Below are 72,089 nucleotides of genomic sequence, written 5' to 3'. Positions count from 1 at the left end.
TTTTCACAGCAAAGGAAACCATCAAGAAAACAAAAAGGGATCCTACTTAATGGGAGAAGATATTTGCAATGATATGTCCGATAAGGGGTTAATATCCCAAATATATAAAAAACTCATTCAACTCAACTCCAAAAAAACAAACAACCCAATTAAAAAATGGGCAGAGGATATGAAGAGACATTTTTCTAAAAAGGACATACAAAGTAGCAAATTCAGTGGGACTTAAATAAAGACATAAGAAGAACAGAAAATGTTACTATATGATGTAAAGCTGCTTTGTTAAAATACAGTTATTTGGTTATGTAATTATAAATAGCAGAAAGTGGAGAAAATTATACCTGTTCTGATAATCCCTGTATGCAATTTATTGTTGTCCTTGATAGCTGCTGGGGTCTACATGAGCAGTGCCCCTCAGCACTGTAACCATCTGATTTGGGATAAGGAGAAAGCCACTTTCAAGGAAATCATTATAAAATGTATTATTGCGTCAATTCTGAGGCCCCAGGAGGCCAAAGAACAATTATGCAAACAGCCAGGTGGTAGAGTTCAACCTGAAAGGAGGTGTTAGAAGGTCACACAATGAAATGTATGATGTGTCTTGGAAAAAGTAGCCCCCGAAAAAAGTGCAGAAAAATTGCAGCTTGCTACAATTTAGTGCACATGACCCCACATTTCTGTTGATGGGTGTGGTTTCTGAGAGCAGCAGTTTCTTCATTTTCTTATCTTGCAATAACCCATATTTGATGACGCAGATTGAGTAACTCATAGCAAAATCAGTCATACTGGAGGAGTGGAACCACAGAATTGATCTTTCTTAAAAAGCAAGGTTAGAAATGCAGTATTTGCTGTGACCCTTAAAATAAAAGAAGAAGAAGAAGAAAGAAAGAAAAGAAGGAAGGAAGAAAGAAACTAAAACAAACTGAAAAGTAAAATCTGTAAGTACGGGGAGAAATCAGAAATACCAAATGATCGGCAAGTGGCACGTGAATGCCTACACTGTCCTGGTGTGCATGATGCTTGAAGGGGAAAGGAAATGCTCAGTTCTGGTATAATAAGCCCAGAAATAATTCACAGATGTCTAGCACGATTAACACTGCTTTAACTTTGCCTTTATATTTCAGGTAAAAGTGATGCATTTTTAGACCCTCAAATGTCCAATATTATACAAATAGACCCCCAATAAGAAAAGCACCATGAATACTGAGCCACTGAGCACTGAACTTAGCCTTATGTTGATGTCAGCTGTTTCAGGGCTGCTTTTATTGGAGATTAACATCAAGGTGAAAAAAGGCCTTCACAGAATGAAACATCCATCTTCATCAAGAGTCACTATGAGCACCAACAGCACAAGCAAGGAAAAGAAAAAAAAAAAGATAAATTTAACTAAAATGTAAACTTTTGTGCCTCAAAAAATACCATTAACAAAATGAAGAGACAACCCAAAGAATGGGGGATATATATATTCAATCACATGTTTGATAAGGAACTTGTATCTGGACTATATAACACAATACAATTTAATATTAAAAAGACAATTCGATTTAAAGGTAGACAAAAGATTTGAGTAGGCATTTCTCCCAATAAGATACACACATAGCAAATACTCACATGAAAAGATGCTCAACATCATTGGGCATTAGACAAATACAAATCACCAAAATCACACTGAGGTATCACTTCACACTCACTAAGACAGTTGTAATAAAAAAGGCAGATTATAAGAAGTGTTACTAGGGGTGTGCAGAAATCGTAACCCTCATATACTGCTGATGGGAATATACAATGGTGGTGTCACCTTGGAACAGTTTAGTAATTTCTTAACTGTTAAACAGAGAGTTTCCACCACATGATCAAGATAAATAAAAACATATGTCCACACAAAAACTTGTACACAAAGGTCCATGGCAGTATTGTTCAAAATACATTAAACATGGAAACATTCTAAATGCCCATCAACTGACGAATGGCTAAACAAAGTGTGGTACAGCCATACAATGGGGCATCATTAAGCAATAAAAAGGAAGACAGTATGACACATACTACAGCATAGGCGAAACTAGAAACCAAATTAAAGAAGCTAGTCACAAGAAAAACCACGTATTACGTAATTCCATTTATATAAAACATCCACAATAAATGAATCCACAAAGACAGAAAGTATATTAGTGGTTGGCTGTGAGGTTGGGTTGGGAGAAATTGGGGAGTGAATTATAACAGGAATAAGGTATTTTGTGAAGGGGAGGTAATGAAAATGTTTTAAAATTGATTGTCATGATGTTTATACAACTCTATGAATATATGAAAAATCTACTGAATGTACCTTCAAAATGGATGAAATGTATAGCATGCGGATTTTATTTCAATAAATGAGTTATAAAAAAAGCCAAAAGAAATAATGGCGTAAGTAGACAGATAGAAATGAGCAGGAGACGAAGAGAGTAAGCCCCTGTTAGAAAGCCCCTTGCTGCAGCTCCTATTTGGGTCAAGACCCCTGAAAGCTGCCCTCACTTAGCCCAGCAGGATTCCAGGCTTACACATAACTCTGAAGGAAGGAAGACATCCTGCTTCTCAGAGTACACATCTTGCTTGTCAGGACCACCAACACCTTACTAGCATAACAGGATTCCAAGTTTACACATACCCTTAAGGGATGTGTTTACACATGCCCCCAAATCAAAGAAATGCATTGTAAAATGCCAGAGAAGGGAGGACTAAGCACCTTAGTGGGAGAAAGAGAAATAAGAGAAGGGAGAGGGGGAGACCTTCTTTTTATCTCTACCCATAGAGATAAAAACCCACACAATGTAAGGAGAGGCTGCTCCCCTCTCTTGGGTCAGCCCGCTCCATGTCTCGGAATGTACTCGCTTTTACTAACAAACTTCTTGCTGTCCTATGCTGCACAAACTCTGTCTCTTGACTGAGTTCTTTCCTTCAAGAAGACGGAGAGCCAAAGTACAGAGTCATTTCTCGCAGCAGAATCACTATAAGCCTGACAACAGGGACTTGGAGGCTCTGTGGAGCCAAGACTCAGAGACCATTCTCACAGACACCCCACGTAGTTGCAGCCGCTGCGTCTGGGCTGGAATCCTGATGAGAACCTGCCCCTTCATTGCACGCAATGCCGTCTGGCACAGAGAGAACGCATTCAAACGATCTTGAAGGACAAGCTAGTGTAATGGGAGCCTGTCTCGACAGGCTGTGGGAGATCAGTCAAGACTGGCTTTTTGGCCAGAATGAAGAGAGAAGTGTGTCATGTTTATCCAATGTTACAGCCCAAATAGAGGCTCGCAGTGTGTCATCAGGTGACAGTTGCCAGATGTGAACACAGGAAAAGGATTTCAGCAAGAAGGAGATGGTGAGGACAAAGAGCCACCCGAGACGGGGGATTTTAACCACAGGAATAATGCATGGCACGCATGTGGCTTAGACTTTGGATTGGGCGAAAACCGCTTAAATAAGATATTGATGGAAGGAGAACTGAGTGTGGGTGGGAACACACAATGTGATATACTGATGTGTTACAGAATTGTACACTTGAAACCTATGTAACTTTACTAACCATGGTCACCCCAATAAACTTTAATAAAAAATTCAAAAAAGGCAAAAGTACATTAAATACAACAATCAAAAAATTCATAGTAATTGCAGAATTCACGTGATAGTTTGTCCGAGACAAAACATTAACAAGATGGGCAGAGAGAGAAAGCAAGGCCCACACCAGTCTGAAATCCAGTGCATCTTACCAGTAGCGCAGAAAGACCCCTGAAACTGGCAGACTATTGTCCCCCTCAGAACGGCAAACCCTCGAGGCAAATCCCAGGAGCCTGACATAGATGCCTGCAGCTGTTGATAAGTGAGGAGAGCAGGCTGGGTTATTAGTCTGGGCCAAGAAACTGCATACATTTTGTTATCAGGCAGAAGCATTTCCATGACCACAGTCAATGAAATCTCCATATTAACTCTGCTTTCAGATGTGTTTCCTCTGTTCGATATTTTTGCAGTAACAAAAAATTCTTTACTGTAGCAAAACAAACAGGCAGTTAGAATGCTAACTATGCTTCTCAAGTGAAAATATTTCATTTACTGAAGGTTTATTACTTTAAATGGGTTTATCCTGCTAGTGTAATAGCAATTTTCACAAGACCTGTAGGAGCTCAAAATGGTTTTGTCTGAGTTTATTGATTAATTCATTTGCTAAAAAAATAAGACTTGTGGCAAAGTGTTTTACTTCTGATACATTTCACAATACGTAAAAAAATTAAATGTCTCTAGGCTTAAAAGTGTATTGATGGATTAAACTATTCTTCGAATAGAATAAACGGAAATACTCCTTCATTAACTATTTTTAAACAATGTACAAGAAGAGCAACAGAAAAGAAACATTAACTAGAATTTTAAATGAATATAAATGTATATTTGCACCTTAGTTTTCTCAAACTTTATGAATATTTGTGAATCAGAACTTGAGAAGTAAAATGTCGGCCTCTTTTTTCCTTTAATGGCAATAAAAACAATTTTCCTTGTGTTAGCTAAATGCCACTTCAGATATAAGGATGCTAAGGAAAAAGAAAGGCAAAGAAGGTAAAATAAATAAATAATTGAAAGCAACCGTGCATACAGCTTTAAAGACACTCGTAGAGAAACTAAGGCACTTTTCTGCATTTTTTTAGATCCTTGTTCCTATTTCCCCTTAACTAGAAGAAACCTGTTACAATGAAATTGAACTTGAATAGAAGCTTTTTCACTTACTATCAACATTCTAACAGCTTACAAATATTTTAAATGTGCAGAAAAGATTCTACATCACAAAAGAAAATTTTCTGATATTTTCTAAACATAATTACACATATTTTAGAGTCTCTAATCAGGTCATTGATGAATAGCTGGGCCATTTCATTTCTACTCACAGACTAAATAAGTAGCATATCCATAAACCTCCAATGAGACTGACTGTCTAATATTTTAATGAAACTACTCAAACTAAGCAACTTCAATAAACAATATTTATTAACAGTGAAAGTGAGGTACTTCAGTATTCTTAAAACAACCTGCCAATTTGCTTAAGTCGGAACTTGTAGTCAATATCTGCAATATAGATTTTAAGAAGGGTTTTTCAGCTTTCATTGTGAATCAACAATTTATCATTATGAATCTCCAATCATTATGAATCTCCATATCAGTATTGTTCCATTCATATACTGGAATGCAAAGGTCAAGAGAAAAATACTGTAAACATTTTTAAATGATTTTCCCTGAAAAGAATGAGTTCTTTATTCAGAAATACAAAACAAACATAAAACATAACACTTTAAATAAAAAGGAAGTAATGGAAAATATAGTCTCCTACTGATGCCACCTGCAAGGTAATCACACTCTGATAACTAAAAATATTCAGTAAATGACTTTACACTAAAAAACATGTGATACAAAAGGGTTGACATAAAGCTCAGGATGGCGATTCAGTTTCCATGGTCCCTGTACTTGGATAGGTCTTTAAAACAAATCTTTGAGTCCTAGTCTTTCTGATGTTTTCATTTCAAAGGTGAGTTTAAGTATGTATCCAGCATGCTAGAGAAAAAATGATAATAAAGCATGCTTGATCATCTATTTCATCCTAGAAACTTTCCTCCAAGGTGACTCCTTTTATTGGGGATATAGTTGCAAAAGATCCCAAATAGTCAAAGCAATCTTGAGAAAAAAATCAACAAGCCCAGGGGTATCACACTCTCTTACTTCAAATTATACTACATAGTGACAATAATCAAGACAGCATGGTATGGGCAGAAAAACAGACACATAGACTAATGGAACAGAATTGAGATTCCAGAAATAAACGCACGTATATATGGGCAGATAACTTTTGAAAAGGAGCCAAATATACAAGGTCAGACAATTAAATTGGCAAACTTTTGCAATGATATTGCTAACCTTTTTCTTCCTTCCTTCCTCCCTCCCTCCCTCCCTCCCTCCCTCCCTCCCTCCCTCCCTCCCTCTCTCTCTCTCTCTCTCTCTCTCTCTCTCTTACCTGAGGGATTATTCATTATGAATTTGTAACAACTGTACAAACAGTTAACCAAGTTTACTATTTGGAAGTGTGTGATAAAGTTAGACAATCTGAACTTTTCATCGACAATTCATGGCTCTTGCATCACGACAATGTACCAGCTCACACGGCACTGTCTGTGAGGGAGTTTTGAGCCAGTAAACAAATAACTGTATTGGAACATCCACCCTATTCACCTGATCTAGCTCCCAATGACTTCTTTCTTTACCAGAAGATGAAGGAAATATTGAAAGAAAGACATTTTGGTGATATTCAGGACATCAAGCATAATACGACGACAGCTCTGATGGTCATTCCAGAAAAAGAGTTCCAAAATTGCTTTGAAGGGTGGACTAGGTGCTGGCATCTGTATATAGCTTCCCAATGGGAGTTCTTAGAAGGTGACCATAGTGATATTCAGCAATGAGGTATGTAGCACTTTTTCTAGGATGAGTTTGTAAACTTAATTGTCAGACCTAGTATACAATGGAAAAAAGAAAGACTTTTCAGTAAAAGGTGCTGGGAAAATTGTAAAGCGATGTGCAACAGAATAAAGCTAGACTGCTATCTGTCACCATGTACCAAAATTATCTATAAATGGATTAAAAACCTAAACATAAAACTTGAAACAATAAACTGCATAGAAGAAAACATAGGTACTGACCTTATAGACCTTGGTCTTAGAGAGGATTTTATGAATTTGACCTCAAAGGCAAGGAAAGTAAAAGCCAAAATAAATGAATAGTACTGTATCAAACTCAAAAGCTTCAGCACAGCTAAAGGAACCATCAACAAAACAAAGAGGCAACCGACCACATGGGAGAAGATATTTGCAAACAACACCTCCGATAAAGGCTAATATGCAAAATATATAAAGAGCTTATACAACTCAATAATAAAAAATACAATTAAAAAATGGGCAGAGGATATGAACAGACATTTCTCCCAAGAAGACATAAAAATCGCCAACAGATATGTGAAAAGATGCACAAATTTAGTAGCTATTAGGAAAATGCAAATCAAAACTACAATGAGATACCACCTCACACCATTAGAATGGCTATTATCAATAAGACAAGTAATAACAAGAGCTGGAGAGATTGTGGAGAAAAAGGAACTGTCATACACTGTTGGTGGGAATGTAAATTGGTACAGCCACTATGGAAAACAGTAGGGAGGTTCCTCAAAAAATTAAGAGTAGAATTAGCACATGACCCAGCAATCCCTCTCCTGGGTATATACCTCCAAAATATGAAAACATCAATCTGTAAAGATATATCTACATCTATGTTCATTGCACCATTATTCACAGTGGTAAAGACATGGAAACAAGCAAAGTGTCCTTCAATAGATGATCAGATAAAGAAAAGTGGTACATATATTCAATGGAATATTACTCAGCCATGAAAGATGAAATATTGCCATTTGCAGTAACATAGATGAATCTTAAGATTATCATGCTAAGCAAAATAGGTCATACAGAAAATGTTGAGAACCGTATGATTTCACTCATATGTGGCATATAAAACTGAAAGCAACAAATAAATAACACAAACAAGCAAAGAAAAACTCACTCAGACAATAGTTTAGTGGTTAGTAGAGAGTAAAAGGGAAATGGTGAGATAGAAGAGGGTAAAGGGGGTCAAAATTATGGTGATTTTGACTTTGGGGGGTGAACACAATGCAATATATGGATTATGTATTACAAAATTGTACACTTTAAACCTGTATAATTTTATTAACCAATGTCACCCAATACATTTAATTTAAAAAGAAAAAATCAAAACAAACAAACGAAAAAGTTCTATGATGACTGTAGGACAAAAACAAATCCTTCTACAGCACAATTTTTAGTGGCAGCATAGAATTCCTTTGTGTGAATGGACAATAAATTATTTAATCCATTATTGCTAAATATTTAAGTTTATTCTAAATATTTGCTTTTATAATAACAGAATAATTAACATCTTTATGCACAAGAAAATAAAATAAAAATTGAATGTGATAACGTCATTGTATTTGCTTACATAGGAGGTTGTCCCATATTTGTGTGTCTTCACTATTCCAATATTGGTGACAATAAATTTACAATAAAATTAGGCTATTACCAACAATCCATGAACCTACATAAAAATAAATTGCAATCAATTTAAGACAAATTTCTCTATCTATAAAAACAATATCTGACTTCTTGAACCCATGGCCCTCATTTCTGATAGCATAATCTATCTACAGCTTATTGTCATAATGGAGGATGGCTTTGCAATGCATGAACTATGCTTCATTACTAGCTGATAAATCACATAAGTGGGAACAAAATGGATCCAGTGGCTTTGGTAAACTGCAGATGGGGCCAGAGTGTAGATTGTCACAACATTTTGTGAGCTGAGTTAATGTCTTAAGGGCAAAGCTTTGCACTTGATTAGACAAACTACTTCCATTTTGCAGTGGAATTTTCTGGGTTGGCCACAACCTGAAAACACTGATTGCACTGCAGGATATAGATGTCATGTCGTACAGGCAAATATATCCTTTATTGAGATTGTCTGCACCAGTGGTCAGTAATGATCTAGAAATAGCTTCTAACTGCATATGTGCAGAAAGTATTTATCCAAAGCCCAGCGACCAGAAATTACCAGCAAAATCTTACTGCCAAAAATTTCACACTTGGTGTTAAGACACCTGTTACTCCACAGCACATAAAGGTGAAAGCATCCCAAGTTGAAGAACTGCTTCTGGTTACTTGAACTGTGTTCAAAACTCCTTACTACAGACAACCTCATTTAATTGTCCAAATGTAATATGGGTGCCTTAATAGAGTTCCCTGCTGTGGAATATGCTTCCTTCAATACCCAAAGAGCCCGATTATCCACGGGGCTTCCTTATCTGTAGTTAGTGGGGATAAAGCCACTTGCTTATCCCTTAGGGCTATTGAATGGCTTTGGGGGCATGCAAACATGTAGTTCGCAAGAATGTCACCAAAGTTAACACAAACCTCAATTTTCTCCTCTTTCAATGTCTTTCAACCTTTGATGAGCTGAGTTTGGACAGGAAAAATACAAACATCATTTTAAATGGAAAATTGCTAAAGGCATCATGAGATATACAATTTAAATATATAGCTGTTCATTCTTATTGTTCACTTCCTATGAAGCTTATTCATTTAGTGGAATATTCCTGGCCTTTATCTCCCCTTTCACATTCTTGCCTCACAAAATTCAGTGACTTATTTGATTGAAAAACTTTAGAAAAGTAAGCTGAATAGTCCTGACTCAACAACTTCAACAAATAAGGAGGCTATTGGGACACTTAAGGCAAGATATAATCCTTGTTATCTCTGTTTGTAATAACCTTAAATTGAATAATAATCATTGTCATCATTCTAATTATTCTCTCTTTTTAATGTAGTTATAATGATGGAAATTAAATAAAAAAGAACATTTTAAAGAAATTAAATAGGCATACTCGGCCAAAAATTCATTCACAATCATGACTACAGTAGGAAAAATACTCCACCATTCCTTCTTTCAATAAATATTTATCACACCACGAAATACACAGCTGATGTCTTATAGAATTAAAGCTTATATAATCTTATTAACCAATGTCATCCCAATAGATTTAATAAAATTAAAAAAAAATTATCAATGGTACGTTTTGTTCACAACACTGGGAAATCAGCTGCACTTCTGTAATGGAGCTTCACTCATAGTAACAGGACAATACATAAAAGGAACCTACACACTACAAAATGTTAGGCAGTGACAAGTACTATTGGTGAGTATAAAATACTAGTGAAGAGGTAAATTACAGGGTTAAGACATTAGAGCGAAGACCAAATATGTAGTGAAGATGGAGCCATATAGTGAGTGTAGGTGTTTGGGGAAGTGGGGGAAATCCAGGGAGGAACATAAGAGAAAAGGTGTCTTCCCTATAAAGCCACAGCACAGTGAGCAGAAGGAAGGTGATGAGAACTAGTATGTATGTCAGTGAGCTGGCTGGGCCAACACTAAAATAGAGTTGTGCAGACCCAAATTACACTTTATTGAACAACTTACATCCTTTCATATTGTGTAATGTGTTGCTGATCATTGATTAAACCAGAAGAATTCATTCTAAGTCAAAGGATTTTCTTTGTTTGTTTCTTCGTTCTTTTTTTTTTTTTTCCCCTTTTTAAAATCGTGTAGTGTAGTTCCTTCTGCAATATTCTTCTGGCTACTTAATTTATTTTAAAGCTCTAGAAGTAATGTGTAGAAATACTGTGTGGAGCACACTTTTTATTAGAATAACCTGTGAAATGGTCATGTTAGCACTAAACAGTGCCCTTTAAAGAGTTTGGTAACACTTTCTTATACTGTCTGTTAACTGAATGAGATTAACTAATGTCTTTTATTCTCTCTTTGAAAAACCCTCGTGTGGGAGTGTAGGTACCTCTTTGAGATTCTGCTGTCCATTGAAGCATTATTCACAATAACCAAGATATTGAAACAACATGAGTGCCAGTCATTGGATGAATGGATAAAAGAAAGGTGGCATATGCATACAATGTGATATTATTTAGCCTTAAAACAAAAGAAACCATCGATATGTGACAACATGGGTAAACCTGAAATACATTATACTACGTGAAGTGATTCAGTAATGGAAGGACAAATATTCATGATTCCATGTATATTAAGTATCTAAAATAGTAAAATTCACAAAACCAGAGAGTAGAATGATGTTTTCCAGGGGCTAGGGAGAGGTGGGGAGTGGTAATTGCTGTTCAATGGTTATGAAGTTTCCATATGCAAGACGGATAATTCTAGAGACTTGCTATACAGCATCATGCCTGTAGTTAGATACTGTGCCCATGTTGTCCACTTAAACGTTTGTTAAAAGGATATATCTCATGTTAGTGTTCTTAGTAAATTAAAAAGTAAAAATTAAAAAAAGACAGAAAAATAATCAACTACTTATGGCACAATGCACACTTGTGTCTGCTAGACCACTTTCTGTGGCAATCTGCATACTTTTGTTTTCACTGGTTCAATACGTGCTTGCCAAGCGTCAGTTGTGTTATTCTCACACTTGTTTATGTCAGTTTTACTTTTTATTGTAATTATAATTGAAAGTTTTACAGTATTATCCAGAGAAAGGGATTTGACTCCATGTCAAATTATTGCTTCAATATGATGGACCTAGAGAACATTAATGCTAAGTGAAATAAGTCAGACAAAGAAAGAAATACCATATGATCTCATTTGTATGTGGAATCTAAAGAACAGAATAAATGAGCAAACTAAACAGAAATGGTCTTACAGATTATACAGAAAAAAGCTGATGGTTGCTAATTGGTAGGGGCGTGGGGATGAGGGAGAAGGTGAGGGGATTAGAAAGCACAAATTTGTAGCCACAATATTGTCACCAGGATATGATAGTTTGGGGAACATAATCCATAATATTGTAAAGATTTGGTGGGTACCCGATGGACACTAATCTTATTAGGGAGTCTACTTCATGGATGGTGTAGATGCCTGACCACTGTGCTGTATACCTGACACTAAAGCTGAATAACATTGAATGTAAACTATAATTTAATATAGATACAGTCACGGGATGTGGAGTACAGCATAGGGAATAGTCAATAGAATTGTAATAACTATATACGATCCCAGAGGTGTAGTAGATTAAGGGAGGGGGGATATCACTTTGTGAGGGGTATAAATGTCATTACATTGCTTTGTACACCTGAAACTAATGAAAAAGTATTTTTTTAATTAAAAATTTAAAAAAATGCATTGGAAAGAAAAAAAATCATTGCTGAATAAATATACATTTATAAGTAAAGCTTAAATAAAATGTTTAAAGCATTTATATATTACTGTAATTTTCTCTTTTATTTAACTTTTTAAATTAAATTGCTGATTACTTGTCCCAAATAAGAGGGTTTCTGCCAGGTAGTGTAACTACTTGTCATTTTCTCTGATTATTTACCATTAGTGTTTCCTTCTTTGGGTCTTTAGAACTCTCTGTATCTCCACTGTCCCTTTCAATCTGTACAATTTTCTGAGAGTATGAAGATGTTAAGTAGTATGATCTAACGTCTTAGGAGTGACAAGCCTCCCAAAGACAGCAGATGGCTAAACCCTGTTAAGATGGACCAGGCTACTGACAAATGGAATGGGAATGGAAAAGGAAAGTATTATAATATCACCATTTTGTATAAGTCCTGATGTAAAGAGCAAAATATTCACATTGAAGAAAAATAAATAAGGCCTCTTATTGGATGTTTCATTTCTGATGTTAGTTAAGTATATGCCAGGCTCAATAGAAAAATGAGGAGGGAAAAAAAAAAAAGCAAGCTAGAGGAGAAGGAAGCATTTGAGCCAAGAAGAGTCAGGTCCAATTAAATTATGCAACTTAACAGCTAAATTTGTGTGTCAGCTCATTGCTTAAGGGGACAAGTTCATGCGGATGCTCCTTCATGCTCAGGCAAAAGGTATTGGCAAAAAGCAATCCCAGTGAAGTTACAGTTTGAAAATACTTGAAGAGCTGAAGATGGTTTGTTGAAAAAAAAAAAAAAAAAAAAAAAAAAAAAATATATATATATATATATATATATATATATATATTCCCTACTGGATTCTTCAAAAAAGGAATTTCTAAATTAAAAAATACGTACCTCAGGCTTATACATTTTAGTCTTTAAAACATTTAAATAAAACTTTCCTGAAGTTTAATAAACATGTATAATTTTGTTATATCTTCTGCCCAAGAAACTAATTGTAGGATCCTCTATGTTTTATCTTATTCAAGTATTATCATTTAGGATATTAATTTTCAAAGTTCTCATTCTTGGTACTAAATCAAGCATATAAAACAAACATGTTTTTCGACATACACCATTTGAAAAAAATTACATCATTTCTAAAAATTAGTCGAACTATGAAAGTAGTGTCATGATATGTTATCAAGAAATTAGAAAAAAGATTCAAATAAATTATAAATGTAATGCATTTATTGTCAAAATTAATCTTAAGGACAATCACTAAAGAGAAAAAGGTTTTCATTTAGAAACATTATATATTTATTATAAATAATTTTCTACTGACTATTGGAGGACACATAATCAGAAAAAGAATACAAGAAAACAAACATATGTTTTAAATATCTGCATGAGGGACCTCCATATTGTTTTCTATAGTGGCTGTACCAATTCGCATTCTCACCAGCAGTATATGAGATTCCTTTTTCTCCATATCTTCTCTAATACAGTACGGAGGTTCCTCAAAAAATTAAGAATACAGCTATCATATGACTCAGCCATCCCTTTTCTGGGTATCTACTTGAAATTTTTTAAAACACTTATTTGTAAAGATATACGTATCCCTATGTTCATTGTAGCATTATTTACAATAGCCAAAGTATGCAAATAACCTGAGTGACCTTTGACTGATGATTGAATAAAGAAGATGTGGTACCTATACATATATAATGGAATACTAGTCAGCCATAAAAATGGATGAAATATAGCCATTTGCAACAACATGGATGGATCTTTAGTCAGACGGAAAAGGACAAGAACCATATGATTTCTCTCATATAAGGTCTGCCAGTTAAGTTTGTGAACTCATCCTAGAAAAAGTGCTACATACATCATCGCTGAATATCACTATGGTCACCTTTGAAGTGCTCCCCTTGGGAAACTATGCACCGATGCCAATGCCTAGTCCATTCTTCAAAGCAATTTTGGAACTCTTTTTCTCAAATGGCCATCAGAGCTGTCGTTGTATTACCCTTGATGTCATGAATGTCATCGAAATATCTTCTTTTCAATATTTTCTTTGTCTTCAGGTAAAGAAAGAAGTCATTGGGGGCCAGATCAGGTGAATAGGAAAGATGTTCCAATATGGTTATTGGTTTACTTGTTAAAAACTCCCTCACAGACAGTGTAATGTGAGCTAGTGCATTGTCTTAATGCAAGAGCCATGAATTGTTGGCAAAAAGGGCACATCTTCTAACTTTTTCATGCAGCCTTTTCAACACTTCTAACTAGTAAACTTGGTTAACTGTTTGCCCAGTTGGTATAAATTTATTATGAATAATCCGTCTGATATCAATAAAGGTTAGCAACATTCTTTTGACCCTTGATTTGGACTGACGGAAAGTTTTTGGTCGTGGAGAATTGGCTGACTTCCATTGTGCACTTCAACACTGTTTCAGGGTCGCATTGGTACATCCACGTTTCATCACCAGTGATAACATGGCCTCAAACGTCATCTTGCCTCTCCAAAAGGTCTTGGCAAACTTCAACTGCCCTGTGCTTTTGTTCATCAGTGAGCTTTTTTGGGACTATTTTTGCACACACCTTTCTCAGGCCAAGATTTTCAGCTAAGATTTTCCTAACTGTTTATCTATCGATGTTTACTTGACCTGCTGTGCTTCTCACACTCAGCTGATGATTTTGACACACAATCCCACAAATTTTTGCCATGTTTTCATCAGTTCTCTTCTTTAATGGCTGCCCTGACCTCTCTCTTCATCAGTGATGTATTCTCTCCCCTCAGAAAAATATTGAATCCAATTCTACACTGCTGTTTTCTTCATGGCATTATCCCCATAAACTTGGGCTAATATGTCCTTGATTTCACTTCCACACTTGCCAAGTTTAACAAGAAATTGAATGTTTGTTTGTTGCTCTAATTTAAGCTCAGATGTCCTCACAACGACACAAAAAAACCACACAACAACAATAATGAATGGCACTCAGCAAGACACTGTCACACGTCGACACGAACACAGCTGTGAGACATTGATATACCAAGGGTATGAAACCTTACCGGTTGTTTGTATAGTGCTGCCAATGTAAACGCATGACAGCAAGTTCACGAACTTAATTGTCAGACTGCATATGTCAGTGTCATGCAGGGGACCCTGCTCGCTGCGCCATGTGTCATGTAGGGTGTCATGTGGGGTCTCTGGTCCCGCTCCCCACATAAGAATGCAGGACATGGTGAGGCCAAAAAGGAACACACACGGAGCCATAGATAGTGGAATCATACTACTATATTCTCACTGGAGGCTGGGCCGGAGACACAAGGAGCGGTATCCACACGACCTGCAACCCCCCCTGCTAACTGCAATCCGCTCTTGCTAGCTCAGCCACCATCTTGCTAGCCCCCATTTTCTGCTAGCGTAGCCACAGCAGTTATATTAGTGGCCAGTGGCTCACTGGTTACAGCTGACTGCCAACTAGCCACAGTGATGGCCATGCAATCACAGTTGATGGTCATTTACTACCTGAGCCAGCACCTTTCTATGTGAGGCCAAGAGCCTGGAAACTGCTCTTTTCTTTTATATCATGCACAGTCAGATATAAAAGAGAAAGCAGTAAATGAACAAAGAAAACAAACAAATTCAGACACAGACAACAGTATGAAGGTTACCAGAGGGAAAGAGGTGTGGGGAGAGGATGAATAGTGTAAAGGGGATCGGAGGTATGGTGATGGAAGGAGACTAGATTTTGGATGGTGAGTACACAATGGAGTATACAGATGATAGATTATAGAATTGTACACCTGAAACTTATGTAGTCTTATTACCCAATGTCACCCCATTAAATTTAATTTTTAAAGTATCTGTCCGAATTTTGATGCCATATTAGGAAAGCAGAAAATGTTTAAATAGAATTCTATGACCCTGGATTTACAAAGGCCAATATTTTGAAACATTCAGGATTCTCATATGATGTATCCTTTATTAAAAATGAAACAATGAAGGAAAAGCAGCAGCAACAACAAATGCTAAAAAAAAAAAAGAAAAAAAAAGAACTTTTGAGCCCACCAAATTTTTTAGAAGGATGGAATATCTGAATTTATGCTTATGTGTGTGACCATTTAATTTTTCAACTTCACTGTGGAGCCAGTAAAAGAGATATTTTTAACAAAGGATATAAACATCCTTAGCAAAATCCTAGAGAAAGAGGAAAATGCGAATAGTATAAAAATAAAGTAAAGAGAAGAGCTCAGTTGAGTCTCACAGAAGCAGTGATAGCCAGAGCTGCAGGCTCTGGAAGGACTAGAAAAGAAAGCTCTGAGTTTTAGAAAGCAGCATTAGCTAAAGATGAAACCATGACTCAGTTCAAATATCTAGATAACACACATTTCCTTTATCTATACTTCTAGGTCCATAAAATAAATAGCACTGGGAGCAATTTACAATTGTAATTGTCCCACCAAAATATTATTATACTGAAAAAAGTTTGCCGAATGTTGACAATCTGGATTTCTTGATATTCTCCTAGAATTATCTGATGAGTAGAGAAGAGTTAGATAATTTTGGAATATGGATGGTTTACTTGAAAATTGCATTCACAGTGAAATAATCTTTGTACAGTATTTAATTCAATAGTAGGTAAATTTAATTCCCCATTTAGAATCAACTTTCACCTAATAAATATAGAGGTGTAAAAAAGGTATACATATACACACATATTTATATATGTGTGTGTGTATATATATACACATATGTATATACATATATTAAAAGAGTGTGGTTTACAAATTTATGGTATCTGTGTTTTTCATGTGTCGATGTGTATGTATTTATTACTTTTTACCCTGATACAAATAGGTCTTTGCATTTGTGGTATGAGTACCTATTAGTAACTGTATATATGAAGGTCTCACGATTAACTTCACTAACTTGTTGCAATAATGTTGCTAACCTTTTTTAATATCAAAAGGATTATTCATTATCAATCTGTACCAAATGGACAAACAGTTAACCAAGTTTACTATTTGAAAGTGCTGAAAAGGCTGCATGAAAAAGTCAGATGAACTGAACTTTTCACCAACAATCCGTGGCTCTTGCATCACCATAATACACCAGCTCACACTGCACTGTCTGCAAGGCAGTTTTTAGCCAGTAAGCAAATAACTGTATTGGAACACCCTCCATATTCACCTGATCTGGCCACCAGATAAGGGAAATACTGAAAGGAAGACATTTTGATGATATTCAGGACATCAAGGGTAATACGATGGCAGCTCTGATGGCCATTTGAGAAATGGAGTATCAAAGCTGTTTTGAAGGATGGACTAGGCGCTGACATCAGTGCATAGCTTCCCAAGGAGAATACTTCCAAGGTGACTATAGTGATATTTAGGTATGTAGCACCTTTTCGAGGATGAGTTCGTGAACATACTTGCCAGACCTCATATAAAGTGCATGTGGGGAACAAATATTATTATATGGAATTTGTATACACACAATCATATATTTAGATAAAATAGTAAGTTATATTTTAGCCATACCCACATTTCTATGTAATACTCTACTTCCTCTTTTTTGACCCAATATACAACTGTCTCATCTCCTCTCTTTAGATTTGTTCTCTAGATCTCCCATTAACTTTATTTAAGAAAGCTATCCTCAAATAATTTTTTCATATTTCACAGTAAATTTAGAAAAAAGATGGAGAAAGAGACTATGTATTGAGTAAGTATCTTCATGCTAGAAATAATTTCTGATTTTCCCTGGATCTCTCACGTTTACATGTCTTCTAAGTAGAGACACTGACTGCCCTTTTCCCTGCACTCTTTTCAAAAATATCTGTAGGGTGAATAACCTTGGTAGGTAAAGACAATATTTCCTTTTAGAGAAAATGTTAAGCAGGCTTACCATCTAGTAAAAGATGTCTTCCTAGAGCAAAAGCAGGCAAGCTTACCATAAAATATAAAACATTTGGCCTCCTAAACTCACCTTTTCTTTCCTATAATTCATTACATGGGGAGGTATCATCTGGGTTTCTCTACATAGTCCAGTGTGAATTCAATCTTAGGAAACCAGCACAGAAGTCATCATAACTCTTAACTACTGCTGTCATAACTCTTAACTATTGCTGTGAATATTAAACAGTCCTTTATACCTGTCTCAGTAATTTTGTGTTTTTTACTAGCATCCATGAAAGCAGAATCCATGAAACTTGATAATTTGTAAGTTGGGTACAATCTTGGACATCTCAGTTCTTGAAAGTCCCCACTGCTTGGAATTCTTTGCCTTAAAAAAGACATAAAGCCTTGCTTGATGTAGTCCCTGCTTGCTATCCAGCCTGATACTTTGTTCTCAGGACTCTCTTCCAAACTGCCTCCCCAATATTATATGCTTATACATCTAATTTCCTGCTAGTCTCACCTACTTTCATTTTGTCTCTTCTGATATACCATTACTTTTTCCTTATATACTCTGCCTTTTATTCCACTTATATATGAATGAGAATTTCATTTGATAGATTGATCTTTTAAGCACCTCTTTTATATTTTTCAGCATATAGACCATTTGGCACTCTCTTTAGGCAATGAGCATTTCTGAATGCCTTTCCCGTATTTTGGAAAATTTTGAGCTATGAGTGCATAATTTGGCAAGAGTGAGAGCTATAATTTATTTTTTCCAGCCTCCTGTATAACTATGCTAATCAACTATACCTAATTCAGAAGTTAGTGAACCTGAAAAATTAGCCCACATGGATATTCCACCCTAATGGAGTAGCAGCAGGGCGTTCAGCTTGCAGATTCAGCAGTGACAGCAATGTCAGTGGCAAGGCCCAGAGTCCAGCACCAGTAATGGAGTTTTAATGTTTATGCTCCCTGACGAGAGGAGTGTGTCCCTAGCAGAACATTCCGTGGTGTGATTTGGGATATGCATTTTTTTTTTAAGGCTCTAGTGCCCAATTTTGATTTTGAAGGCAACCTAGATATTCAATAAATACAAATACTTTAAAGTAAATAATTTCTGTTTAATTTTTACAAAATAATTTTTATTGTTTTCAGTAAGGAATACTGACTGATAAATACATTAGTGCCAAGAATGCTGCCGGTAAAAGACTTTCACAGAAAAAAAGAGAACGGATAACTGGTTATTAGACCTGTTTGGCTGTGAAGACAATAAAAATCATGTTTTAATCACAGAAAAGGACCTTGTAGACCCATTTCATACTGAGTTAAGCAGTTAAATTATCACACATGTCACTTAGAAAGAGGAGCAAAATGAAGTCAAGGCTTTGGAAACTAGATATCAACTGATAAGGAATATTATCAAGGACACAAATAATTCAAAAACTAAAGATTTGGCTGGCTGTTTCCAAATGCATACGGAAGTTAAATAAAGAAAATAGTAAGATCAGTCCTGAATTCCTAGCTTATAACAAAGTCAGAGGCAAAGAGACTATCTTACTCTTGAAAGACTCTTATCTTTTTTAGAAATTATGTTCCTATAGCTAGAATTCACACCAGGGATTTGCTCCTTTGGGTTGCCGTATTAGGTCAGTTTAATTCCCAGCCTCATTGGATTTACTACATGAAAGTTATTTATCAGAAAAGATGAGACTGGAATGTTGTAAAGGGGCCATAGAAAAGATTCATGGGACTCAAACCCAGGAACCCCACTGATCCCATTTTGCCAGCCACAGCAGTCCTGTGTGTTGATCCTTCTAACCAATTGATGCAGCTCTTTGTGCATTGCTTTAGAATGCTGAACTCATCACACCTGAGGCAGCTAACTGAAAAAGAGAATCTAAATGTCTTTGTTTGGCCTCCCCTTAACATCTCATTTTCTCTAGACCTATGATAAGAGTAAGACCAGAACCTACCCTTAAGGACAAATTGCAAAGTCAAATCCAGGAAAAGACATCTTACTCACAAAAAGAAAAATTAGAAGATGTCCACATCTATTTGAGTGTGTGTGTGTGTGTGTGTGAGAGAGAGAGAGAGAGAGAGAGAGAGAGAGAGACAGAGAGAGAGAGAGAGAGACAGAGAGAGAGAGAGAGAGACAGAGAGAGAGACAGAGACAGAGACAGAGAGAGAGAGAGAGAGAGAGAGAGAGAGAGAATGTAAAAAAAAAAAAAAAAACATGGACTGTATGTGCGAAACTTGTGAATTTCCAATAAGACTAATCAGGAAGGAAACATATAATTTTAGGTTCGACTAAATATTGATTTTAGTGCTGCAGCAGGGAGCCTGTGTTGATGGATAAAACCTGCACACTTCTCTGAAGGGTTGCCCTTGGTCAATACAAACCTCATTGTTTCAAGTCTCCTGGGAATTATAATCCTCCACCCCTCAGGTCTTAGCCAATGACATACTGTGAATTGGGTTAAAAAGGTCTGGACTCTTGCCTCAAGTTGGAACAAGATCAAAGACTTGACACACTGGTAAACGTTTTTGCATTCCAATATTCTTAGGCACACTAAGACATCTCCTCCATGATAAAGCACCAATTATTAAACTCCTTACCACAAAATGTAAGCAGAAAGGTATCAGCTTCTGCAGTTTGGGGATAGTATACACTATATTGGAAATACTCTCAGGTCCTTTCATCAAGTAACATGAATGTAGGTTTCAAGTAGGGTCCAAGCCAAGAGCAAACAGAGTGTCACTTTGGCCGTATGATTCATCAGATACCATAGTAATTGAGGCATCCATGGCGGAAAAACTTTCATATAAAGTCCCCAGCAAACCACAGAAGAAGAGCTTTAGTGCAAAGTATAGAATTCTGTTCCCATTTGAAACAGAAAACTACACAACTTTTGAAAGCAGTTCCTGCCGTGTTAATGAGCCCTGGTAGAGGCTAAGTATCTGGCCATGGGTTGCAAATGACCTTGTGACTTGACCTTGCCATAATGAGTTATTTGCTTTCAGACTCACTGCATCGTTGAGCTGTTGAGTGGGCATAGCAGCATCCATCATAAGATGAGTCATAGATTTGGTACAAGGCATATGTAAGCTGTATAAACAGGTACTGCAATAATCATGATATCCATCACTGTAGCCAGAAGTGTGGCCTTATGGGACATGTTTTATTTGAGCTAAGGGTAGAAAAAAATACTAGACTTGGATCATGGGTAAATTAACTGGGTATGTTCGTGTGGACTAAAAATGAACTGCAGCTATACTACGGACACATTGTATGTGGTTTTACGAGGCACTGGGATGTAGATTATTCTCTAGTGGATGGAGCTTTCAACACTGACCCTAGAAACCCTCTTGATGTGAAGAGAGAGTGTTCTGAGTTAAGAATACACATGGAGTCATGTAAATTTACAAATGGCTTGGTTGGTGGGTCAATAGACTGGAGGAAGCAATATATTTTATTAAATTTATTGGGGTGATATTGGTTAGTATAATTATATAGGTTCCTCCAAGCATGTAATTCTGTATACATCATCTACATATACCAACGGTTCTCATTAGCTTTTCAATATTAAAATATTCCACAAGTTAGTGGTTCACCCCCCATTTGTATATTTTTTCCTCTGTTTGGACAAAGTTTAACTTATGAAGTCCCATCCCTCTCAAAAGTAGAAACCAGATTCCTACTTTTCCAATATTAAGCTGTGGCTCAAGCATATAATGTGAAATGCTTTAGTTAGGTACTTCTTCACAGAACTTCTATCCAGAAACGAATGTAATGTAGAAACAAGTATCTCAGTAATTTTACTCTGATGAGCACAGCAGCAGTGGTATCATATTCAGTGCCCACTCTGAATGATGCAAGCTATGGTGTCAGTGATCAGAAGAACCAGTAAAGGGTCATCACTGTAATAGTCCTACAATGCAATTTAGACGACATTCTTGGCTGTTTAACTGCCAAACATCATTCATTTGGACTTCCTTGAAAATTTGCAAGTGACTTAATACCACTCAATAAATCTTTTTCCTAATAAAACTAGCTAGTGTGGGTTTATTTTTAATTCAAAAATCATAATAGCATCACTCTTTATCAAATACAATGCAATACTCCTAAGATCCCCTGACTACATTGTATTGCAGTTGCTATCTTTATCCGTGTCTCCCCTGTTAGAATATACATTTCACAAGGGTAGAGACTAAATCTAAGCTCATTCAAAAAAATAAATAAATAAAATAACAATAATCTTAGCACTTAATACAGAGACTGGTGCCAATTAGACTTTGAAAAATATGTATTAGGTGACTTAGATTAACTATAAAGTTGCAAACTTGAATATAAATAATAAGTGTTCTCATGTTTTGATTTGCATTTGCTCCAACATAATGCCATAATATGTTTTCTTAATTATCCAAAATATAATAGGACATTAAATAGAAACACTGCTGGTAGAATGTGATATAAATGTTTCTGTAAATGTTGCATTCAGCACAATTGCCCTAAAATGAAGAGGGATTGTATTGAAAATTGGGTTAAGGGGAAGACAACTAAGTAACAAATGCAAAGTTGCAACCAGAGCACTAAAGAAAACAAAGCAACCTTAGTAAAATTAATTTAAAAAATTTAAAAACATTAATATTCTAATAAACAAACGCCATAATACATAAAGGACTTTACTTTTAAAGAATAGGTAAAACTACTTGAGATTTTTGTATTATGGGGAACGAAAGCACAAAACTCACAAAGATTGGGTAGATTCACAAACTAAGCACTTCTCAGACAAAGCTCAAGGCCGATGTGGACATGATAGAAGGAAAACAGGTGAATAGATACATAATGACTTTGTTCTGCTGCTTCTTGTTGCCCTTAGTTGTTTAACATACTCTGTATCCACCTGATGTTACTTAATGTTGCAAAACAATGAATTATGAAAAATAACATACAAATCAATGCAAATTTTGCATTATACTGATGTCTTCTTTATATTTACCTTGTCTTAATACAACTTTTAATTGAATGCTGCAAAACATTCAAGTGTCTTAATACAATTTTTAACTACCCCTCGATATTATAATATCATGCATAGATTATGGGACAAATTAAATGAATAACTTGAAATTGTGAACATACCCTATAGTGAATAAAATTGTAAACTATTAAAATGACTGTAACTTATGGAGTACCTACTACGTTCTAGGTATTTTGCTAGACACCTTTTGGATATAATTAATCCCCAAATCAAGCATGTATATTTACTTTTGGCAACAGAAGCTATTTTCAGACTTAAAACTATCTCTCATCACACAAATTACTTAGCATCCTATTTGCACCCATCAGGCACTACCAGGTAGACCATACTGGGAAAGTCACTTCAGAATTTTTTGCAAACCTGGAAATGCCAAGTTACAATGTTCTTAACTCCTGTTTATTCTGAGGTAGCAGTATTAAAGGATCTGATTATTTGGGGCCAATAAGGGGATATACCCAAATCTAAGTATTCATCAGGTAAATTCATGGCAGAACAGAGTACTTATATAGGCAAAATAATTATAAATCCCCTACACTCATTCATTTTGAGATAACCTTTTGTTCAGTTTGCGCAGAATTTGAATTTAATTCTCTAGTAATATTTCCTGGAACCTAAATATCAACCAGTCGATGATTTTATAGTTACTTTTATTTCCTTATTATATGTTCTGAAATATAAAGAGCTACACTTTCTGAAACATAAAATGTAATATTTTCTAAATATATGAAATGCTACATTTTCAGAAAAATAATAAAAGGTAATGTTTTTCTGAAAACATAAAATGTCGTATTTTCTAAAAATATAGAATATGTTATTTTCTGGAATATTAAACATTTATTTCTTCTGCTTTCCTTTCACAGACTCAGCCTTTTAAATCCAAACTCTAAACACATCATTTAATTAATATTATAAAGTGTTCAGAAGCAGAATAAAATTAGTTTATCCCCCATAAAAACGCATGCAGTGATAGAAACAGGGCAGCAAAGTATACACTATAGCTAAGTGTTGCGGAAAACAACAAAACAATTTTCTGTATAACCTAAGGTTAATGAAGTGCTTGTTTGAGCACCATTACCCATAAGCTTTGCAATAGGAAAGACTTCAGTTTGCATACCCCTCTACCCTTTATTATTTATAAAACTGGTATACTGTTTAAACTCTCAAAATTTCATTGCCCTCATCTGTTAAAGCTAGTAATTAATCATTTAATTATTTTGATTTCACCTTATGTTGGCTGTACTCAATATTATAACAAAAACACGTGCACACCCATTTAAATAATTTTCCTCTCTTCTCTCTTATTCATCCTCCTATATCTCTTCCATTGGTTTGTAGACATACCAACACCTTCCTGTAAGTTAAATAATATTCCTTTGATATTTATCCACCAAATATATAATTCATTCTTAAAATATACCAAGCTTTGTGCTAATTTTCTATTAATATGGATAATTTGTCCCAGATAACATCACTTTTAAATTCCAGGTAGGCAGAAAAATCAATGAAAGTAAACCAAAGACTCGTGGGAACATGTAAGTTATAGTAACACATACCTTTACGTGTTTTTTTCTATTGAAGGAAGTAAATTTTGACCCAGGTTGCATATTAGAATCTTCTGATAAATATTAAAAATATCATATCATGGCCACATATCAGAAATTCTAATTTGACTGGAATGAAGCCTAATGATTCCTATATTTTAAAGCTTAATATTTGATTCAGATATGAGGTATGATAAAATACAGTGAATGTTTAAATGAAAAATAATTGTTACAGTAAAATATATATTGCCATTAATCCCCCTCAAAATACTTCCCCTTGCTTTGAACACACTTATCCCATTGTTCTTGCCACTTTCCTAAGCAGTTCTGGAAGTCCTCTTTCATGAGTGTTTTTAGTTGCGCTGTCATAGCTGCCTCTATGTCCTGAATCCATTCAAAACATTTACCTTTCGTGATCATTTTTGACTTTGGGGAAGAGCCAGAAGTCACATGGTGCCAGATCCAGTGAATAAGGTGGATGATGACACACCATAATGTTTTTATTTGACAGAAATCGCCGTACCAGAAGCGATGTGTGACACGGAGCATTGTCATGATGGAAGATGAAGTAAAGACACTCACAAAAGAGGACTTCCCGAACTGCTTCAGAAAGTGGCAAGAATGATAGAATAAATGTGTTTGAAGCGACGGGGGTTATTTTGAGGGGGATTAATGGTAATGTGTCTTTTACTGTAATAATTGTGTGTGTTTTTCAATTTAAACTTTCACTGTATCTTTTGATCACACCATATAGACATCAGGTTTGAGAATTACTAAGACCATTAACAGGATATTAACAGACATTTTAATCACTGAAAGAGTGTTGATTTTTAGGCATGTTTGTTAAATTCTATTAGGCAACTTTCTAAGGTAGTTCTTAAGACTTTTGAGCCCTGGTGTGCCCAACCTGCAGATTCTCCTCTGCTTGAGTGTGGGCAGATTTTGTGACTATTTTGGGATTTTCACTCTCTTGAATAGTTTGCATTATATAAGACTCCAATTTAGAAGACTGGATGGAGAGATTTCAAGGAAATGCGATTCTCCTGCCTTTCTTTCTTAAAAGAAGCTGCCATGTTTTGAGAGGGGCTTGTGACTAGGCCTTGAAGAAAATTCCTAGGAACTGAGCATAAACGCTGGCCAACAGGTCACAAAAACAAACAAATAGACAAACAAACAACAATAAAAACAGGACTTTAGTCTTACAGCTGCAAGAAACTGAATTCAGCCAACAGCTTGAATCAGCCTGCAAGAGGAGCCAGACCTGACCAATGAGACTTCTGCCCAGTGAGACGCTGAGCTGGACCCAATTCATGTCTGCCTGGATCCTGACTCCTGTTAATTCCGAGATAATGAATGTGTGCCGTTTAAGCTGCTGAGTGTGTGGTACTTTGTTATCTGATGCAAGGTACTTTGTTACCTGTGAAGTGAAATGTGAACATATTTTCATTTTATTGTGCATTGTTTTATATTGATATCTCCTTGGTCTTCTGTAGACTGATCAAATAAGATACTAAAGCAGCACAAACAACCACTGTGAAGTAATGCATGCATATAAATGCATATATGCATATATGCAAACATATGGGTATGCATCACTACATATATAAGTGATACAAATAAAAGTTTTAAGAAATAAATTTACAGAAAATCTTAGGTAAATAATGGACAGATATTTAGCGTCTGTGTTAATCAAATAGTCTTAACCACATGGGCAGTCTTTACCTTAACCTATTTGCCTCTTTGTATATTTATGTTTATAATCAATTAATAAACTTCTTAAGAACAAGAATATTTTTTTGTATCACACAGATATACTTGCTTATGAGCATTTATAATTTGGCCTAGAACTATGGAAGTGATTAGAGAAGACATATGCTTTCTAAATAATTCATCTACATTCACTTGAGATATGCCTGCTTACATTCTCTTAAATTATGGGCAGTCCATTCATTATCTATATGTTCTTTAATTTCAGAATAATATCTAGACTTGTTTCCATTTAACAACTATGCAATTGCATGATTTGTGCTATCACTGAAGGACTTTTGATTTCAGGAAATGTGGCTTGAAGACTTAGCACAGTATTTTGAGTGTACTCTGGAGATCATGAAGCCGTGTAAGCATGGATGGGCTTACACGGATGGGCTTCAATATTTTCACACATCCACTGATACCATCTGCAAAATGTTCAGGGATGTGTGTTTTATAAATGCACTAGTGTGTATGAGAGAAAAAAATAGAGGCTCATTAGGTTTCATCCTCTTTTAAGTTATCATGGTAGAGAAATTTTTGGTAACAAATTCTGAGGCAACATAGCTTTACCTAGATTTTAGAATTTAGACTTCAACTACTAACTGTTATGATTCTTTTCATGACATCTAATTTCCAATCTCCTTTTAATTTTAAATGAAATTTACAGCATTTTAAAGCATTCATCGTCATAGAGAATTCTTTTAAAATTTATTATTATAATGATTGTTATTTACATTCAACTCAGTAAAGCATTGGCATTTATAATACTATAATTACTGTTTGTAAGTGTTACAATAATCATTGTACGTATTACTGGCATTCAAAAATGTTTAAAAATTAACTTTAATTAAAAATTATCTTATTATAGGGGCCAGCCTGGTGGCTCAGGCGGTTAGACCTCCATGCTCCTAACTCCGAAGGCTGCCAGTTTGATTCCCACATGGGCCAGTGGGCTCTCAACCTAACTCCAAAGGTTGCCAGTTCAACTCCTCAAGTCCCGCAAGAGATGGTGGGCTCCGCCCCCTGCAACTAAGATTGAACACAGCACCTTGAGCTGAGCTGTCGCTGAGCTCCCAGATGGCTCAGTTGGTTGGAGCGCATCCTCTCAAACACAAGGTTGCCAGTTCGATTCCTCGACTCCCGCAAGGGATGGTGGGCTGTGCCCCCTGCAACTAGAAAATGGCAACTGGACCTGGAGCTGAGCTGCACCCTCCACAACTAAGACTGAAAGGACAACAACTTGACTTGGAAAAAAGGCCTGTTCCCCAATAAAGTCCTGTTCCCCTTCCCCAATAAAATCTTTAAAAAAAAATAACATTATAATAGCTAAATAAAGATGATGATAATAATAATTTGGTTATTATTTACTTATTTCTTAACTCTAAAACATCTTAAAATTGTAGATTTCAATATTACCTACTTGTCTTCCTGGTTAGTTAAAAGGAACTAATATTTATTTTGTGTGACAAGTGTGCCAGGACCTTCTGAGTGATAGCAAATTTAGTTTGGGCTCATTCAAGAAAATCACAAACTTCAATATAATGAGAACATGAGAGTATTTTGGGATAAAATGGAAAGATAAAACGGACATTTTTTGGAATCATCTTACAGAATATTTTAAGTGTCAAGATAAGAAATCTGGGCTTTGTTAGGTCAGTGGTGAGAGACCATCAGGAAAAATTTAGCAGGGCAATAATAGGATTAGAACTGTGTTTTAAAAAGATAAAACTAAGAGCTAGGCAAGGGATGAATGTGGAGCAAGGGAAGATTAGAAGAATTAACCAGACAGGAATTTTTCAGTTGAACAGGGAAGGTTACAATAGTGGCAGAGAAAATGATACTTCGTAATTGCAGTCATAATTTGGTTTCTTTCTCATCGTATCATTTGATTTGTTAAGCAACCTCATTAAGCAAGAAAGGACAGATTCCAAAACAATACATTTTTACTACATGTCCATAGTCTGAGAGAATAAGTGAATCCTTGTGTGTAAAGAATCGATGAATAGAAGTTGTTCTACTGAAATCTGGATACTTATTTTTCCTCAAAATAAATGATGTGAGGGCAAATACTACATAAATGGCAAATTATTGGTCATGAGATAGGCAAGTGTCAGTGTTGATCAAAGGGAAGGGGGAAAAACAAAGTAACCTTCTATGAGCTGGGAAAATGCTTATACTTAAATAGGAAATCCAGCGAAGGGTTTATCTGTCTATGGGGGTTAAAGGAGATGACTTAGTTTTCTTTTCCTTTTCTTTCTTTTTTTTTTTTTTTATCAGATTGAGTAAGAAAGAGATAAATATATTTATTTCACTTAGGTCTCCACCTCAAATATTTTAGTCATTGATTGCTAAATCACATAATTGCAAGACCATGTACAACGGAACCATGTGCAAAATGATCAACTACTCACGGCAAAAGGCAAATGTCACCACCACAGTATAAAAATACTTGTAATATTTCAGTATTTTCATCACCTTACAAGTGCTGCATCTTGATAGATATAGATAGACAGGTAGATAGATAGATAGATAGATAGATAGATAGATAGATAGATAGACTCCCCTGGCAAAAATCAAATGTCATCGTAATAATATAAAACACTTGTAATATGTCAGCATTTTCATACATATATTTCATAATATATATATTCATTATATATATGCATACATAAATACATGTATAGGTATACAAACACCCCATACGTATTTTTCAATAAAATTAAATCAGAGCATTCTAAATTCACTTAAAACGCAAGAGTCCAAAAGAGAATTGAAATGCAAATATAATTTAGAATGCAATACATTCTAAATGAATTACATGAATGAATGAATTCATCCTAAACGAATAAAATGCAAATCCACTTAGAATACAGAAGTCCAAAAGAGAACTGAAATGCAAATATAATTTACGTATTGTTTGATTTCATTTATATAACATATTCAAAGGCAAAACTATAAGAACAGTTATCAGCCTAGTGGTTTTAGGGTAGGTGTGGAAGGAGGAAACTGAACAAAAAGGTACACAAGGAATCTTGCAGTGATGAAAATATTCTTTATCTTCATTGTGGTACCAGTTCCACAGTTTTACACATTTGTCAAATATTACTTTTACTGTGTGTGACTTATACCCTCTGTGAACTTAATTTTGAAGAACATGTAATTTGCTATATACATCTCCCTCTGAGGGAAACCAAATTAAAGTAGGTGCAAACATTTATTTTTAGAAATTCAACCAAAAGTAAGTTACCTGAACATCCAGCTTCTTCTCTTTACAAAAATGTAAGTGGCATCGGTGGCTACCCATCACTTAAAAAGAAAGAAAAATTATAATCACTAAGAGTCAGCCTGACAATTGTCAGAAATCCTCAAAACAAATAAATTCGTGTAAGCAGATTTTCATCTGGCAAGTGTCTCTGTATAAAGGCTGGTAAGTGGAAAGGTTAGTTCATTTATTGATTCATTAATCCGAAAATATTAACATATATGTGTCAGAAAGTATTCTAGATGCTGAGTACACAGACAAAAGCATGTTATAATCCCTGACCTCATGGGGATTACATTCTAGTGGGGGAGACATATGATAAACTAATAAAATAAAAGGTAATTTAAAATCAGCTGGTGAAAAAATTAAATCACAGCATCAACTCAACTACTGCTGATTGACTAGGAACTGGTGTTGTCCCTTCATAAATGTTCAGTATGCCAACAAAAACTTAAGAAGGTTTCAACTTTTACTGGTGATTAATAACCATTACCAGTCCATTACCCCAACGTGCAATCAAAATTTTTCTTTATGATGATGTTAAAGAGACAGTAATAGAAGCCTATATTTTCCTTATTTCTGGATCAGAAGCATTTTGTTTACATATTTGTTTGTCATCTCCACGTACCCAAGAGGTAGGTTCAATAATATTAGGTAGGTTCTCAGTGCTTTCCCATGTATTAGACTGTTTTATTCCTAACAACAAGCTTGGAGGGAGATGGAATTGTCATCATCAGCTGCAGTTGCCAGTGGAGGAACCTGAAGCATAGCTGTGTAAAGTGACTTGCAAAAGGTCTCCTAGCTTGTACGTAGTAGCTGTGTCCACACTTGATCGCAGGTAACCTGTTCCGAGTACATCTGCGCCTTCTCTATGCCTTTTCTCTGTCGTTAGCTGGGAACTCATGTCCCTTTAGAGCACAGCTCCCAGTGAACCAATCTGGGATATGGTTGGAGAGAATAGTTTTAGACATAGTCCTCATTCTTCTACTCACAAGAAAAATCCCATAGAGTAGGTTAGGAATGCCTATTGCATACCACGAAAAGGTAGATTCTTTGTTTCTTTTGATATAAGCAATCATCATTAACAAGTCTATCCAAAACATGAGAACCACTAGAGTTGTGTGTCTGTTTTGTTCTCTACAGTCTCCACACCACCTTAGGACAAGGTCTGAGGCATATCAATTGTTCCATAAATATTTTTAAGTGGGTCTCTGCCTAAGGTTTTACTGCCAGGTATTAGCTTTTCGGATTGTTATTTGTGCATCTCTTCTGTTAAAGTAACCAGATTAGGCCCAAGATGGAGTTGCTCAAGCTAAGCCCTACATCAGAAAACCAAAACATAATCAAGTTTCTATGCTCAACTCTCCCAGAAAAGGAATGACTAGGTTAACCAACCATCATTTGCCTGCCCAGCAGAAGTTAGCTGACCAGGTTGCAAGGCTTTCCTTTGCTCCAGGTAAGGAAAGTAACCCTGCTTTCACCAATCAGCTAATGTCCAATATAACTTCCTTGTTTCTGCTCACTCTGGGCTATAAACATCCCTCTCTTGTGCAGCTCATCAGAGGTCCTTTCTTCTGCTCCATCAGAAGCCACCCAACTCATGAACACTGAGTAAATGCCGACTAGATCAGTACATTATCTGTGAGAGGTTTCATTTTAATACTTATAACCTGGTCCCTGGTCCTCATGTGGGCATACTTATTCCTGGTCAGCTCTCCTCACTGACTAAGACGAAGTTGGGAAAATATCAGTGCTTTCCACAAATTTCATTAGGTTGCTCTTGTTATATTCTAATAAATCACACTGTGTTATTTCCACTTCAACCTTTTCCTATTTTGCAAACATTTAGTATTTGATTAGTGAGAAATCATACTCTAATCACTACTAGGTCCTTTATTGATATGCTTGGAAATAATCATGAGAGGAGGATACAAATACTGTTGTTCACTCCTGGGAACATGATGAGATTGTACTTTCTGAGCCTCTGATGTTAGACATGCCTTTGGTGACTTCCGCAGGCTAATACAGTGATATTGCTAGGAATACGTGCAATTTTAAGGTGGAGATTTTTAAAGCCAGAGAACAAGTCACCATATTCTCATCATTCTGCTTCAAATGTCCTGTGAGTGGTGTTAGGTCTAGACTCCCAACTATCTGGATCTCTGAGGCCCGAGGGTGACTGAGCAGGGGCTATCTGCGACTCCATATTAGGCTTGTAACACAGAGATTACTTTATTTTGCTATATTCTTGAGATTTGGGAGTTGTTCCTGCAGCTGGTCATGACACAATGAAAAATATTCTGTTCCGTATTTAATAAAGTAATAGCTACTATTTTGAAAACATCTCCTTCATCCAATTCCCCACCACCCACCCCTAGATGAAGGTGGGCGAAAGGAACAAACTTCCAGTCATAAGATACATAAGTGCACTGTATAGCCCGGTGATTATAGTTAATACTGCCGTACGATGTATTTGAAAGTCGTCAAGAAAGGAGATCCTAAGAGTTCTCATCACAAGGGGGAAAATATTTTTCCTCATTTTTTAAAAAATCTATATAAGATGATAGAGGTAACTGAACTTATTGTGGTAATCATTTCACAATATATTAAGTCAAGTCATTAGGGTGTACACCTTCAACTTACATCGGGATGTATGTCAATTATATCTCAATTAAACTGGAAAAATAGATAAAACGCCAAAGGTGGGGAGGGGAATCTCAAGCTAGGCCCTGTGCTAGGCTAGTTCTATACTTCAGCTCAGTAATGTTAAATAACCAACGTAACACATGCATGTGGAATGTGAGTACCTTTAGAACAAGCACATGCCTGGATAATCACAGCAATTTTACAGTTGTGGAAACTGAAGGTCCTAGAGTTCTGTCTGTGCCCAAGGGTCCCAGCTAATGGTTGGTTTGACTTCAAAGTCTGTGCTCTCTTACACTGCCACACTGCCCCCTGGCTCACCTCATACTCTTGAGGCATCCTCTGCCCTTTGCCTTCAACTTGTGACAAGTTCTTGCCATCGTTTAGAGCACAGTTTGGAAAGAAAATAAATTGCTTACACTGTGCCTCTGGGATATGACAAAATGTTACATTGAGAAAGGTATCAGATACGGAGAAAATGCAGGCAGTTCATTGAGGCAGTCGCCATACCACGGTAACAAGCAGAGAATTACTGCTGGAGACGACAAAAAGAGAACACTGAATATTTTTAATTTCTAAAAGAGTGTGCAGAGGAAAATGGTTGGATTTGGTTAACACTTAAAAATCAATATTTGTTCCCTAAACTGATAATAAAAACATTAATGTTGACATAACTTCAATTAATCAAAATCCAACAAAAAAGCCTATTTCATGACCTAAGTGTATTTTTTAAATGTAGTTTGCAATAAAATAGTGTAAAATGTATAAAAGGAATATATGTAGGATTATAGATTTGTTGCAAAGAGCAAATTGTATTCCTTAGTTTCCATTTACTATTGTGTAAATATACACATACTGTGGTGTGATGAATCATGGGCCCAAATATATGTTGGCTTATAATCCTCAGACATCATCTGCTACCTCACAGGAATAAATATGATTTTTATGGGGGAAAATGTGACTAAGTTAAGGGTATTCTGAGGCTGGGTCCCAAATGCATACTCTATGATACTAACACTCAGAGGAGAAAGCTATGTAAAGATGGTGGCAGATGGGGGGATGATGTGGCCACAAGCCCCAGGAATGCCAGCAGCCACCAGAACCTGGAAGAAGCAAGGAATGGATTCTCCCTAGAGTCTCCAGAAGAAATCCAGCTTGCAATACCTTGGTTTCGAATCTGGCTTCCAGATGTGTGAGAGAATAAATTTCTGTTGTTTGTAAAAACCCAAGTGTGCGGTAATTTGTGACAGCAGTCATAGGTAAATCACATCGATTGTAGTTCACGCACTCATCCCCACCCAGAGCCTAGGAATAGGCTTTGTTACATGGCAAGGAGGGATTAAGATTGCAGTTAGAATTAATATTGCTAATTATCTGACCTTGAGATGGGGAGATTGCCCTGAATTTTCCTGTGAGTCCAATGTCATTACAGGGGCCTTGCAAGTGAAAGAGGCAGTAGCAGTGTTAGAATGATGAATGCAGTGTGAGAACCACTTTTAAGTGCACAGTTCAGTGGTATTAAGTACACACATTCATACTATTGTGCAACCGTCACCTCCATCCATCTGTAGAATGCTTCATCTTGAAAAACTGAAGCTCTGCTCCCTGTCAGCAGTAACTCCCAATGACTCCTTCCCCCAGCTTCTGGCAACCACCATTCTACTTTATTTTTTAATCTCTTCTTTACATGTATTGCTAGGTCCAAATGGCCAGTTCTTTATTAACCATTTTTGTGTCCATGTTTATCAGAATTATGAATCTGCAGTTATTTCCTTATAACTCTGTTCTTCTGGTATTAGGATAATCCTATCATAAAATGAATAGACAAGTGTTGTCTTACTTTTTATTACCTGGAAGAGATTGTGTAGAAATGGTGTTATTTTTCTTAAAATGTTTGTTAGACTTGACCAGTGAAAACCCTGTGCCTAGATTTTTTTATTTTTAAGCTTTTAACTACAATTACTTTTTCTTTAATGTAATTATGGATATTTAGATCATCTATCTACTTTTTAGTGAGTTTTAGTAGTTTGATTAATTTATTCAAAATTATGGAATTTATAGGCACAGAGTTATTAATAGTCTTCTCCTGTTACACTTTTAATGTTTGAGGAATAAGTAGGGAGGTCCTTCTAGCATTTTTGATACTGTTATTTTGTGTTTTGTTTCTTTTTGTTCTTGGTTAGCTTAGATAGAGGTTTATCTGTTTTATTTATCTTTCAAAGAAATCGTTTTTGTTTTGTTGTCTCCACTTTCCTCTTGTTTTTAACTTCATTGATAGCTGCTATTATCTCATTCTATCCATCTGACTTAGGTTTAATTTGCTCTAATCCCGAAGTAGAAACTAGGTTATTAGTTTGAGATCTTTCCTATTTTCTAATGTACATCTTCAGTGCTATAATGTCTCTCTAAGCATTGCTTTAGATGCATCTTATTATATATATATATATATATATATATATATATATATATACACACACACACATAATATATATATTAATATATATAATATATAATATATATTATAGATATAGATATACATGCATATTATATATACATATATAATATACATATTATATATACATATATATGTATATGTATATATATGTGTGTGTGTGTGTGTAGTTGGAACAAAAGTAATTGGGATTTAAAAGCTTAAAAATAAATGCAAAAATAGCAATTACTCTTGCATCAACCTAATGGTATGTTCATATTTTTGTTAAATTTCATTTATTTCCCTTAGACTTCCTCTTGATATGTGAATAATTTAGGAATGTATGATTTAGTTTTCTTTGTAACTGATTTCTAGTATAATTCTGTTTATGTCTGAGAATGCATACATTTTGATTTCTGTTAATTAAATTTGTTATGGTTTGTTTATTGCCTAGAATATATTATGATCTACTTTCATTGACAGTCATGGCAGAATTCTTTGTAAGAGCAAACAATTAAATGCAGTCTAAATGTAGAATAATGGAAAAATAGTTAAATATCTGTCAGAGTATACACCTTTCTTGAAAGTTCACTTTGTGTTAATATGAATGAACTTTAACTTTTAAGACACTTCTTTTCCAAGAAAGAAAAAGGAACAATATGTGTACAGTGTGTTTTTTATGGGTAAATGAGTGGTGTGTGTGTATTCATTACACAGGCATAAAATACTTCTTAAAAAAATACAATAAACTGATCACTGTTCTTATCTGGAGATGAAAACAGTGATTGGGAAGACAGAGACAGGAAAGTGATTAGAGCAGTGGTTGGGGTTTTCTTGCAAATGTACTTTCATCTCTGTTTAATATGTACCACATTCCATATTCTAACATAATAAATAAAATGTGTTTTCACAATATAAGAATGTTTTATTAAATCATTTATCTAACATCTAACATATAATAAGATTTCTAGCTTGGTTCTATGCATGCATGTTGACTCATTCAGTCAGTTATTTTGTTTTATTTTTTTAGATGATGTAGGTACATTATCTTCAGTTTACAAACAAGGAACTTGAAAGAAGTAAGGATCACAACCAAGTCAGTCTGGCTTCCCAGTCTATGTTCTTAGCCATTGTACTTTGCCTTAATGCTCAACAAATTCGTATTTATGTGTCACATCATCAAAAACAATTACTGAGAGTGTCTATTTGCTCTTGACAACATGATTGTAAAAGTCTTAGAATATTTTGTTGAAAAAACATTTCCCCCATTCCACTATATATAAGTGTGTTTGGAAGTGGTGATCTTACAAGAAGCTACCCTTCTTGGCCCTATTCAAATGCAGATGAAGCTTAGGAGGCTTCCTTGCCAATGGAATGTGGATAAAAATGGTTTTCACTTCAAGGCTGAGTTGGTTAAAAACATGTATGCCTTTTCCATTTTGTCTTGTCCTTCTGGAAGCTGAATGTTGATGCCAAGTTGACTTTGAAAGTCATGTACATAGACAGCCCAGCATCCCTCAGATGGGTCCCCACATGAATTTTTAAAGCAGAAATTATTCACCTTCAAAATGGCCCACAATTTCTATTTTGAACTTTCAGAGCATTAGAGATAAACCTCTACATGTTAATCCACTGAAAGTTTAGAGTTTATTGGAATAGGCTGTGTTATCCTTCCTAATATACACATTGTTAATCAGAAGTGTGTGACACTTCTAACAGCAGGTGGCAAGGAAATAGTAAAGGCTTCGGAGGTGGATACCCTTGTGCATTTGGTAAAACTGTGTCTTGCAATAATTCAGAAGACAGATCTAGCCCTTAGTGTGCCTGTTGCTAAGGGAAACACTGAAAGCACGATGTTAATAGAGTGCTGATCAATACTTGCTGGATTCTGAAAGCTTTTGCATTCTTTGTTCTGTTAAAGCATGTGTCTCCGTTATGCAAATCCATATATAAATGATGAATAGGGGAGTGACATCAATATAACACAGAGACATATTGAGTAATAGTTTTTATTTTCTAGCATGTTAATAGTTTAAAGCACCTACTGATAGCCAGTGACTACACAGTATATTAACGATGCTGAGCACAGAAAAAATGTCAAGCTGTTCCTCAAACCCCTTCCACTCACTTTCTTCCTCCTCACTCAGTTTGGCCACGTGTTCTATGTAGAAAGTGCTTGTCAAATGGGATGTGAGATCTCTGTATATTTACTCAACATTGTACCCATTCCCATCAAGCTAACGTTACCAAAATTTTTAAGACCATCTATATTTACCAAAGATAATATGTGTCTCCATTTGTAATTTACATTGTTTTTTTTCTTTGTTTTACTTTGCCATTGTTTTCTAAGGTATTTAAAAATTATCATTACAACGGCTTTGATTACAAAACCACGGATTTTGATTGGCCTGCCTTTTTGGTCAAAGTTCATTTATCGATCACTTAATTTTGGAAAATATAAAGCTTTTTCCAGAAATATATTATGCTGCATTGTAGCAAAAATACCTGTACTAGAAAAGACTATTCAAAAAGTAATTGTCTTACTCAAGTGCATTGAAATGAAGTAGAAAGATTCTCACATCTTGAAAACTCAAAAGTTTGAAATGGCAAGTCTTGTAGATCCCACAGAGTCTGAGGTAAAGTTCTAAGCAATCCTCTGAACAACAAAAGTCTATTCAGAATTCTCAAATATAAACTGCCCACTTTTCAGACTAAGTCTCCTACCTTTCCATCCTATATGTTTCTTTAGGCCTCACGTTAGCTCCTATTAATGTAAAAATGTGAAGCTTGGGGCAAGATGGCAAATAAATAAGTTTTAGTAATTATGGTAAGGAAAGAACTCTGGGTATGGTTCTAGACACAGGGAATCAGTTAGAAGTAAATAATGGCCCATAAATGTATGAGGAGTGATATATTGACAGTGAAATACCTATCTTAAAACAACCATTTTCTGAGGGAATGTCAAAATAATGACGGGTCCTCAAACTTGAGTAAAAAGGAATTAGGGCAGAGTCATTAGAAATAATCCATGAGGAAGTTTCTCCCCAGCTAACAAATAGGGACCATGGACAACCAAGACGGGGGGTTCCCTCCCAGAGAGCAGATCATCTTCTAATAAAGAGACTTTCTTTTCTTTAAGACAAAGAATTTGATGATCTGATGTACTGGATTTCATCCATTCTATGGACTTTTTTGTGTTGTGTGTCTTCCATACTTCTCTTACAGAATGAAATCTTTTACTGCAGTTATTTGATCCCTTCACCTTCTTTTTTTGGGGGGTGATGGGATAGGGGTGTATTTTAGTTCACAGTTTACTGGATCATAGGAAACCCTAGGTAAAACTGACAGCGATGTGTCAGGGATTCTAGAAATGTGTGCATGATGCAGTAGCAGAATGAGATTTTGGGTTCTGTCCTTTGAGAGAGCTTGCGTTTCCTCCAGGCACAAAAAGAAAGTCCCATTAGAATATTTCTACAATAGAGAGCAGATTATAATTGATGTTAACTGTTCATCCAAAATTGCAATATCTTGTCCTTATATTGATTGCTTGTAAATGGCCAACCAATCAGGAACAACTTTTCTGAGCCCACACGTTCTCCTCCTCACACCCCTGTATCCATGGGGTTAAATGACTAATGCACTGTAAGGAAACATGCAGAAGTGGTATGTGTCATTTCTAAGCTGAGGCTGATGAGAAATATAAGTCCTGGCACCCTCACTTCACTGCTCCATCAGCTGAGTGTTCATGCATAAAATCACCCGTAGGTTAAGTGCTGTGGATGACACTTTGTGTCTCTTAATAGAGCTGAATTCACCCTTTCCCTCTGCTGGAAACCTAGAGAACTTCAGAGTACTGTAAGCTGGACAATAATTAAACTATTACTGTATTAAACCATTTAAATGCAGGGGTCTCTTTTTATAGTAGCTGGCATTGCATAAATACTACAATGATTACAATAATGACAACACAATGGTTTCATTTCTCCTTCATATAATAGCTAGACTCTGTATTATAACTTCATATTAGTGTTATCAATTTATAGTTTTAAGCTAATCCCAAATAAAGCAGGTATTCAAATCAACATAAAAGGAATATTTTAAATGCTATACAATTATTGTGTATATGTTTGTATGTGTGTATGTAAGAGGGAGATAGTTGTCTTATTATTCTGTAAGTCACAAATGACACACAAAGTATTTTTTATTATTTGCATTTAATCGGAAGATATTTGGCTGATTGCTGTGATGAGTTATTGCCCTGGGACTTTGGATCAAGGGAAGCAGATACATCTGTGGCCATCCTATAAATGGTAGCAGCTATTAAAGTTGCATTTCGCTCTTAGATTAGAACGTTATTAAATCAGGAAATATTTAGCTATTATTTAAAAGATGCAAATCAAACAGGAATACAAATTATCTGACAGTGATTTTTTGAATATTTGCAATCCAGAATTTATGTATGCAAAATATTCAGGCAAAATTATTATGTCTCAATTCTTTACAAAAGGAACTATAAATGTATGTCTATCTATTTATCTAGTTATCTATCTATCTATCTATCTATCATTTATCTATTTATCTACCTACTATCATCTATCTATAATCTATCTTTAAATTTTGTTCTGCAAATTAAAATAAAATCATTTCACCTTAATATATTGTTAAGATATTTTAGATTTAATAGATGTATGAGGTCGGACAATTAAGCTCACAAACTCTTGCTAGAAAAAGTGCTATGTATGTCATTGCTGAATATCACTACGGTCACCTTGAAAATGCTCACCTTGGGAAGCTGTGCACCGACACCAGTACCTAGTCCACACTTCAAAGCAATTTGGAACTCTTTTCCTGGAATGGCCATCAGAGCTGTCATCGTATTACCCTTGATGTCCTGAATGTCATCCAAATGTCTTCCTTTCAATATTCTCTTTATCTTTGGGGATAAAGTCATTAGGGGCTAGATCAGGTGAACAGGGAGGGTGTTTCAATACAGTTATTTGTTTACTGGCTAAAAACTCCCTCATAGACAGAGTTGTGTGAGCTGGTGCATTGTTGTGATGCAAGAGCCATGAACTGTTGGCAAAAAGTTCAGGTCATCTAACTTTTTCACACAAACTTTTCAGCACTTCCAAACAGTAAACTTGGTTAACCGTTTGTCCAATTGGTACAAATTCATAATGAATAATCGCACTGGTATAAAAAAGGTTAGCAACATCATTACAACAAGTTCACAAACTTAATTGTGAAACATCGCATATGTAAGTATTGGGTAAAATATTTTAGATATTTTACATTTGTATGAACTAGAAGAGTTATAAGACTATATATAACAATACAAACTTACCTAGATAGCCACTAAATTATGTATAGAATGAAAATATCAGTTTTCTTGTTTAAAGAAGAATCACCTACAAACAAAAATATTATTTGACTCTTAGTACTCAGGGTCTGTTTTACATGTTTCTATGAAATCAAATATTTACCATCAATCTCACAGATTAAAAATTAAAGACACTTGAAAGGAAAATATAACTTCTGAGACTAGAATAAATTAAGTTAGATACACTAGTTCACTGGCATTTAATGCACTAAAAACTGAAACGTTCACTTTTTAATGCCTCACACTAATCTTACATAAATATAACGGAGACAAACACTTAAAATTGATTTTAGTTTCTTTCCTCTTAGTGTCTCCTAGCCATATGATTGACAAGCAATTAACAACTGTTGTTTTATTTTTCTTTTTGGGAACATGTTTATGGTTTTTAAAATCTATATATTTGGGATGCTCTTTCATTTTGATCATTCCGAGGAAAATCGATTCAGACAGTAAGTTTTATCTTTTCCATTTTAACTGGCATTGACATGCTGTTATCTATTATAGCATGGCAGACATAAACATTTAAGGAACTTTCTGAAGAGTGCATACAATTCAATGTATTCCTTTTTCTTCAGATATCATAGTATGAGGTTATATAAATAAACTCTGTATACCCAAGAAGAAACATGAGAAAGTAAGGATGACTCCAACGGTGGGAGTGTGGGTAAGAGGATGGACCTGGAAGATTATTACTAGAACTTAAAACTTGACATTGTTAGCCTAGCCTAATTTCAAAATTGTCTGACAAGTGATTCCTTTTTTCCTTTTATTACTTTCACTTTTGAGAGGGTAATGTCTATAACTCGTATCCTATGCCTGTCCCACAGTATTTTGGGAGCTGATGACTTGTTTCCTAGTTCCACAGCCCACAGATAGAGTGGAACTTTATTTCAGGATGTTCATACCAGAGTCTCATCTGTACCTGACTGAGATGATGAAATTTGAGGCTTTTGAATGCAAGCTTGGACTATGAGTTGTGGCTCTATTGGGTTAAGACATTTTTGGTATGTTGAGATGGGATGAATGATGTTTATATGTGGATCAATGTAAATCTTTGGGGACCAGAAGGGAAGACAACCCAAATATGTCCACATCCTAATTTCCTGGACCTGTGAATATGTTATCTCATGAGGCAAAAAAGAATTTGCAAACAGATCAAGTTAAAAACCTAGAGATACAGAGATTATTATTCATGATGCAGTGGGCCCAATAAAATTGTAAGTGCCCTTATAAGAGGGATTCAAGAGGACAGAGAAAGAGAGAGATGTGTAAAGATTCTATTTTTCTGGATTTGAAGATGGAATTAGTGGCCATCAGCCAAGAATATAGATGGTTGCTAGAAATGGGAAAATTCAAGGAAACAAATTCTTCCTTAGAGTATCCAGAAAAAAAATGTAATCTTCACTATATCTTGATTTTAGGACTTCTACTCTCCAGAATTGTGAGATAATACATCTGTGTTGTTTTAAACCTCTTTGTTTATATAAATGTTTACAGCAGCAACAGGAAACTGATGCTATCAGGTTTAAGAGACATTTATTTACCTGAAATTCATAAACATACTTTCCTTTAATTTTGTCTAGATGGTTTATTATTTTGCCTTTAACATTTAAGTTCATTATCCACCTAACATTACATAGATGATCAAATATTCCAGATAAATTATATTATTTCTCCACTCAGTTGTAATGGTACCTTTTTTAGAAACAGGTTACTACTCTTTATTTTGTTTTATTGGTCCATATGTCTTTCCTTACACGGTATTATTTACTGTTATCTTGTCTCTGATAGGAATTGTTTTCCAGTTCTTATTTTTAAGACATATTTGTCTTAGTTATTCTAAGTCCTAGCATTTTCACATATATGTATACATACATGTGAAAATCGGGGGGAAATAGAGTTTTCCAAAAACAGAGCCTAAACAAAACACTTCAAAATATTCTTCTCCAGGCATAAAGCTTTGTGGTATAGAAGGAATGATAAGCAAAGAAGATGGTAAATACGTAGCTGATTCCAAGCAAACATTGACTATATTAAACCACAAGAACAATATATGAGAACAAAATACAACTGAAATGTATCACAACAATAGCAAACACATTAGTGGGGGGAAATCTAAGTTAAAGTATTCTAAGTTGAGTGATGGGATCTAATGCTAGAGATTATGATCCCTTTCCATTTGATATGCTAAGCATACTTATTCAAATGTATCAGCTAAGTAAAATATTAATAACAGAATGTATAACTTGGAACAAGTAGAGGTAAAAATTCAAGGTGAATAATAATCCAAATACAGAGAACAGAAAAAAATGAGATCAATAGAAAGCTAAAATAAGACAAAAGAAAGCCAAAAATATAAGATACAAAAAATAAACTAAGATGAATGAGGTCATTTCATGTCTGGCTGACTGACACTTGGTGAGTGTTGATCTTGGCTCCACTGGGACACTTACCGTTTTTAACCTGTACATATTTTCAAATGATGTGCTTCCTCAACACCACTGCCCATTCTCTAAATCTCAGAGTCTATTAGTTAAGCTTTTGACGTGGAAAATACATTTCTGGCACACATTAGATTGTTTTGCTGAAATATTTTGGTCAACAGGTTTTTTGTTTTGTTTTGTTTTGCCCAATCATCCTATATTTACAGTATTTTTGTTGGTTCCATATTTAGGGATTTATATCAACCTTTAGATGTTAAGAGAGAAAAGAAACTTTACTAGTTAGAAAATAATGCTGTGAATACAAAGCATAGTGGAAATACAGATAAATAGCTCAAAATAGTATCCATTCCTAAAAACAAAATAACAAACTCTAACTCAAGTTGGAATAGTGTGTGTGCTTTTAAATAGAGATATACTATGTTATCAGAATTTTCATATATAAAAGACCCTAAATGTTGCCTAGTCAAATATTATTGTATAGGTAAGTGATTTATGCTTTAATTCTGTTCTTTTTTTTTTTTTTTTTTGTGGGGGGGTAGGTAACAACCATAGTTTTTGAAATTTCAGTAGAATAAATTATTAGAAAGGTATGGGGGTGGCCAGATGGCTCAGTTGGTTAGAGCTCGAGCTCTGAACAACAGGGTTGATGGTTCAATTCCCACATGAGCCAGTGAACTGCACCCTCCACAACTAGATTGAAGACAATGAGTTGCCGCTGAGCTTCCTGAGGGGTGGCTGGATGGCTCAGTTGGTTAGAGTGCAAGTTCTCAACAAGGGTGCCAGTTCACCATCCATAGGATGGTGGGCTGCACCCCCTGCAACTAAAGATTGAAAACGATTACTGGACTTGGAGCTGAGCTGCACCCTTCACAACTAGACTGAAGGACAACAACTTGGAGCTGATGGGCCTTGGAGAAACACACTGTTCCCCAGTATTCCCCAGTAAAATAAATGAATAAACAAAAATTTAAAAAATAAAATTGAAAAAAGAAAGGTATTGTAATTTATATTACTAAATGCAAAGTACATAACACATTATAAGTTGCAAATTTTCTGGCTATATAGAGATGGGCCTTGTTGAAATATAATTGAGAAAGATTCGGTCAACCATTGGAGAACCATGTAAATTTTACTTTATAAGCCCTTTGAGGATTAGCAGAGTGTCTGAATTTCTAGCACAGTTGTTCATATAAAATGTTTTGCAGATATATACTTGTTCAACAAACATACACTTCTGATCACAGATCCAAATGATAGGTTTCAAATCAGATTTTCAAATGTAATGCTCAAGATGTTACACAGCTTCTTTCATAAAGTGTTTTGTTTTGTTTTTGTTCTGAATTGCTTAAAATATAAAACACTATAAAATATTTAAAATGCATGATTCACTTTCTCTAGTGGGCACTGATGCTTCTCTAGACTTAATTTTTAACCTTTTAAATTTATGAAATAATTTTTAATATAGATCCACATTTTACTTTTGCAAAACAGCACAAAACATGTAGAGAATGAAAAGCAAATATGTGTAGATATACCAATACAACGTTTCTTGAGGTAAATAAATGGTTGAGAAATATCCAAACAGTATTTATGTGGTTTAAAAATAACTGTGATTATTTTAACCAACATGTATTGGTAGAGGAAAAACTGCATAATTTTGTGAGAACAATCAAAACAAGGCACATGTAAAACTCAATTGATTTTAAGGAGCAGTGATTTTCAATTTACGTCCCTCTTTATACCCACATTTTGTTTTACCATCAAGGGGAATGTTATGCACTGCATGTGTGAAACACCCACAAATGTTAATGCCTATAAAATTAATTTCAGTCTCAGTCATCAGAATGTCCCATTTGGATTTTTCTCCAGAGAAAACAACATATGCTATAGCACTGTTTTCCTGATTAGTCTGGTTACTATCATGTATTAGGCTCCTTTCTTAACAGACTTGTGGCTTCTTCTGAAAGTGTTCAGATGAGTTATCTGAGGTCCCAGTAGAGCAAAGTGTATATACTTCAAATTTGTTTCCACACAACTGCTTTCGGTGGAGATGGTCTAGTTTCTCCAAGATTTAATCATCAACTTTTTTTTTTTTCCCAGTGGAATTAACAAGGATATGTTTTTAACAGTGACTGAAAGACATTGTTATATTACTTTGAGAATGAATTATATTTGGTTATATTCTTCACTGTCATTAACACTTTTATTATCAATATCAAAAATGCAATATAAAATTAATAATATTTACATTTATAATATGATATAGACCCAGACAAACACCAGCATGACATAACCTTAGACAATTAAGTTCACGAACTTTCCACTGTGTAAGTACACAGAGGAAAGTTTGCAAACTTAGTTCTATATTTTCCTACACATGATTTTTCATAGACAGCTGTGAAAAAAGTATATGTATATATAAACAAAGTATACCTCAGCCTTTAACACCAAATAGACTAGAGGAACAATAATTGACCATCTGGGATAAACCAGTCGATTATGAAATACTTAGTTTTGTACTTGTTATGAGGATTTCAGTGTGTTGTTCTCAAGAAGTGTGGTGATTACCGAGCACATCAGAACACAGGACACCATGAAAAGAAAGGGTTATAAAAACTACACTAAAGAAAAACACACAAAATAATAGCTCAGCCAATGAGAGACTGCCATAACTCAGCCAATGAAGAATCACTATACTTCAATCTTTTTTTCCTCCAATGGACTTTTCATTTACAATAGTTTCTCCCAAGTCCACAAAAGAATGTTGCTCTCCATTTAACTTGGAAGCACAACATTTCAATTTAGGTCTCCTTATTCTTTAATGCCCTAATGCATATGCTTCTTAATTTACTGCATTTGGGAGAAATATGTAAATTCTCTAGAATCATATTGTGTTGACTCTCTAGCACAGACTTTTATCTGTTTATTTACATATTCTGTCAATGATGGACAAAATTCATATACTGGAGCCTGTTCTGCTATGCAAATGAAACTGGGTAAGTTGTTGTTTTCAGTTTTATATACCACATAGCATTGAAATCATACGGTTCTTGACTTTTTCTGTGTGACTTATTTCGCTTAGCATAGTAATCTCAAGATTCATCTATGTTGTTGCAAATGGCATCATTTTATCATTTCTTATGGCAGAGTAGTATTCCATTGTGTATATGTATCACATCTTCTTTGTCCAATCACAGAAACTCATAGACACAGACAATAGTTTAGTGGTTATCCAGAGGGGACAAAGGCAGGAGGATGGTAGATGAGGGTAAGAGGGATCAAATATATGGAGATGGAAGGAGAACTGACTCTGGGTGGTGAACACACAATGTGATATATAGATGATGTATTACAGAACTGTACACCTGAAAGTTATGTACTTTGCTAACAATTGTCACCTCAATAAATTTTAATAAAATAAAATAAAACTGCTCTAAAAAAAGGAAAAAGAAAACGAGAAACCTTTAAGTTCTCGATATATTAAATTAAATATTATATTGTTTTTAGAAAAAAAAAAAAAAGAATGTTCCTCTCCTTTTCTTCTCAGGGCTTGCCTGGTTCTACATGAGACCACATGCCCTTAGTTGCAATTTTTTGATGTTCTTGAATAAATCAATTTTGCTGAAAACAAAATTCTGGCTGTCTATTTGTCATTGTCAACAGATTAATTCTACCCTCTGACTTAACCCTAGTGTTCAGGGCTTTTGTTGTCCAGGAAACAAATAAATAAATACCAACAAACAGCCATCTCAGATTTGTGGGACTATATTCTAAGTCAAAGTTCTGACATGTTCTGTCATATACTCAGATTTTCCAAATCTGTGTGTTAATGATATAAATTAGAATAGCATTGTATTTTGGAACAATTATTATTTTTTAAAAAATAACCAACCCTGAGAGTCTGCTTGAATGTAGTACATGCGGGGGGTCAGAGTAAAGGAAATGGAGTTTTTATATTTGACCCTATAACACTTAATTCACCATTTCTGTGTCTCTAAGTAAGTCAGAAGACCAGGGAGTCTGATTGCAGATAATCTAACACCAGACAGTAAGATCCATGAAGTAGCACTGCTCCTTAGAGCTAAAGATTCCTAAGTGTAGCCTTCCTGAAGAAGAAAACTGGAGTATCCACATGACAATAAATGAGCAAAAAACACTTTACCCACACTGTTCACTGGCAAATTCAGGTTCTGCAATAAGAATTATAAATTTAAAGTTAAAAAAAGCTTTTAAATATTATTGAAGTTCATGAAAAATAATCAATGCATGTGAACGGAGAAATGAAGAGTTATACTCTGAGAAGTTGATTTGCCCTGAAAAAAAACAATTAGGGAATTTTTTTTCTGTTGTTTTCCTAATAATAAAGAAAAAATAAACAAAACAAGTGAATTTCATATATGAGCTGTACAACATCATAGGGTACTGAGAGAGAATATGTGTTACCATTTTTTTTTTTTTTTACATAGACTATGTTGTTCATGTGTAAAGACCAGAAAACCACTTTGGGATATTGCCAATTAACACAACCATGCTGCTCAGTGGTGATAGAAACAAACTGCGACCCAGTGGCCCATGTTCAAATCGTGGCTCTGCTATTTATCAGCCACACGAAGAGCTTTGGTAAGAATATGAGTTTGGAGAGATTCAACTAATGAATGAGTCAGTTTTTTTAAAAAAAGCATGAAAATAACTCTAATTGACTGACAAATAAATGAAAACTTAAAATGGGAATTTTGAAAGAATGAAAACTGTGTATTTAAAATAATGGACAATGTTAAGTATAAAAGAATGGTACAAATATGTAAAAAAAAAAAAATAATTACTGAAGGGTGACCTATTGTTGAAAAATGACACCTATATAGAATGGCTCAATTCATCTAAGTATATCAGTAAAGACTAGAAAGTTAAAGAATAGATAGTTGGAAAAGAAAATAAATAGCAAAAAGTACACCAAATTCCACATTGCATAGGAAGTCATGCTACCCTGCTTTTCTATGTGACACTGAGAAAACATGAAAATGAAGAAAACCACTAGCACTTTAAAAGCAAAGATAAATTCAAATGAAACTAGGATTTTTGTTTAAAACGTGAGACTAATATATGAAAAATATAGGATAGAATAAACCAAATAAAATGAAAATATAGCAAATAAAATAGAAACTATATAATATATAGTAACAAATTATATCACCCTACTAAAGGGAAAGACAAAAAACAGAGCTTAATGTAATCTACATCGTGCTTTGTGAGGCATGCAAAAATACACTGGCAAAGAAATGTTTAAAGTAAGCATATAAAATAGAAATTAAAATAAATTGAAACACATCAAACAAACAAAACAGAATTAATAGCACAATCACATACAATTAAATGTGAGACTAACTGAATTATTTATGTTGTTAATATGAACTATACTAGAACAATCCACAGTGAAGAAGCTGTACACATCCAGTAGCAGAGCATTACAATATATGATGCAATTTATGCTGTTAATATAAATAATTGAAGAGGTTTATAGCATTTCAATATAAGAGACTAATAATACTATGTGACAAATGAAATTAAAAAAGGTTATGACATAGAATTTCAATGATAAACAAACCTATTTGATATATTGAACTTTGAACTGTGAAACCTATACTATTTCCTTTTCCAGATTTACCAGATTCAATCGTTACCATAGCTTAAAAAAAATCTCAGTGAGTTCCCCAACTTATAAATGTTAACAAGAAACTGGTATTATTTTGATTTAAGAGGACCGACTGTAGTGGCAATGAATGTTGGGGGAAAAAAAAAAAAAAAAGAACTGAAGATGAAATTTTCCTTAATAGATGACTCTATTGTTAAACATAAATATAAAAAACAGGGTTGGAACCTATTTAGAAGACAGCATATTTCATTAAAACCTGATTTCCTTTCATCCTGGGAGCTCAGGTAGACTACCTTTCCCTTTAATCCTGGCAATGTAGTGTGGCTTTGTAACTTAGTCCTAGCCATTGAAATATGGATCTAAATAATTGGCTCCTTCCAGGTTTGGCCCACAAAAACCTCCTAGGTATTACCTGTCTTTCCTCAACCATCAGTTGAAATATGCATGGGAATAGAACCACAAGAAGGAAGAAGCATGGGTCTCTGAAATGTAAGTTCTCCAAATGTTTTCAACAATAGTACCTAAAGCATCTCTTGTGATATTCATCAATTGACTTGTGTTTCCCAAAAATAAATCAATTCCATCTACATGAAATACTTGTGGAGCCAAGTAACCCTCCTCCCCCCAAACACCCTCTTTGATGAAACCTGTAATGTTGTTGGGAACACTTTAGTGGCCGTGGTTATTTGCCTTTAACACAGAGACACAGGAAGTGTGCACATTATGGTAAATTTTATGCTTACAGAAGAATCTGAAGCAAATGTTAAATGTTATGCCGCCTTTTGCTTGTTTTAATGGGTAATCCATGATTTTGTTGTTCTGCTTTGTTTAGTAAATGGCTAGGACTCATGCCTAGCCATGCATCGTTTTTTTCTTACTGTGTATGTCTTTATTTTTATCATGTATTTGCCTTGATGATAGCTGTTGATTGCATACTCATAGCACTTTCTGCATTCTGTATTATTTATTCCTTGTCCTTCAGAATCCTTCCTACTGAGTCGTTTGTTTTATTCACTTGGGCACATTTAATCATTTTTCCATCAACTTTATTTATTTTACATTCAATACAATCATAGCCATAGGCCTTTTCATAGTGCTTTTTCCCTATTTTGAACCTGCACTTTTTAGAAATGATGGAGTAAATAATTTTTGTAAAATCTCTCACATCTAAGCAAAACATAACAAGCATGCCAATGAATGAAAACAAACAAACAACTTGATGTCTGAGATAAAAATGACAATGAAAAATCACTAATATTTTTCAATAGTAGAGAGAATTAACAATGTTTTGTTTTGGAATGAAGCTTGGTTTGAATGTAGAAGAGTCAGTGCAGTAAATGTTTACAAATCATGGGGAATACCTGCCCTGTTATTTATGTATTTACTCTACTCTATGATCTCTGGTTCCCTCCCTCCTTCCATTCATCCATCTGCCTTCCTATCTAATGAAAATGCTTTATTTCACAAAATTTAGATGTAAAATTGAGTTGTATTTTAGTTAATTGTCAAACTATACTAGCTCTGGCCTTGTATCAAGCATGACCTTTATAAGAGCATAAAGTTCTTAATTGCGTCTCTTTCCAAATTAGCGTCTCTTTCCAAATTAGCATTCTTATACAATAGTGTTAACTTCAATCATCATCCTATGTACTACATCCCTAGTACTTGTTGTTTTTTCTTATTTTGGTACATTATATCCTCATACCTTATTTATTTTATAACTGGAAGTTTTTACCTAATAAATATTTTTGTTTCAGATATTATGTAGATTATAATACAGCACACATGCTCATTGCCACTTTGAAATTATGCTATTATTATATCTGCCACTAATTCCTATTTTTAATGCATTCATATGGAAGCACTTATATTACCACATATTTAAACATTTTGATATCTGTATTTCAATATAGTTTACTTTGTAATCATCTTTATTTTATTTCATAGATTTAAAATAAACATATGCATTCTGAGAAGGAGTCCATTCTGCTTCATCAGATTGCCAAAAGAATCCATGTCACGCAAAATGATTATGGACAACTGATTTAAAGAAATCAACTAAAAAGATCCTAATGAACTGAGAAATAAAGCATGTGTTTATACCTTTAAAAATAAGTGTCGTTTTTTTTTTTTTAATAAAAGGTTCAATCATAGTATACCTAACTATGTGGTTTCTTTTTTCCTTTTTTTTTTTTTTTTTTTTTTAAGAATGTGATAGAATCTATGGTGGATATTTTGTGGAAAACATCACTTGAAAATGTTATTAATATATCTACTCACTCTCAATTCCTTATATCTTCCAAAGTACTACTCCAAATTATACTGGATAGTCTCATTTCCTTAAGTAATATTAAATTCCAGAAGATATGCCCCATTTCTCACCCCATTTTTTTCCTAAGGCTGTATACATAACTTGAATACTAACCTCTAAATTAGGTTTCTCAGAAGGTAACTATTGTTTCCACACTATAAAATGTTACATAGTGAGTTGCAAGCTATAATAAATATAAAGTTCCATGTTAACTTTCAAAAATATTTCACTTTATTAGAATTCAAGTAATAAAGCATCCCCATATTAAAGCATGGATTGAAACGTGTGCTTCTTTCAAATTTAGAGACATTAAATTAAAGTAATACATGTTCAAAATTGCATTTTAAAGATAGAAATCCTTGTTTATTTAAAAATTTACATAGAAACAATAGAGGATGAAAATGCATCATATCAAAATTATTGGGATACTGTGAAAGAAGTACTAAGAGGGAATTTATATCAAAACAGGTCTATCTCAGGAAACAAGAAAAATCCCAAGTAAACAATCAAACATTACATCTTAAAGAGCAAGAAAAAGAATAACAAATCTAAGCCAAAGTCAGCAGAAGGAAGGGAATACTAAAAATTAGAGAATTAAATGAAATAGAGAACACAAGTAATATAAAGAAATGAAACAAAGAACTGGTTCTTTGAAAAGATTAGTAAAATTGACAAACCCTTGGCTAGACACACCAAGAAAAAAAAAGACATAAATAACAAAATCAGAAACGAAAGAGAAGTTACAATGGATACCACAGGAATACAAAGGATCATACAAGAATACTATGCAGGAATATATGTCACCAAATTCAATAACCTAGAAGAAACATATAGCCTTCCTACACTGAATCACAAAGAATTGGAAAATCTAAATAGACCGATAAACAGTAAGGAAACTGAAACAATCATCCAAAACCTCCCCAAAAGCATAGATGGCTTCATTAATGAATTGTATCAAACATTCAAAGAGGATCTAACACCTGTCCTTCTCAAACTCTTTCAAAAATTGAAAAAGTGGCAACACTTTCTAACTCATTTTATGAAGCCAACATTACCCTAGTACGAAAACCTGGTGAGGATAACACAGGAAAACTACAGACCAATATTGCTGATGAATACAGTTGCAAAAATACTAAACAAAACACTAGCAAAGTGAATACAATAATACATTAAAAAGAGTATATATCACAATCAAGTGGATTCATTCCAGGGCACAAGGATGGTTCAACATATGCAAATCGATCACAATGTGATACACCACATAAACAAAATAAAGGATAAAAATCACATGATCATATTAATAGATGCATAAAAATCATTTGACAAGATACAATGCCCATTTATGATTAAAATACTTAATAAGATGGATAAAGAAGAAAAGTACCTCAACATAATTAAGGCAATATATGACAAACCCTCCCCATTATCATACTTACTGGTGAAAATCTGAAACATTTTCTGCAAAGATCAGGGCCCCCTCTCAACACTGTTATTCAACATAATATTGGAAGTCCCAGCCAGAGCAATGAGGCAAGAGAGAGTAATAAAAGGCATCTAAATTGGGAATGAAGATTTTACATTGTCACTTTTTTCAGTTGACATGATTATTTATACAGAAAACCCTAAAGACTTCACCAAAAACTATTAGAAACAATAAACAAATACAATAAATTTGCAGGATACAAAAATCAATGTACAGAAATCCACTGCATTCTTATATACTAACAATGACATTTCAGAAAAAGAAATGAAAAAAGAAAAAAAAAACCTAAAAACAAAGAAACAATTCCTTTTGCAATTGCAAAAAAAAAAGAATAAAATACCTAGGAATAAACTTAACAAAGATGTGGAAGACCTATACACTGAAAACTATAAGACACTATTAAAATAAATTTAAAAAGGTACAAAGACATGGAGATACTATGTGTTCATGGATTAGTACAATCAACATAGTTAAATGATCATATTACCCAAAGCAATATACAGATATAATGCAATCCCCCTCAAAATTTCAACACATTTTTTAAGGAAATGGGAAAAAAAAATCATCAGATTTGTATAGAAGCATAAAACATCTCAAATAGCTAAAGTAATCCTAAGAAAAAAGAATAAGGCTGAAGGTGGCATATTCCCTGACTTCAATTTATACCATGAAGTGATAATAATCAAAACAGCATGGTATTGGCAGAAAAACAGAAGCACAGACCAATGGAATAGACCTGAGAACCCAGAAATAAACAAACAAACAAACAAACAAACAAATAAATAACAGATAATTTTCAACAAAGGAGCAAAAACAATGGAGAAAAGAAAACTTTGTCAATAAATGGTACTGGGAAAATTGGAAAGCAAAAGAACGAAACTAGATCATCTGATACCATATACCAAAATTAACCAAAATGGATAAAGACATAAATATACAAGACCTGAAACAATAAACTGCATAGAAGAAAGCATAGGTACTAAACTTATGGACTTTGGGTTCAGAGAGGATTTTATGAATTTGACCTCAAAGGCAAGGGAGGTAAAAGCAAAAATAAAGGAATAGGGAAATATCAAACTAAAAAACGTCTGCGCAGCAAAAGCAATCATCAACAAAATAAAGAGACAACCAACCAAAAAGGAGAAGATATTAATTTTGCAAACAACACCGTTGATAGGGGTTAATCTCCAAAATATATAAGGAACTCATAGAACTCAACAACAAAAGGACAAACAATCCAATTAAAAAATAGGCAGAGGACCTGAACATATTTCTCCCAAGAAGTCATACACATGACCAACAGATGTATGAAAAAAATGCTCAAGTTCACTAGTTAATAGGGAAATGCAAATCAAAACCACAATGAGATATCACCTCACAACTGTTAAAATGGCTATCATCAATTTAGACTAATAATAGCAAGTGTTGAAGAGGCTGCGGAGAAAAAGGAACCCTCATACACTGCTGGTGGGAATATAAATTGATACAGCCATTGTGGAAAAAAGTATGGCGGGTCCTCAAAAAAATTAAGAATAAAATTACCATACAGCCCAGCAAGCCCTCTTATGCATATCTACCAAAAAAAAATCTGAACACATTATTTGTAAAGATATATGTACCCCCTATGTTCACTGCAGCATTATTCACAGTGGCCAAGACATGGAAACAATGAAAGTCTCCTTCAGTAGATGACTATTTCCATTTGCAACAACATGGATAGATCTTGAGATTATCCAGCTAAGCGAAACAAGTCAGACAGAAAAAGTCAAGAACCATATGATTTCACTCATATGTAGCATATAAAACTGAAAGCAACAATTGAACAAAACAGACCCACAAAACCTCATAAACACAGACATTTCTGTTGTTACCACAGGGTAAGAGGGGAGAGGGAGAAGAAGAAAAAGCAGTCAAATATATGCAGATCAAAGGAGAACTAACTCTGCATTTTGAACACAATGCAATATATAGATGATGTATTATAGAAATGTTCACTTGTAACCTGTGTACTTTTATTAACCAATGTCACCCCAATCAATTTAATAAAGATAAAAATATTCTGGGATACAATTCTGGGATATAGTGTTCATATATTATCCGCTTATTGTCTACAGTAATTCAAATGATGACCCCTCTTTTATTTCTGATACTGGCACTCTGTGTCTTCTGTCTTACTTTGCCTGGATAAATGTTTATCAATTTCACTGATATTTTCAAAAAAGTAGCTTTTGGTTGTTGGTTCTGTTTTGACTTTCTGTTTTGACTTTCACTGATTTCTGCTCTAATTTTTATTATTTCTATTTTTTTCCTCTTTTGGCTTACATTACTCATCTTTCCCAAGTTTTCTAAGATCGATCATTAAATTGTTGGGTTTAGATGTTTTTATTTGCTAATATATGGATTTGATACTTTAAGTTTCTGTAAGAACTGTTTTTGTTGCATCCTACAAATTCGTATAAATTGCATCTTCATTTACATAAAATATTTTTAAATGTCTCTTTAGACCTTTTCTTTGACTTATGATACATAGTATATTTGTATCCTATAGGATAGGAATGTGCTGTTCAATATCCAAATGTCTGGGGATTTTACAGCTATATTTCTGTCATTGGTTTCTAATTTAAGTCCAGTGTGGTCTAAGACCAGTTTTTATAATTTCTATCATTTCATACTTGTTAAGTTATGCTTTATTCCTCAGAATGTGATCTATTTTGATCACTATTCCATACATACTTCAGAAGAATCTATATTCCACTTTTTTTTGGATGAAGTATTCTATAAATGCCATTATATAAAAGTCATAGAGCTGTTAAGAAACTGCTAATAAATCAGTCTACACTTTTACATAAGGTCATCACTTGTTCTCAATATAAATGAGAAAGCTCAGGTTATTTATTGTTGGAGAAATTCTCTCTTCCATTGTCCTCCAATGTCTTCCAAGGCTGAAGGAGAAGAGGTGAGACACATCTCTGTCAGCTTGTGCTGCATCCTATAGATCCTCATGTAAATTAGCCTCAATGTTCAGTCAACTATTCATAGAACAATGCAGATGCTGATAAAGGAAGAAGTGACATCTGAGCCAGAGTAAGTACATCGGGAGACTAAACAAGCTTTTCATCTATATCTCCAGAACCTGATTTGGTATACTGCCACCTAGGCTTGATTTGTAAACAGTGGTCATACCATGTTTCTGTGCTAGGGATGTAAGATAGTGTCTGCCATGACAGACAATTGAGGCACATACTGAGGTGTGATTAATCAATACGGTAAATGCATAAATAAATAAAAAAAATATATTATAGTAAAAGACACATTGCCATTAATTCCCCTCAAAATACTCCCCCTTGCTTTGAACATAGTTATCCCATTGTTCTCGCCACTTTCTGAAGCAGTTCTGGAAGTCCTCTTTTGTGAGTGTCTTTAGTTGTGCTGTCATGGCTGCCTCGATGTCCTGAATCATTTTGACTTTGGAGAAGAGCCAGAAGCCACATGGTGCCAGAGCCAATGAATAAGGTGGATGTGGACACACTGTAATTTTTCCTTTGACAGCAATTGTCATATACCAGAAGTGATGGTGTTGTACGCTAGAAGTGTGACCCAGAGTGTTGTTATGATGGAGGATGATTTATGGCACACTTTAAAAACACCTTTGATAGATGAATGGATAAAGAAGTTGTGGTATATATACACAATGGAATACTATTCGGCGGTAAGAAAAGATGATATAGGAACATTTGTGACAACATGGATGGACCTTGAGAGAATAATGCTCAGCAAAATAAGTCATACAGAAAAAGCAGAGAACCATGTGATTTCACTGATATGTGGTATATAAACCAAAAACAACAAAAGAACAAGACAAACAAATGAGAAACAGAAACGCATAGACACAGACAATAGTTTAGTGGTTACCAGAGGGTAAGGGGGGAGGGGGGTAGGAGATGAGGGTAAGGGGGATCAAATATATGGTGATGGAAGAACTGACTCTGGGTGGTGAACACACAATGGGATTTATAGATGATGTAATACAGAATTGTACACCTGAAATCTATGTAATTTTACTAACAATTGTCATCCCAATAAATTTAAAAAATAAATTTAAAAAAATACAAAAACAAAAACAAAAAACACCTTCTCTCAACCATAGCTCACATATGACTGACTGCACCAAACAGATTGAAACTTGTCACACACTGTTACTAAGATTCCAGGCTCCACTTCCCATATTGAAGACCCCTGCCTTTCTTTGGGATGGCACTTTGCAGCAGCATTCACCGTATTTATTGATCACAATGGAAGACCCACATCACACGTCTTTTCTGGTACAGCAATTTCTATCAAATAAAAACATTATATCTGTCTTCATCCACCTTATGCACTGGATCTGGCACTGTGCAATTTCTGGCTCTTCCCCAAAATCAAAATGACCATGAAAGGTAAACGTTTTGAATCAATTCATGATATCGAGGCAGCCACAGCAGTGCATTTAAAGACACTCATGAAAGAGGACTTCCAGAACTGCTTCAGAAAAGTGGCAAGAACAATGGGATAAGTATGTTAAAAGCGAGGGGTAATATTTTGAGGGGGATTAATGGCAATGTGTCTTTTACTGTAATATATTTTTTAAACATTCACCATAGTTTTCGATCACATGTCTTAGCTAACTGTTTCCCAAGGTTTAGATATTTATTCTTCACCTAAGCCAGTAACCCATGAGTTATGTCTCAAAGAAGAGCAATTACCTGCCTTAGCTTTGGAATAAAACCATAGGTGACTATTTTTATGAATCTTGTGGCAGGGTTTACCACAGGATTCACACCATATGATATTCTATCTCTGACAGCCTATGTAACACTAGAGCTACTAAATCAGAGAATGCAGTGGTTAACCTGAATGCATTTCTATATATATATTTTAAACTCTATTGTTGAACACTATCATGTCTAGAAAATGTTCCATTCATTCAGTAAATTTATGGGAACATCATATCCAATGTTGTATATGTTATATATCTCATGCTTTCTCAAGCATTGCATTTTTGATTTAATGGTAGGGAGTCCAAAGTTTATAAAGCCATATTACTTAGTGCACTTCAATTTACCCAATATAAGTTGTTTAAAGAAATGATATTTTTAGAGCAGTTTTAAGTTTACAGCGTAAGAGAGAGGACGGTACAAAGATATCCAATATACCCTGCAGCCCTACACACTTGTAGCCGCCTCCATTGCCAACATCCTCACCACAGTGGCACATTTGTTATAAATGATGAACCATAGTGACACATCATAATCACCCTAAGTCCACAGTTTCATTAGGGTTCACTCTTAGTGTTATACTTTCTATGGATTGCGGTAAATGTATAATAATGAAGGTGTATCCATTATTGTAGTATTTTACTGCCCTAAATACCCTCTATGTCCCATGTATTCCTTTCCCCACCCCAAACGATAAGTTCTGAGCACTCCAAACTTCACATGTTGAAGTCCTAATGCCTAGGGAAGCATCGGGAATGGACAATGATGCCAAACCCTGGCAAACACTGATCTTTTTACTGTCTGCATTATTTTACCTTTACCAGAAAGTCATATAGTTGGAATCACAAAATATGTGTATTTTTCAGATTGGCTTCTTGAACTTAGTAATATGCATTTAAGCTTCCTCCATGCCTTTTCATACCCCAAATAATTTGACTTCTAGAAGACTCAGTTTAGGTATCATACTTTATAATATGCATGGTACAGTGTGTTGGGAATTTGTCCCACCCAATGGTTCTTAGTGAGGCTACCATAGTACCAGTTATTGTCTCATTTGACTTAAAATGTTTTTTTTTTCCTTTTTTTCTTTCTTTAATTTTTTTTTTTTTTTTTTTTTTTTTGCGCTATTTGGGAAATTATACCACCTGAAATGCTGTGCCATCATAATGTTCCCTATGACTTTGTGTCCCAGAACTCAGAGCCACTGTGGTAGGGGAAAAAATATCCCCTCTTATCCCATCAAACATGTCCATGTCTTAATTCCCGGAACCTGCGGATATGCAACATGCATGGAAAAGAGGACTTTGCAGATATAATTACAGTGATGGACTTTCAGAAAAAGGTACTTTTCTAGATTATCTATATAGACCCACTATAATCCTAAGAGCCCTTACCAGAGATCTTTCTCCAGCTGGAGACAGAACAAAGTAGATGAAGAAGTCAGACAAACTCTAAGCATGAAAAGGACTTGACACACTGTTGCTGGTTTGAAGGTGGAGGAGACAATGTGATGAGGACTGCAGGCAACTGTAAGGAAGTGAGAGGTGCCATGTTTCCCCGAAAGTAAGACCTAGCCGGACAATCAGCTCTAATGCATCTTTTGGAGCAAAAATTAATATAAGACCCGGTCTTATAGTAATATAAGACCGGGTTTTATTGTACAATAGGATGGGGTCATATATTAATTTTTGCCCTAAAAGATGTATTAGAGCTGATTATGCAGCTAGGTCTTATTTTTGGGGAAGCACGGTGCATGGAAGACCCCATCAAGGAAATGAAGATTTCAACCCTACATCCACAAAGAACTGAATTTTGCCAAGAAGCTCCAGATAGGAATCTAGGTCAGCCAACACCTTGGTTTTAGCCTCTGAGCCAAAAGACAGAGAACATAAAAAAGCAAACCCAGACTTCCAACCTATAGAACTATATGATAAAAAATACGTATCACGCTAAGGAACTGTTTGGTTGTGTTCATTTGTTACAGCAACACTGGAAAACTAACATAGTCATATAAGCCTCTGATGAGACAGGGGCACTGCATTTTGCAAGACTTTGGAGGGGGGAAGCATTTCTAGAGTTCTTTGCTTAGTTCAGCACAGGTAAACTGACATTCACTAGCTACACAACTCTATACATTATGTACCAAGATCTTTACTGATACAAACCATAAAAAAGACTAAATCTAGATAATAGGTGCATTTTATGGTGATCACATTACTAAACTTATGAAGGTCTGTTGTAATTTTTATTTTGCTAAGAACTATTTAGACTTTAAAGTGAACACTTATTGTTAACCAAGACTAATAAATTCATCTTGGTGGATGGAGCTCATTTATTTGAAATTCCTGTCATGTTTTATTGATCTGTCTTTATTATTTTTAGAAAGGAGGAGAATGATAAAGAATTTATTATGCTCTTTCTTACTAGAGTTGCCCTTAATTGTAAGGCCCAGAAAGAATATAGACGATTTATCCAGTTATTACAATGTGTATTCCAACTCTGATCTCAAGGACTAAAAAAAAAACAATCAAGGATCCTAAATTAAAGATCACGAAGCTGTACTTTATTAAAAGTCTAGGCATCACCTGAACTTTACAAAACTCCATTATGACGGCTGAACCATCTTGGTATATACTACCCTTTCTCTGGAATAAGTGTAGCATCAAAGTCACTGTCTAAACATTCTTAGAACTAATTTCCCTTGTTAAATTGCTACAATTCTGTTTGGGAATAGGAATAGTAACGATATACGTGGAAATATATAACTTCCTGTTACTTAAGCCTGATTTATCCAATAATTGATGGAAATCTGAAGGCTCGGGTTTAAGAATTAGATGATCATTATGTGGTTCAAGATATTGTTGGGATATTACTAGAAACATACATCAGAAATGACTTTACATTATTCTTATCTTTTGATTATTGGAGGAACAATAATGTATTAGTTAATACTCCAAAATTATATGTGTCAGAAAAGTCTGAATTCATCCTATGCTAACTATTTCTGTCTCGTGTCTTACAACTTTTGGTCTGGAAAACCAGGGATCTATGAAGTTATGCATGTAAGTGACTGTAGTTGTACATGAGGAGAGATTGTAGATTGTAGGGCAGTGCAAAATAAAAACAGTTTCCCCTTTCAATGAAGGTATGGTGTTTTTATTCAAGGACAGTGTAGGAACAGTCCTTAGATAAGGCAAGAGAGAGGCTTTGTTCATCAATAATGGTTCAGTGGAGATTGGTTATTCAGAGTAACCTCGAGATTTTGAAGTTTCCTTCACATCCCCACGACTATTACAAGAATCTCTTATATGCTCTTCTCTTCATCCAACTTCCCTGACAAGAATGTCACTTCAAATATTCTTATTCTTTACCCTTGGACTAAAATTGATGTTTTATTTTCAGCTATCACAGCCTTGTGGCAGCACAATTAACACATTCTTTTAGAACTCACAGAAAGCTGTTGGGCTTTAGTATGCATTCATCCAATGATAGAAGGATTCCAGGCCATCATTCTCACTCTTAAGTTATCCACTGCCTTTAAAAATGCCATTTCAGGTTGCAGTCCCAAATTTGTCCATGACCTCTCCTACTGTAGCTGACACAGAAACACAGAACGTCCGCCAAACCTTGACATCAATGGTCACTTGATTGTAGGTGAGCACAGAGGATAATTTAAATAGTTACTGCACTACTTCAAAACAAATTTATGACCAGGTGTGATAAAAACATCCCAGATTCCCACCATTTCCGAGAAAGTCCAGTGCCTCCATCTCTCCCAATGACGTTGTTCTTATTCCAGTAAATTCTCTTGGTTAATGCTAAAATCAATCTTAGATACTGAATTTTTATTATTAGAGAAAGTAATTTATTTTAATTGCATCACTGAAAGGAAAATATTATAGTAAAGTTTGAAGGATGAGAAAGAACAAAAATAGGAAAATGTGTGGGTATTGTTTTGAAAAATCTCTATATTAGGTCAGATGGTCAGAAAAATCAGTCACAGAAAATATTTGAGTGAATCAGAGTTCTCTTTTTAAAAGAAAAGGGAATGAATGATGTCACTGTGAAGAATCTTGTAACATTCAACCTTTCATAAAAGCAAAAAAACAACAACAACAACAAAAAAAAAAACAAAAACAAAAGAAAACACTAGAAAATTATCACTATAAAATATCCTTTTTCAGAATTCCAAAAATTAAACACAGGCAAGCACCATCTGAGGAGCATTTGTTAAACTGTCTCTATATGCACATTTTGTATGTCTATATATAGTATATATAAATATACTTCAGTAAAAGACAATGATGTTTGTGGCACTGTAACTTGGCATATTCTCATAATTCTCTCACCTATTTTTGTAGCAGCCATGAAAATCAAAAGTCTTTCAATCCCAGTGTTGCGACACCCTACAGCCTAACAGACACTGAAGAAGCCAATATGTGTTTGGAGCTTCACAGAATCCCTGTGTTCAGAGAATGCTCATTTTCTGATATGGCTGGCAGTTCCCTGGAAACCCCTACTTGTAGGATTTGTCTCTTTTGACCTGACTCAGAGCTTTCTCACTATGAACAAATTGCCTCCTGTGTTTTTGTCCAAAATAATCAGTGACAACTGCTTAACAGCACAGCTGCCTAAATTCATAACAGTTGGGATAAGCAATAGTTGAGTAAACACTCAAAAGGAAAAGCTGGGGAATGGAATGTCCACATAGGAAAGCTCTGACATGTTACTAAAATTCTCAAATGTCACACATATATACAGGGTTGTGCTCATGCACAGGAGAGACCTTAGATGTCCCAATCTCTCATTTCTGGCTGACCATGAGACTGCTCAAGTAGGAAGTGAAAGCTAAGGCAGACTTGTAAACTGCCCACAGAATACTGAAGTGCTTCCAAAGGAATGTCTCTTTTAATCCATTCCTGATTTTACTACCTTTCCCATTTGACCAGAGTCCCCAGTCTTTAAGTTGAACTTTACCTTTTTTCAGCATTGTTCACACATTTTTTCCAGATGTGGTAGCTGCAAAAATATCTAGTATTCATTGTGTGTATTTAACAACCTGTGAAAATGGTATCTCTCTGTACAAATACTTTTGCAATGTATGCGTGCATGTACTTTTCTTACTTAATATTAATTTTATATTACTTAATATTAAATAGATTTATACTTATTGATGTATAATAATCAAGTTAGGTTTCATTCATATGCAGTCTTATTTTGGATAAGACAAATGTATATATCTTTAGCCTTTTCATGAACAATATTTCCTATTTTTGTTTTGCAAATAATGAAACTATGAACATTCTAACACATGTCATGTATGTGTGTGTGTGTGTGTGTGTGTGTAATGACACACATGCAACTGGAAATTCCTAGTTGAAGGGCATGCAGATTGTCATATTTACTAGATAGTGACAATTCTCCACGATGTTTACTTTTACCAGTTTATGCTTCCATCAAGATTGTGTGGGTGTGAAGAAGATTCTTTGCCTACATTAATTTGAATGTATTCCTGGAAATAAAATTTTGAAGTGACTCTGATGTTCAAAGATTTCTCTATGGACAAAAACATTTGAAATAGAAGTTTGCAAGTGTATTCCATATGCTGAAGTCTGCAATCGTTTCCATCTTGGGCTGGGAATCCATGTATACATAGGGCTGACTTAAGTCACATTGGATTTTAGGGGTGAGTTGGCACCCTCTCACGCCTGTGTTAGTGGTTCAAGAGTCAACTGTATTAAGAAACATGAGTTCAGGTGATCCTTTAAATCCACCGGCACCTCAAACATAAGACAAAACATGAAACAATGTAATACAGAGTAGGAGCAACCCCTATCGATGTCATACTCTGGTCCAAGATAAGCCAAGAGACTTCAACTCATTGTGCTTTGTATCCACCCAAGTCACAAATTTTCAGGACTTTAGTTCCCATGCTGTAAAGCTTTAAAAATTACAACAATCTCATGACAATACCTTTGGCTTTTGTTTGCTAATATTTTGTTTATTATGTTTTTTCAAAGACGTATTAGACCTTATTTTCTTTCTGGATCAGTATTTGTCAGGTTTCCACATAAATACACGTGAAAAATATTTTGAAACTTCGTTTTTGATTTGAGTTGTTCCTTTTCATTTAATTCCGTCTTTTTTCTTCTTTTTATCACTTTTCTATTCAAATTTCCATCTCCTGAAAGCACTTTACTTCTGATTTTTTCTAATGTGGGTGCAGAGTGTGTGTGGACAGCCATGGAGGTGGAGGGGGTGGGGGTGGGGGGCTTTGGTAAGCACGTGATTGACTCTCTTCCTTCTTCCTTCGGAGATCTGAGATCTGCACTCCTGAGCCCCATTTTTCTTGAGGACTAGATAACAAACTTGGGAGGAGCGCAGGGAGTGAGGTGAGAGAGGGAGAGAAAACTTTGTTGAAATTGGTTTAAGGCTCAGAGTCCACATTCTCTGAGAGGGAGCATTAGGGGACTGACTGCTGTCCTAATCTTCAGAGCTGTTGGAGTGACAGTCCTCAAGGTAAGGAGATGGTCATCCAGAAGAGAAGGTGACCAGGAGGCTAGGAGGTGGGGTTCGATTCTTCCAGATTCATGATCAGAAAACCTGGGTGGGGCAGGCCCCTCATTCCACCACAATCAGAAAGGGTACCCAGGCTCCACACAACGTTAGGTTTTAGGTAAGAGGGGCCCGTAACATTCCCCTCCGCCTGTCATTTTTTTTCTTTCTTGCAATAACTTTATATAAAGCATGCAACTGCAATCTTTTTCTGTTTCTTATACTTAGGTGACATGAATTGTTTTGCACTTTCAGCAGAGACTGGAGAACACAATTGCTTTCCTTGCTTCAGGGACTCAGAGTTTCCTTTTCAACTGTTTTTAAGAAGTGATAAAAAATATGTCTTAACACTTTTCTGCCGTTTGCCTCCTCTGATTTCCTCTCACATTTTTTATATATCTACTCCAGCTCTCTTTTTTCCTCCTGTTGTCTCTGTCCTGTCTAATTTAGATTATACTCCTAACAATATCTCTTCAAGGCAGGAGTTTGTCATCAAAGGGAAGGTTTCTTGTTTTTGTTTTAATTTATTGAGGTGACAATGGTTAGTAAAATTACATAGGATTTGTTTGCTAGTTTCTAGAATTCATATTCCTTAGTCAGTGTCTTTCCAAACCTCTAGTTCTACTTTACAATACCCTTAAATTGGATCTTGCAAAGCAATGTCAATTTTCATTGCTACCCTTAGATTATGCCACTTGCTTTTCGGTGACAACCTGTTGGATACTTTTATGTGCTCAAGTGCTCAATACCATCACGGGCCGGCAGCTGCCCTTCTGATTCCTCTAGCAAAGTATCTGATATCATTCAGGTCTTTAACTGGAGATGTGTGCATACCACCCATATTTTATCATTCCTGGTATTAACAATTGACTTGTGCCCTCCTAACAAAATGCTGAAGTCCTAGCCCTCAGTATCTGTGAATGTGACCGTATTTGGACAAAAGATAAGGTCATCAGGGTGGAACCTAATCCAATACGACTGGTGTCCTTTTAAAAAGGGCAAATGTTTGTACACACACACACACACACACACACACACACACACACACGGAGAATGTCATGTGAAGAGACGGGGAGAAGATAGCCAACTACAAGCAACAAATGACTGTGGCTGTAAGACACCAGGAAACAGGCCTGGATAATATCCTTCAACACAGGGTTAAAAAGTCTTGCTACAAATCTAAATATCATGAAATTTCGTAAACGTTGTATTCATTACCTGCTACCTATGATAGGTGGCATTATCAGATATGTTGTACTTAGGAAATTCTCCAATTCTATGGAATACACAACCAACCACTTATTGCAATTTGTAAAGCTAACTTCATTGTAAAACACATTTTCTTTTTAGTTATTTGTTGATATTTATACTGGAGTTAGAAGACAATGTGAAAAAGGAACAAACTCATCTTTGGGCATGGATGAGAATACACAAATCTAAGCCAACACTAAGTAGCCTGCATGGTGCCGCTTCAAATGTGTGAGGCAGCAGAGAAAATAGAAAGTGACTTCTTGTTTACAACAAATGGAAATGCCTGAGGACTTCATTAGACATATTCAACAATATTTAACAAACTGACATGCACTCTTTTTATTTGAAATGTTTTTCAAAGACCATAGCTACAAGAAAAAACACACAATTGTAAGAGTGAATGATTTAAACTTTGGAATGATATCAGCAAATACTCGTATTTCTAAATGACCCTCCCCAAAAACTGTATAACACTCTCATTAAAAGAAAAATCAGTATTTGAATGTCAATATTTGAATTGACCTCTCTGTTTCTAATTATATACTTTTTATTTAGTGACCCAAGGGAGAAATATAATAATTAAAAAGAAAAATTATTTTTGTGTGTAACTAATAATGTCTTCTGTGTAGGTGAGCATATTCTAGGCCATCACAAAAGCCTATTAAAGCCACGCAATGTCATGGTTTTCTGCGGGTTGACTGCATGTGTGTGTGTCTGTATGTGTGCATGCATGCATATCATTTTTGCAATGTTGTTTTAGGAAAAAATAGGTCCATTATTTCTATAGAATCATTTCTCCAAAATAATTTAAACATAACTTAAACTTCATTAACATTTGCCCAATTGCCCATGAAAAGAAGACCTAGTTTTTTTCTAATAATATATTTTACACACTTGAAGAAAAATTAAAAAAAGAAAAAAAATAACATTTGAAATCTTTATGTAAATAGAATATGCAAACTATTTGGTAATATGTATATGAAAAATATCACTAAAGAATAACTTTTAGTTTTGTTTTATATATATTATATATAATATTTATGCATTACATATTATATATGTATATGTTATATATATATAGTGAAAGACATAATTGAATTATAATTTTAGTTTTGTTTATTCGCTCTGTAAAAAATGATACTTCTGGTGAAATCTGCTATGTGGTTTGCAAATCTATTAATTAGTCTCAATATATATTTTTATATAGGACAGGTTTCTACAAACAGATTCAAACATTCCAGTGGGAGTATTTGGGGATTTATAATCCTTTTAAGGTTTGCTCATGATCACAGGTAATCCTAAACTGGGTAGCTGGTAATTCAGATCACTAACGAGAGAAAATAGGTGTTGAAGCACAGCTAACTTTTCTGAATATATAGCTTTAATTTCTTTGAAATACTAGAAACTTACACTTTAGGGATATGAATAAAATTCTGGTATCTAGCTGATGACTCACGTCAGTCATTTCAGACATAAATCTACAGTCTGGTTAAACAATCTTGGTAAGCATCTTTTAATGACAACCTTAAAGTTTCTGGTTAGTTCTTTTTGTTATAATGCATATTACAGCAACAACGTAAACACTGATCACCTATGTGCCCCCCAGGTTAGATCTTTGTTTTTTTGTGCTATGTCAGAAACTATTATTCACAATTCTGTCTAAAGAAGGATACAAACTCACTGGTTATTATGGTGAAAATAAACAGATTAATGGAATGTGAATATCCCCCTCTACATATAAACATCCAATTTGGAAATAATTTTAGTATCTTTTCTGTTATAAAATTTTTAACCACTTTCTCATTCCATGGTGTGGTGGAATAGGCATAGACTTTTCATACACCCCTGAAATCAGCCTGTTGCTACATGATCTCCAAATTTTGTGGACTGCTAGTGGCATTTAATGCTCTAGGATATAGTATGAAGGGGATTTGCAATTTTTAGAGGCTGGTGTAATGATATAATTCTTATTTTATCTAAATTTCACCCATTTGAAAAGAAGCACAAATAATAATCTTTATTGGTTTCCTGTAATGATTACATCATATCCTGATCTGCTGCTCAAGCCCTCAAATAGTTTTACCATTTAACTGGCCTTAGACTCATGTCATTTACATGTATGTTTATATTTGTTAGAGTTGTGTTTTTTTATTGTCATTATTGCGCTATATTATAATTCTAACTCACAAAGATTGATCAGGATGCAGCAACACTTCACCATAGCATAAAATTAATGAGAAGAATAATAGAAAAATGTTTTTAACAGAAAATAATATAATGAATGTAAATGGTCAATAGAAACCCAGAGTCTGCGGAAATAATGAAGTTTTTCCCTCCAAAAAGTTACCAAGTCACCTCAAAAATAAAAATATGAATACAGGCCTGATCATAAAAATATGAATCAAAATAACTTAATTGAGCTGGGGATTCATTCACTCCGGATCCCAGCATCTTTGCTTAGCAAGCATAGAAACATGAAGGCATGAAAATTTCGTATCATTTTCAAAACATGCTTGCTGCTTCTAAGAAAGCAATTATAGCTTCATACAGAATAAGCACAAAATAACACTTGAGAGTTTAAAGTTGGTGAATTATACTTCTAAATGCAGAGCAGTGATCATAAATACCAAGGCACTATGAAAAGTTGCATCCCTAGTTTAGGAAAAAATTATATTACACTTGTTCTAAAGATTGTAAAAAAATAGTTGCAAATGTTATGACAAATCTCAGGCACTGAGAAAAAAGCAGTATGAACTGTTGGCAAAACTCTTTCATCAGACAACTTGTTGGGCATCACCCAATTACTGTCACATTTGTCTAGCTGTAGATTTTTTGCTTTATCTTGGATAAAACCAATTATGTACAGGGTATGAATCAGCTCTTGGAACCTGGGTAATGCGTATATAAAAAAGACATGGTCACCAGATTTTGATACATTCATCACTGAAGTACCATGCTATATAAAACAAGAGGTTTATTTAGATTATGTTGTGAAACAAAATGTATGGTTAAAAAAAAAAAAGTCTATTAGGATCAATATCAATGTAATTATAGTTTTGTGTACAGCAAATAGAAAAATTATACATATAATTACACGCTATTTTGGTCACAGAGTAATGGCATTGGTTAACAATAGATTGATTTGTCTCCTGATATCTTTTCATGAATTAAGCATTTCATAAGTCTTTCCTTTCAACTTACTTGAAATTGGTAGCCTGGTTGTATGGCAAACTTTAATTAAATGGATAAAGGGCACAGGAAGCATGAAGAGCATTATTCTGCTGCCAGGTGTGGTGAGAGCTTCAATTTCTGATGCTCTCGGAACACAAGTTTACTCATCTCTCTATTGAGAAAATATTAAAATTAATGGGGCTGCTCTGAAGAATAAAGTGCGGAATGAATAGTATCTAAAGATTACAACAGGAAATTTCTTGGTAATAAAAATCCACACACATATTATATCTATCTATACATGTATAGACATACAAGGGAGGTGTGATCGAAAAATATGGTGAATGTTTAAGAAAAATTATTACAGTAAAAGACACATAGCCATTAATTGCTCTCAAAATACTCCCCCTCGCTTAGAATACACTTATCCCATCATTCTTGCCACTTTCTGAAGCAGTTCTGGAAGTCCTCTTTCATGAGTGTCTTTACTTCACCCTCCATCATGAAAATTCTCCGTGTCACACATCACTTCTGGTATATGGAAATTTCTGTCCAATAAAAACATTATGGTGTGTCCTCATTCACCTCATTTACTGGATCTGGTACCCTCTGACTTCTGGCTCTTCCCCAAAGTCAAAATGATTCAGGACATCGAGGCAGCCATGACAGCTTACATTCCTGGGATAAGGACCATCTGCTCCAGAATTATTATTCTTAATATATGTTCCACGTAAGCTATTTTTATAAATGGTTTAGCAAACATGTGTAATCATTTTCTTGAAGTATTATTTCTGTGACGATTTTAAAATTCACAAGTGTATGTTCAAATATATATAAATATATATACATATTTATATATATGATTTTTGTTGCTGTTTGTTTTAAGAAAAGGAATCAAATATAACTATTTTATGCATCTTGCATATATCACTTACTCTAAAAATTCTTTCAAATCAACTCCATAGTATCAGTTTTAAGCTATTTTATATCCTGTATTTGCAAACAGTTTTCAATGGAAATGAATGGAGGCAATTTATCATAAGTCAACAGAAAAATAAGAGCCTAAGTGTATTTTTTTCTTCTCTAGAAACTTGAAAAATGGTTTACTTTATGTTAGAGAAGATTATGTTTGTGACTCCTTTGTTTAATTATTTTGTATACCACTTAAAGAGTTCTTTTCAATCTGAAGAATCATCTTTCTTCAGCTGAGAAAAATCCTTTTGTATTATGTAATTCCTCTCCATCTGTTCCTTTTTTTCTCTTTGGAAATTATTTTATTTGTCATCCAAGTCTCATCTTTTTAACTCTATTTTTTTTTAATTTTTCACTTATATTTTATTCTTTTTATTATCAAGAATATTTATTTGGTCCTTAACTGTGATTGATTTGTTTTTCTATTTGTCCCTTAAAAAAACTGGGAAATCATTTTTATTTGTTTTAGTTCTTGATATCTGTTTTGAACTCTAAATTCATCTCCTTATGGCTTATCATTTGTTGTTGTTTTTTAAACAATCTTTCTCTTTTTCATTTTTTCTTGATGTGATCCTCTAGCTTTTCCTGCCTAAACCCACACAAATTAGAGGTCCTCTGCCATGGCTCCAGTCTCTCAGCAGATACAACCTTCTTTTTCTGTGATGCGTCTTCTTCTTTTGCTCATTTCCACTGAGTCTAAAACCATTTATCTTGTTTTCATCCCCAGTGACTCAGGGGAACCCACAGCTAAATACAAACTTTGCATAATACGTTAGATGATTCTCTTCATTATTTTATTATTCCATAAAAGAATTTGGAGGGGGTAGAAATGTGCATTCATTCCTAAGTTATTCTGATACTTCTGTTTAACTGCAGAAAGTTATTCTGAAATGTTTCGATATATGTGCAAATATCTATATAGTCAGGGATAGTGCAGGATGACAACTAGCAATCACTCAAGGCTTCCACATTATTTTCCAAGTAAGACTACTCTGAATGCATTAAGTATTTTTCCAAAGATGCAGAGAAAGTTAGTAGTAAAAGAACTGAATTTAATGGTATTACCTTAGATGGCATATCTGCTTCAGAGGTAAGATAAATATTTTTGCAAAGTCTATAAAACATGAATCTAATCCCTTATAGCAACTACCCTGTTTCCCCGAAAATAAGACCAAGCTGGACATTCTGCTCTAATGCGTCTTTTGGAGCAAAAATTAATATATGCCCGGTCATATTTTACTATAAGACCGGGTCCGATATAATATAAGACCGGGTCTTATATTAATTTTTGCTCTAAAAGACGCCTTAGAGCTGATTGTATGGCTAGGTCTTATTTTCGAGGAAACACAGTATCTCAGTTTATTTAACTACTTTGATATCTAGACTTTTGCTCTCAGTTTATAATCTCCGTCTTTACATGGCCTTGTCATCATTTACCATAAAGGTTGGTTTCTCAATTCATTACTCATCCAACCCTATCCTCCTTGTTTCCTTCTTAGTCTGCAAAATGATTTTACTAAATTAATATAAAAGCTCTGATCTTCAAAAATAATTAATCATTGACATTCATGGGGTGGTCACTTTTCTTTATATTAATTTTGTGTGGATATTAAAGTGGTTCTTATTATTTTTCTAAATGTATTCTATTGCCCTCTGACATTAAACATTATTAGTTAGCTATTAAAATCAGTGTAATTACACAAGTGTATATTTTACCATATGCTAAGTATCAGTGCCCTGGCTCTACAGCCTGCTTCCTCTTTACTACTAGGTCTTCTTACTGCAGACACCTGTGGTAGGATTTCTCTGGGCTTGTTTGAAAGTGGGGCTAAGAAAAATGGGTAGTTAGTGACCATGGGAGCAGTCCTCCACCTATGATAGAAATGAGTTGGTAGAGAAGCATCCCAGGTTTTGCATCCTTTGGTGGGATGACTCTGAGGCATGTTCTAAATCATCTACGAGAGATCCCCAACGCCATGGAGCTCAAGATGCTGTCAGTGGTCACCCACTCATCAAAATCCCTCCCATTGACTTAGCTCCCTCATCTCCCTCACTCCTACTCTACTAATGCTTTCTGGGGTTCCCTCCCAAATTAATCACTCACCTTCAAATTCTTGCCCCGGGATCAACTCTAGGGAGGTCCAACCTTAGGTATATGTACATACACATATACACAACACTCTACACACACACACACAAATATTAAAAACACACTTGTTTAATGGCTTAAGGCCGACAGCTTAAGTGACATGGAGAATTGAAAGAAATGAGGATCCTCCTAATGTATGAATTCTAAACATTGAAACTTTTATTTAACTAATTCAACAAATTTAATAATTTCTGAGATTTAAAAATGTTGAATTAGTAGGTTTGATTTGTGGCCTATTATAAATGAGACACTTCGCCTAAGTATTTATTTGTCATATGTTTTAAAACAGAAAATGTCTATACTTAAGAGACTGCTGAGGTTGAGTACTGTAAAGGCCTGTAGGAGAATTGGTATTCTGTGGCAGCCCTCCGTTGCTGGACATTTATTGTGCAGTGAAGAAGGCGTTTCAGAAACAAGTGCTTTTCAAAAAAAAAAAACAAAGAAAAAAAGGATTGGACAGTTCTTGATTATTTCCTAAGCCTTCCATTTGAAAAAGTTACATTTCACTTTGATACGATGGCAATAAATCATTGTAGACAGTTGAAAGTATTATAACACTTAAGAAATAAAAGTGCTATGGACGGTGTACAATGTCAGATACCATGTCTTATGACTACATATGAAAATATGTCTAGAAAAATATTTTAGATAGAGTTTTTATTAAGTAATTCAGCAATTTAAATAAACTTTAATTTTATAGTTTACTCATAACACCTACCTGTTTTTTTTGTGTGTTTTTTTTCCCTTATGATGCGCTGTGTGCGAGTTAAACCAGGGAAAAAAACGTATCTAATCAGAGATCTGACACTACGTAAATACTTTTACTCCTTTTGTACATCCTTCATTGAGCCAGTAATCTTTTGATAGAGAAAATCATTTGTCACATCTCTAACATCCTTGTATTAACTTCTATCTTTAATTTCTTGGTATTGGACACAAACAAATTACCAACATAAACTATTTGTTGTCATCTTCTCCTGGTTACATACGAAAGTTCTAACGAAAGCAGAATGCAGGACACCTACCTGATCTGACTCTGCATATTGCTAGTTAAAATCTGTGCCCTTCTTATTTTTTCGACCTTAATTTTTCTAAATCCTTTTACTTTTTATGGTTAAATTACATTTTAGTGTGTACAGATGAATTTTTTTTTAAATCACATAATATTTTTAATCATAATGGAAAGTATTTAGCCAGGTTTTGACAGCACTTGAGTTTATCTCCAAATTACACTGAATTCCTTTATGATAGATCTCCAGTTTGCAATAGTAACTGTGTAGCAATATGCCCTGCGAGGGCTTCTTTACATTTCCACTAAACATTTAGAAAACTGCAGTGAAAAACTCGCTCTCTCAACACCGATATATGACAAAGGCAATGTATTATCCAACTCTTAGAAAAATATACACTGAATTAAAAAGTGGATGTAGATAGCGTGAGTGAAAAGAACAACGCACTTGAATTTTGGCTCATGGAAAAGAGTAGTCCTCTTCCTTTCCCACTGCCTGCCTTCTTTACAAGAATACCAGGCCACCACCATTTAATGTCAGAGGAGTTGCATTTAAGGCAGCCAATGAAACATTCAGAAATGGTCTATATAA

Source organism: Rhinolophus sinicus, linkage group LG03 (genome assembly GCF_036562045.2).
Source record: "Rhinolophus sinicus isolate RSC01 linkage group LG03, ASM3656204v1, whole genome shotgun sequence".
In the NCBI taxonomy this organism is placed as follows: Eukaryota; Metazoa; Chordata; class Mammalia; order Chiroptera; family Rhinolophidae; genus Rhinolophus; species Rhinolophus sinicus.
Note: the sequence above shows the minus strand (reverse complement) of the source record.